Genomic DNA, 72,089 nt, shown 5'->3' on the forward strand with positions numbered 1-72,089 from the left:
ATTTTCATTCAATCTCATATTGGGCCCTATTTACTTCACTTTTTGGGCCAAAAATTTTACATATCAGCAAGGTTCAAGTAACTAACCCTTACAGTTGAGAGACTTAGGTGGCGTTTGATAACACTTTTCAGACATCTAGAGTTTGAAATATCTGCTTTTCAGATGCAATGCTTATTTGGAGCATTGCATCTGAAAAGTTCTTTTAGATCTGAAATTGTATGACCCAGTTCCGCCACTTAATATGCTCAGACACGTTTCAAACGTGGCCTAAAGTCAAAAATACCCATAACTCTCTCTCTTTCTCTCTCTCTCTCACACACACACACACACACACAAACACACAGTAGCAATGCTTGTTGTCAAGAGGGTAAGGGATCAATAATTAATAATAATTATTAAATGCTAATTATTAATTATTAATTATTTTATTATTTTATATTTAACATTAATTATTTTTTTAATTTTAATCATTTTATTTATTAAGTAGTAATTTTTTATTTTTTATTCGTATTATTTCAATATTATTTTGAAGTTGAAATTTATTTTTATGAGATCATGCGAATTGAACTCAACATTTCCAAATAATATGTTATAGGGATAAAATAGTAAAATCAAAGAATTTCATATGGTAAAGGGTTGATCCAACACAAACAAACTTATCAATTTAAAGTCTTTAAAAAGTAGAAAATCACCTATGCTCCTTTTCAGATTTCAAATACAAATAATATCTTTTTAACTTTTCAAATTTCAGATTTCAGATTTATCAAACGCCACCTTAGATGATGAAGATATCGAAATTGATTTAGATGTAGTAGCTGGATCAATCTAACTTTAATCCAATTATAGACCAAGAGTAAAAGACAACCAATTTTCCAATATTTGTTTTTTGTATGCTTATCTATTTTTATATTTTATTATATGATTTATGATGTTGTTAGCCTAAATGGTTGAATTGTTGACCCCCATTGGCCAATATAGCTGAATTGCTAATGTGAATCAAAACCTTCTTTATATGCAATATAGCTTAATTCCATGCTAATAATTTCTTTGGATTAATTATTTTAGTTATGCAATATTAGAATTTGAAAATTATGAACCGCCTCGATAATTTATACTTTTTATAGACATCCACCAAAATCAATTGATTTATTTACATTTAATGCTATTAGAAAGACATCTAATCTTATATTATTTTTTTTCTAGTTATATTAACTAAATATTTTAATATTATAAAGGGAATATTCCAAATTAATACCATGTACTTCACTTCGGTCCCCGAATTTAAAAATGTGTCAATCTATTACCTAAACTTTTAAAATGTGTCAATTTAGTGCCTACCCTTAACCAGCCACTAAGTGGCATGTGAAAAGACACTAATATCTTTCAGGTGTCATCTAATTTTCTTTATCAATCCCCCAAATGCCTAAATCATGAAGGGACGTGATGTTGTGGTCCATATGCTTCTAGTGAGAGAATCTAAAAGCCCATTTCAAGCGTATGAGAACGGTGATGACATTATTGTTTGTATGAACTATGCCCTTAAGATCCTCACTAGGAGGCATAATTTGGTTTCCTAAGATTGAAGACTGGCTTTGTAAGTTCTCTTTCTCTGTTTTCCTTAATAGGATGAAATGTAAGAAATTGCCTTTAATTTGTTGCTCTTGACGATTAAAGAAAGCAAGATGGTGAATGGTGACTCAAATGTAATCAGCTTCCTTATTTGAAAATTGAAATCACTAAATTAGACTGAGAGATTCAAATGCAAACAACTTTATGGATCTTATTTTCGATCATTCATCAGAAAAAATAAGGAAAAGAGTTTCCTCAAACCTCAGGAAAACATTTCAACAATATAAAAAAACACAAGAAAACTGAACTAATAGAGAAAGCATAAGTTCTGAAGGTTTTGCATAGAAAACTAAGATGGTATTTGGTATCGATGTAGCTTTTGGAAGAAACGATGCCAGCTCAACATTGGAGATGCATTTAACAAAAAAAACGGGTAAAAAGTTATTTGGTTGAGCCATTTATCTGATAAATGGCTCTCTCAAAAATCGTATGAATCTATTATTAAAAAAACACCAATTTTGACATTTTTCATTTTCAAGACCAATTTTTTACTGTCTAGCTTTATATGGCGCCTGATGGTGCTAAAGTGTAAAAAAATCGTACAAAACATTTAAAGCAGATTTTGTCTCGCTTTTCAAGACAAAATCGTACAAAACATTTATCTTATAAATGCCATCAATACCAAACAACCTCTAAAATAATCTCTGTTTCAAGTCAAAATACAATAAAAAAGACTCGGTAGAAGAAATTAAGGCAACCCATTAGACTCAACAATGGGCACTTGGTTTTACTTTTGCAAAAAGTGGACACTAAAAAATTGGAAATATAACCAAGGTTCAAATTATCGACATGTATCGGCCAATACGTGTTGTTCCAACACCCCTCCGATACTCCGATACGCCCCTATAGTGGGTGTATCGGGGGTCTGACCGGTTCAAAGGGTGGAGGAGCCCTAAACCAGCCCCCCTGAACCGGTTGTGAAAAAAATAAAAATAAAAAATCAACAAAAAGCAGTATCAATTTGCCCGATACACCCCTACCAGTATATCGAGCATATTGATATTTTGAACCTTGAGTATAACCACAGTATTGTGAAGTGAAAAAATAAGAAACACAGAAAAATACAGTTAAAAGAAAAAGACAGAACTAGGGTGGATTCAAGTCGAGCCGAGGCAAATAGTACGAAGCTCGAGCTTGGCTCGCCAAGGTAGTATAAGGCTTCGAGCTCAATTTGAGAAAAAAATATTTTATAAAAATAAAAAATATTTTCTATTTGATATTTAAAAATTAAGAATTATAATATATATATATATATATATATATATATATATATATATATATATATATTCGAGCTCAGTTCGTGAACCTCACGAGCCAAGCTCTATTAGGCTCAAGCTCGGCTCGTTTATTAATCGAGCCTATAAATTGAGCTTGAACTTAGCTCGAAGCTCAATTGAAACCAAGCCAAACCGAGCTTTTCATGAGTCAAACTCGAATAACTCATGAAGAGCTTGACAGATGGCCACCCCTAGGCAGAACTTAAAAACTTGGATAAGATGACAATAACTGCATATTTATGTTACTCGTAAAAAAATTTATAACAAGGCGAAATGCTTGTTGTATCAAAGAAAGAGAGATTACAGAGCCGGTCACCGAGGTAGATTACAACTACCCATGTTCTATACTGCGTTCTTCCTCTTCTCTTTCCTCTCTTTTTGCGTTGTCTTCGTTGCTGTGCGTAGAAGATTAAAGAGAACTAGGGAAGAAAGTGAGAAGTCATCCCCGACAACCCCGTTGTCTGTCAATGGATTTCCTATCCCGGCTGATACAATAAACCCCAGCAGCAGGGTGAAATCCGTAGCTTTTGGGCTTGAGGACAGGCCGATTTCTGATGATTTTAGAGATTTGGGTATTGGTAAACCCGTATCTTCTGAGCAAGGAAATGACCGAGTCTGGTTTGTTCGAGGACTCAAACTGAACCGACTTGGATCGGCAGATTTCTGATGATTTTATTTGGGTATCAGTAAACCTCCAATCTGCTGTCTATTGTGGTTTTTTCGGCAAGTCGAGTTGAAGATGATGAACAGTGTTTTTAAAGGTAATTTTGATATTTTAAAAATTTTGAATAGCACATGTCATCATGTCATATAATAATTGACAGATTGATACATTTTAAAGTTTGGGGACATTAGGCCCAAATATATGGTTCTAATATTGAATTTTCCCTAAATATAACATAAATTTAATATAAATAGATAAATTAGTAGATACAATTGAATTAATAATGTATTCTAATTAGTTTAATCATTTAAAAATTCAAAATAAGAGAAAAGATTTTAGGGGAGCTTACAACTAGACTAGGAGGGGGCTGTAATTTCAGATTTCTGAAGTGGATTGCAGTTCACTTTTCCCAAGATTGATTTTAAGGGGTCTAAAAGAGTAGAAAGGAGCTGCTAGACAACTACATAAATATGAAAAAGGGGTTTGTTGTCACGTAATCATGCTAAACGGTTAGATGCCTACTAATTAGAAATAGGTCTTATCAGGTCATATGGGATACGATTGGTAACTCTTTAGGGTTTGGGTGTTCTTTATGCTATGTTTGGTTTGAAGGAGAAAGTAGGGAAAGGAAAGGAAAGGAAATGAAACCTTTATAAATCTTGTATAGGTTGTTCTGCATTCCCCTTCCTTTCCTTACTTTTTCCTTCAAACCAAACATAGCCTTAATGTTTTGGAATCGTTGTTGATCCGGATGGTCAGACTATTCAGCCTAGAAACCGTTTAGGCAACAGGTTTTGTTTCACTCTTAACCCATTTTTTCGACAAAAAATTATTGACTTAGTCAGCGATCCTGACCCGAGTGGTCAAACAATCAATCAGTTTGATCCAAACAATGGGTTTTTGCTGTTTTTTATTTTAATTATTTTTTAATTGAGAACGGACCATCTATTTGAATCGGATGGTCAAACCACTAACTCAGAAACTGGTGGTCAAAGCAGTTCTAGTTCTGGGTTGGTTTTTAAAACATTAATGTTCTTCATCCGGACAGAACAGGGTCTATCTTAGCCCGGTTTGGGCTTTGAATTATCTCGTAGAGTCGTATCTTTAGCCACGGGCCCACCTAGCGACCTGAAAATTGGTTCATCCGGGAAAGATGGAAACTAGTGGAGGACGCGCAACGGCGCAAGCCGCAAGAAACTGGCCAAAACTCAAAAGGAATATAGCCCGGGTCAACGGTTTTTTGTGACTATATGTGATCGACCCGGAAATTGTGATCGGTGGAGGGTCAACCATCCGGTCCGTCCGGGTCAAACGATGGGTGTTTCAGGAAAGATAAGGGGTGGAACGACGGGTTTTTATTCGTCGGTCACTCATGCTGGGACACTGGGAACACGTCCGAAAATGGAGCTCACATTGCTGCGTTCCCTGTCATTTCCCTCCATTCCTACAGCTACAGGTAAGAATCTCTCTCTCTCTCTCTCTCCTTCTGATTTTGAAGCCCTCTGTCTCTGATGGCTATAGATGTTTCTCTCTTTGAAACTAAAAATTCCATGACTGATTAGCTCTGTTCGCAGTTACTTCTTACTTTGCTTTTTTTTGTTTTTTTTTTTCATTATGGGAGTGGTAATTTTCAAATGGGTAATCGAAATTGTAGTGTAACGAACAGAATGAAGGTAATGGGTTTTCATATTTCTTTCTAACAGAATCTAGGTAATCACTGTTGCTTTAGAACCAAGGCATGGTATGTTATTGAAATTTGGGGCGGTGATGATTGAATGCAGGCCTGAAAATGGAAATAAGAGTTTCTTTAATTTTTCTCTTTTGTGGTTCAAAATTCGCAATTTACAAAAGCATCATAGCTACAAACGGATGGGTTATATAAGTTTTTGCAGTCTTTTTATCTCTAAATTCAGGACTGCGATTCTTCAAAGGAGCGGCAACCTCACTCGAGATGGTGTCCATATGGATTTTTATTAAGTCCAACCTTTCAGATCCCTCGTTATCAGTATCAACCTGGTATAGATCTAGTTCAGCATGTTCATATCCAGAACCTTAGGCACTGTGAGAAGACATTTGACCCAGACACCCATTTCTGAGGTTGCCAACATTACCAAAGTATAGCCGCTTCATTACAGCCCCCAAGAATTTATCCAAATATAGGGGATTTGTGTTTATCCTTTTCAGCAGCAACTAAAATATGAAATATAGATTACTTGGATACTTGGAATCAACCTCAACTTGTACATATATGATCAAACTTTTAGCATCTTCCACCACAAGAAGTCTTGTAATCTCAAAACTTTTGCATATTGCTTGATCAGCATTGCTCTTGCTTTGGCTTTGCTGGTTGCTTGGTAATTAAATCAAGCAAGCAATAAACATTTTGCTTTTGATAACTCCTGTCTTTTCAATGTTTTCTTCTGTTCTTAACTTTCTATGGCTCGTTACAAACAAGTGGATTTTCTTTATCTGTCTTTATTTACGATTTATCATATAATTTAAGTCCCAATGGATTAAGTTAATGCTTATCATAGTTCCATTGTTCAAACCCTTCATTTGGCTGCTGTTCTAAGATGTCTGAGATGTGATGCTTTTATTTCTGGATTAGTTCTCAGTATTTGCTTTATTGTGTTCATTTTCAAGACTCATACAAAGCATTATTCCCTCTTATTTGTTTTGCTTTTATTTGGTAATACAAATTTCATGTTAATTTCAAATATTTTAACATAATTCATAACAGTTTACTTGAACTTCAATGGATCAAAGCTGATCTTATTACAATTGCATGAAGCAATTAGGGACTGCAAGCCCAAAGTTTACTACGCAAGTTATCCAAAAATTGCTGGACCATTTACTTTAAAGTCACAAGAGAAAGGAAGAGAAAAACATGGGGTATCCTTTGCATTACCAGAAACTGCTGCTTCTGTAGTACTTGCTGCCACGATTGTAGGTGCAGCAGCAACTCTTTTAGTGATGGCAACCAAAACTTCTGAAACTTCGGAGGTGTGTACTCATCATTTAATGTTAGAAGCATTAGTAGTCATGCAAAGAAAGCTCAGTACTTTTTTTTTCTCTTTTGAGTGGGTGGGAAGGGGACTTTTGTTTTGTAAATTGATTTTCTTTGCATCTCTAATATTCCTACAACACAAAGATTGGTTCAGATCAATCTCCACCCCTCTCCCAATACTCACACACACTCACACATAGAGGCACATTGCTAAGATGAGGTTCCCTTGCCAATGCAAATGTAGGAAATCCCAAAGATCTTCTTGATGTCTGGATGTATCCACTTAATTTTATGTGCAATATTTGTGGCACAGGCTACATCCATGATCTTAGCCCTATTAGGTGATTAATGCCATCTTATTCAAAGGCTTGTTTATTCCCCTTCCCTTTTCTCCCAGATCCTTGCCACATATTACATATCTGACCTAAAGAATGATTAAGAGTAGGTATATATGTTTAGGAACATACAGTCTAGAGATCCCTGATGAGACCATAGGATGTTAGCAAGTAGCATCCATCTGTTTGTATGTTCACCAAGCAGACATGTAGGTTGGTTTTTATGGAGGTCAGTCATCTAGAAATTTGTCTTTTTAGTGTGTTCTGAAACTTCCATTCTAATTCACCTCGTTCTTAATAGACAGAACTTGCCGAAAATTTGTGAAGATTGTGGTGGCTCGGGTGTTTGTGCTGAATGCAATGGTGAAGGATTTGTGCTAAAGAAACTTTCAGAAGAAAGTGCTGAGAGGGCAAGGATGGCTGCAAAGAACATGGCCACACGATACACAGCAGGGTATGCAATGTTGATCAGCTCTTTTTTCCTTAAGCCTTTCATAGAAAACTATTTACAAAACATATTCTATTTGTTGTCATCAGGCTCCCGAAGAAGTGGAGTTACTGTACAAAGTGCTCTTCATCTCGATCCTGTATTACATGTGGTGGCAGTGGGAGGTTAAGTGCATAATTTGCGCTAGTCACATGTTAGCTTCTAACCCATATTGGAGGTTGTTGCTTCATTTCACTCTGTCACTGCACAGAGGCAGCTTGGGCCAACTTCAAGTAGTTCTGAACCTCAAGGTTTAACCTTCCTATGCTTTATGCATTTTGGAAATGGTTTCAATTGCAAGGTATTTTTATGCTTGAACAAATGCAATATAAATTTATCATTCTCGTTTGTTTCCCCACACACCCTTCATGTCTATTTTGCTATAAGTTGACAATGTTTTAAAAAATGGATGAATAAAGATGTGATTGTGCATTTATTTCTGCAATAATCAAACATAGATGAGATTGACTTAAATGATATATGCTGTTACCCAGAGAAAAATAGATATCTGGGAATCATAAGCCATACTCTTGATGTATAGTGTATAACTATACAGTGCTTTAGGACATGGAGACATGATTTAACTAGTTACTGTGAAGGGGCAGCATGCCTCATTTAATGGTGACACCTAGGTCTACCATGCTAATAATCAAAGCCATTTGATATCTGTTCAGTTGATTTTCATACTGCCTTGGACAACTCAGAGTACAGACATGTGTCTCCTGTGTGACATTAAATGGGCCTCAAGAAAGTGTATGGATTGGAGTGCTATTGTCATCTCATTTTGGTAGTTTTTAACAAGATTCAAAATTTAAATACATCATACCGGATCTAGTAGGTACATGTAAGCATATTGACTGAGCACCCATTAAATATTTCGATCCAATTCAATACTTTGAAGTCTAAGAATAATTCCCTTTTTTAGGGAATTGAATTTAGGTAGAGGTATATCCGAATATGATCTATTAAAATCTGGGAGATCTGAAATTGATTTTATGTCCAAAAAACTAGTTTAAATATACAAAAAATAAATATAAAACATATATATATGTATGTGTTCAAAATTGAATTGGATTAAATCTGATCCAATTAAATAAAGGTTGCAAGTTAAGCCTATCATGAATCGGGCCTAGTAAGTCACCTACAACACAAGTAACAAGCCTACAGAAGATACCCCTGAGACAGAGGCAGCCCTTGCGATATGATCTTTAGGGGGTGTTCTTTTTTTGGATTTTGAGAGGGGGAAAAGTTGGCCAATGGTGATCAAGAATCCCATGTTCATTTTTCAGCTTTATGTGGGGATCAGAGAAAGTATTTTCTTGGGTATACCCATCTCTTAGGTGGATAAATAACTTTTTCACCTAGGGGGAAAGTTGCTAACACTCGAATGGGACAAAAATGCCCCTTTTAATAATGTATTTTTATGACTAAAATGGTCATTACATTATTTAACTAGGAAATAAAAGAACATGGGTAAATGTTTCACAGGAAAAACTTATCCAGTTAATTTCATTTACCCAGGTAAATAACTTACCAAAAAACAAACGGAGCCTTGGGGATAAAGTTCAAAATTTCATTACGTATTGACCCATATCATCTGCTATATGTTATATTGGTGGGTCACCAATGTTTATTTTATGAGATTTGGTGAAACTTTGGTTTTATATGTTAAATACTCCTATTTGGGGTGGGCCCTGAAAGTTCAAAAAAATATATATTGTGTGGTCAAATGCTGATACACTCCTTCCACCATATCGGGGTGTATCAAAAATTTGAACCTAGGTACTCACCAGCATATACAACGCAAACAGCCTGCCAGTCCACAGGTATGTTTAACTTGTGGCTATGTTTGGTTTCACAGAAATAAGAAAAATAAGGCTCTGTTTGGTTTGAAGGAAAAGGTAGAGAAATCAATACAAGCTTTGTAAAGGTTTTTTTACCTTTTTTTTCCTTCAAACCAAACACAGCCCAAGAGACAGAAAGTTGAGAGAATTCTTAATTTTGTAAAATTCCTTACTAATTTTTCCTTAAACTACAGAGTAATTGGCACAAGTAAATATATCGAAACGAGTTGGTGATTTACTTGTGAATCCAACGTAATAATGTTTGGGTTGGTTGAAGGATGCTTCACTGCCTAAATGCTTGCCTAAGAGATCCTGTACTACACAACCAATAGATTGGAAGTAATAGGGGCCCCAGACAGTGAGACAACAGGCCGGGTTGAGCGAGTTTCAGAGATACTCCCCTTTCTCTCAATTCCCAGTATATTTAGGCAGGCAGACCTCCCCTTGCACAAAAGAGATGATCATGATACGTAGGCTTTGAATAAAATTGTTCCCCTCTCCCTTTCCTCTGCTCTCCTTGCATATCAGCTTAGAGGTCAATTTTAAAAACAAGCATTTTGACATACAGAGATAATGCTTAGGGCTGCACAATTGTTCATTTGTTTGGTCCACCGAACAACTTGATCCAAGATTGCCACTGAATACGTGCAGTGATAGCGATCGAATCAAATAAATCCATAATACCTCTTAGGCCCTGTTTATCCATTTCTAATTTTATACTTCTAAGAGCAAACCCAAAAAAGCAAAAATAATTCAGTTTTGAATGCCCCATTCTTCAGCTCCATGGGCCACCGTCAAGCACTTCTTGAATACTGAGAAGGTTAATGATTTGATCATTTGGAAACCTTGCCTTTTTTTTATTTTACATCTAAAGAAAAAGCAATCTCAAAGGTACTTCACTGAGGAATTTTATTCCTAGATGTTTAAGCTGTATTAAAATCAAATATATATTGCCAACTTTTTTTTTTTTTTTTTTATGGTAGAAAAGACGAATATCATTAAACAGAAAATCAAGAAGAAAAAATGTTAAGCTCAAGAAGATTGAAACTAGCCCACATAGGGCACACTTGCATGATCTATATATTGCCAACCGATGTGAGGTCAAATGGCATGAGAATATGTAGAAGTTTTCAATCATGCATCCTCTATCTGCCAAGTTCTTGTTGTGTATACTTGCATACATTTCAATAATTCCATATGAACTCGTGAACAAGCCCCTCCTCCCAATTAAAGAAAACATGGAGGAGACATCTTTGTAAATATATTGCAATTCTACTACCCTTTGTGCTACTCCTTGGAAGAATCAAGTATAAGATAAGCTTCAAAGCCCATAAAATTAACCTAAGTTCTATCAGAACTTAGCACCGAAGCCAAGTATAACATAAACAACCTTGGCTATTATCTCCTGTAAGTTCTATCAAAACTCTTCCCATCACAAATGAGCACAAAACAAGCCCTATTAAAAGGAAATATGAAACACACATCAACTTGTACTTCCCCTTCTTTGAATTGGTTTGTAAAGCACAACTGTGACAAATTTCGAACGAAAGCGATGAGATATTCCAAGGGCCACTACCGATCGTGGGCTCTCCCTGTTCTCAATGTAGAGATGATTGAGAATCACATGTTGTGGTAAAGGAAGTGCACCAGATGCATCTCTGGTTGTTGGAAAGCTCAGCAAAGTGTGTTGCAAGTGGGAAGGGAGAAGAGGTGGGTCCCTTGCTTCATCTTCATTTCCGGGGTACGGGTTGTTGTAACTTGAATCGGGTGACCGGGGAACTTCAAAGCCCACCACACTTACTTCATCCTGCATCAGTGGTGTTTAGATCATAAAGTTTAGGTGATCCAATAACAATCGGGAAATTATATCCATTCATCGCTTACCTGATCTTCACCATATGTGTTATCCATGTTGATACAGGAGAAACACTTTTAGGACTAACAAATCATCAATGGTGGACAGCACTAATGTCAACAAGCCTGAAAAGGGAAGAATTCCTTCCATGAGCATTTCAAAACAACAGAAAGAAAAGAACAAGACAGAACAACACAACTTGTAGGAAATTAGAAATATTTGACACGATTATAGCTTCAATCCAGAAGGATATGGTGCTATTGGTGAATTTTGGGGACCCAAAAAAACAGTGATGCTATTGGTGCAATAGAGAAGCCAATGACAAATCTATCCACCTCAAGTAACATAAAAAACGTCCAAAAATCATGAGCAACCAGCAAGACGCACTAGAGAAATTAAAACATGCTTGGATTCGCAAAGAGAGAGGCTCAATGAGGAATTTGGTTATTCTCCCCATGTCAGGGGAATAAATACAGCTGAAGAAACAAAAATATCTCAAAAAATAAGAATTATTCTTTTATCATCATAAAATTAAGAAATTTTTATACAATATTAAGGGATTTTTTTACCATTTTTTTTTATAAACAAATCCTTTACTATTCATATACTAGATACCAACTACGATACAGTAATATCCTATAATACCTAGATAATTGTACATGACTAGTGTACCAGTGTTGGGCAGGATATGCACCTGATACAAGATTAAATACTGCATTAACCACTTGTAGATATACTCTATATAGCATCAACACTATTAAAATATGTAAAATGGTATGTTTTAACAAATCATTTGGCAAGACATAAACCTTAAGAAATCAAGCTTAGCTTCAAAAACTAGATAATAGAATATAAGCATATTATATGTGATATCCATATCCGTGTCCAGAATATTGGAAAATGGAGTTCTATCCCCATACCCCACCATGTCCATGTCAGTATCTGTGTTTGGGTATCACATAGGTAACATCTTATGGTTATTCATTGTGATCCTACTACATGAAAATCATGTATAAATAAATACTCTTACAACTCTGTGATAGAGATACCCAGGTATCAAAAACCACATGCCTAGCTAGGGAAAATTTTCCAGACACTACATTGCACATTAATGCAAATAGAATAAAAAAATGCAGATGCAGAATCATAAATTAATTCAGGTCTTCCAGCTAAATACCTCACTAGTCACTACCCCATTCTTCTAACAAAAAGGAAAAGATTTAAAATAGCTTCGTTGAGCCAACACTAGTATGAGCTCGGCTTGAACTCAACCTATGAACAGGTCTAAAACTAGATTGACGGATGAAGCTAATTTGTACTAAAATGGGGAGGGCAAAGCACATTATCTCTTCCCCACCCACTTTGCTTCATCATTATTATCATCCATGCCTTATGGCCCTTATCCCAACTATATGGGGTCAGCTACACGAATCCTGTTTTGCTAATCTGTTCTATTTAAAGCCATATCCACTGTTAAATTGTTAGTGTTTAAGTCATTTCTTACTACTTCTACCATGTCCTTTTTTGTCTACCCCAAGCTCTTCTAGCCCCTTCAATGTGTAACAAATCACTTCTTCTAACTGGTGCAGCTGGTGGTCTTCTATGCATGTGCCCAAACCAATCTTAGTCTAGTTTCTCTCATTTTATTACCTATTGGAGTTACTCCTAGGTTCCTACAGATAACTTTACTCCTAATCCTATCCTTTCTGAATTTTCCACTCATCCATCTTAGCATTCACAATTTCACATCTTAGTATATTTTTATGTAGGAAAAGCAAATAAATGATTACAAAAACAAAGGATTTGAGCGTATTAGGATTTTAGAGAAAGCCATACCCCTCCAAACCATTTAATAACTATTCTTTGATAGTAAATGGAAATTTATTCAAAAGAAAATAAAAGATAGAAACTCTGGTGATGAGACATCACTGAAACAGTAAAAAACAACTAAACATAAAAAGAGAAACCATTGGAAATACATATCTGAGATACATCAGCTGCTCCAAAGCATTTGAGAAAAACATGTCATCTACAAATTGTAATAAAGAATTTCTATTTTCTTATGCATTTATCGTAAAACCTCCGGTATAGTTTTATGTATCGTTCTGGCAGGTGCCTTGGCCACATAAATAATAATATGGGGGGCAAGTGATCCCCTTTCCAGACACCCCTTGAGCTTTAGAAGAAACCTGTTTTGCTACCATTTAGAAGAATAGAGAATTTGGGCATGATTATACAGACTTTCATCTGGGTTTGCCATTTTCTCCCAAAATTCATTCTTCCAAGGACATTATCAAGTTCTGACTTATGTGGCCATAAGACTTCTCCATATCCATCTTGCAAAGGACCCAGGTGTGCCACTCCAATTTCTAGAGTCAATCAATCCAGTTGCAACTAAACCTCCATCCAGTATTTGCCTATCTAGGACAAAAGTTCCTTGAGATTGAAATACAGACAAGAATACCTTGTTCGATCTTAAGGGTAGCATCTTCAAAAAAAAAATCCTTGAGGGTAGCATCTTATTAAATATCTTTTAGAAACTGCCAACCAGATTGATGGGTCTAACATCCTTCAAGTCACTCTGCCTCCTCATCTGGATTGTGTGGGCTGTGATAGTACTTGCAAGTCATCTTCCATTCTCATTACCACCGATTAAGAAAAACTTCCCACTTTTTTTTTTCGATAGATAAGAAAAACTTCCCACTTGGTAATCCTTGAATCCCAGAAAATGGTTATTCCTCCTTCAGTCCTATTTGCTAGAGGACGAACCAAATCACAAGGTCATAGACTTCAGAAATTCCTAAATACTTAGAAGTGTACTTCTAAGTACCAATCCCCAGACATTTGAGGATACAATTTTGACCATCATCTCAGGAATCAATGATTGTAAGCTCCCTTGCCCTTTCTAAGTTCCCTTGATACCTCCTTCAGTCCTATTTGCTAGAGGACGAACCAAATCACAAGGTCATAGACTTCAGAAATTCCTAAATACTTAGAAGTGTACTTCTAAGTACCAATCCCCAGACATTTGAGGATACAATTTTGACCATCATTTCAGGAATCAATGATTGTAAGCTCCCTTGCCCTTTCTAAGTTCCCTTGATACCTCCCTTGCCCTTCCTCTGTCTTGCATTTGTATGGCCCCTTTCCACCAGTGTATCATGTTCAACTGCCTGGAAGAGCTCCCCTCACTCCCAATTACTCCCTACCTAAACCCCATCAGTTTGGATAAGACCTTTTTTGAATTATTGCCTTCAAGATGATCCCATGTTGCTGCTCCGATTGTTGCACTAAACACGGATATGCTACTATCTCAAAAACCTCCAATCTTGGATCATTAAATATGTCCTCTTCTGTCGGGTCTTCCAGTTCAAGCATTGTATGGTTCTGGACACTAGGGGTTGTTCATTCCTGGCCTAGACCAGAAGGAAATATTTATATATAGAAATAATACACCCACAGACACACACCTAAACCCAGACCAGGCCTGGACTCGCCCATGATCATCCCTAAGAGGACACCCCTTCTTGGCCCCATGTAACACCATAACCACAGAAATCTGTAGAGGTTAGTTGCCTACCTCCACCAACTGTATATTTTCTGACTGTGATAGAGTTAAAAGTTAAATCCTCCATTGTTTCATTGTAACCATACACCTCCCAATGTGGCAATGCAGGTCATTTGTTTCATATCGCTTAGTGCACTTCAATGCCCCCAACCAATTTTATTTAGTTCCTATTTGAAGCTCTAAAATTGAAGTGGATGGCATCATTTATGTGAAGAAAATTTTAGAATAGACTTTCCAATTTCCAAAGAGAGCTAATTGGTAATTGCTGAACATGATTTAAAAATTAACATATTTCTTAATAATTCCACAAAACGTTTTCATTTCCATGGACATCCATATAAAATATTACTGGAATACATCTCACTATATTCCTCCAGTGCTTCAATATCACTTCACTATGTTTACAGAAAACATCATCTAGTCATGGTATAATGTAATTCAATGCTCCCAACCAATTTCTTGGCCTCTGCATTTATATAGTCCCTACTCCAAACTCTAAAATTGAAGTGGATAGCACATGTGAAAAAAAAAAATTAGGATGGTAAGAGAGCTAATTGGTGAATGCTGAAGCACTTTCTGATGCACAGTATTTGCACCTTGAGTTACAGTATAAGCAGATGGCATCACTTCATACCTTCTAATTGTTAGAGACTAAAAACCTATTCAGGGATCTCACCTAATAGCTTAAAGCTTTTAGGTTGAACAGTTCTTTGACATGGTATCAGAGCCTGTTTGACCAAGTGGTCTAGTGTTTGATCCTCACCTCCCCCATTATAACTAATTAAATTTCAGTGAGGGGCATGTTAGAGAATAATAACCTATTCAGGGACCTCACCTAAAAGCTTAAGCTTTTAGGTTGAACAGTTCCTTGACAGTAATTCATAACAGTAGCAAGGTGATGTGCTAAGTTAAAGAAGGCGTATCGTCATAAAATGATAAAAATCCTGAAGGATTTTATCTAGAATGGTAAGAGCTCATAGAAGAAAGTTCCACCTTATCAAGTGGATATGGGTTTTTCATCCCGAATCTCTTAAATGATTGGGTTTTAGAAAGATGTAGCACATCACTATACCCCTGGTATGGCCAATGCTATCTATTCAGATAAACCACAAGTGTAAAACACATAGGCCTCTAGAAATCATGGCATGGCCATAGATAGATATTAAATTCCATATATAATAAGGACAAGAAATATATAGTAAAAGTGAGAATATAGATAGACAGATAGATAAGTGATCACTTGGAAAATCAAGTTTCAAACTCATCGAATGCCATTTCCATGACATCCTTTCTAACAATGCCATAACTTGGAGAATAATCAGAATGTTAAAAGAAGTTTCATGCCAAGTGCTTAGTAAATGGTGTATAAATGCAAGAGTAGCTAGACCAAATAGTCCTGAAATTTTCTGGTAATATTGAGGCTCATCGATGAAGTTCTCCCAGTCAAGTGGCTGTGGAAACTTCCATGTGAAGGAATCCACTCCATAGGAAAGGGTAGTTGGGGTCTTAGTGGTGGTAAAATAAGAAGGTCAGCATGGGTGTAGATGTTGAGGACAGTTAACTTTTCCAATGGTTCAGCACTTTAGAATGCAATTAAAAAAGATTAGAGAGCACGTGACTTGGTAAAATTAAGGTAGAGGATGAATCTAGGGTCCAGTTTTGGGAAGATAATTGCAGTGGCATTGCCATATTTAGTGATCTACTCAAGAACTTAGCAGGTCCCCCTTCAAGTGGACAAAATGATCAAAGAGTTCTTTTCCATTACAATGATACAGTGGTTTAGAACCTAATTTAATGAAAGATGTTTTCCTCCCCAAGAGTTCGAGAATATTCCATTTGGATGAGATTAAAGGTAAAGCCTTGGCTAGCCAAAAAAGAAGAAAAGCCTAAAAAAACTCAAAAACACATCAACCATAGTGTTCAACTCCCTGGGGGTTCACTTTAACGGTTTAACCATGTCTAAAAGTGAGCCAGCCTCCAAGGACCACTCCCCTTCTCCAACCAGTTGATAGTGTTTGCCGAGTCACCTTCAATAGATAAGATGACAGGCCCAGCTGTCTAGAAGCTCAGAGCCCAGTTAAGGCAGCCAAGACTTCTGCTTTTGTAGAACCAGAAAACCCAAATGGCTCACTGAAGGCCCATCAAATACTATTATCCCTCAGGATCACACCTCCAATACCTGCCTTACCAGGGTTAATCAGGGAGTCACCATCAAACTTGAGTCTTTATCTCTGCCTCCTCCACCTGGGTAGATGTCAAGTAGAGATACGAGTCTCTGGTAAAAAGTGCAAAATCTCGATCAGGTTTCTAAGGAGGTCTCCCATCAAGAAGCCTTTGAAAACTACTGAGTGAAGGATGTGTGCTTCCAAAACCTCATAAGAGAGTAAGTCTGTTTTTAAAAATTATTATATTTCTCTCTTCCCAGACACCCAACATTACAGCATGGGTAACAGTTCCCCAGTAGATTTTCCCTCCACTGCCAAGGCCCCCCTCACCACTGCCACCAATGGTCAATTATATCTTTCGGGGCAACCCCAACTATAGCCAATCATGTTGGGAAACTTGTGCCGCTGTCTAGTTTTAGGGCAGTGAATGAGATGCTCAGCCGATTCTCCATCTCATAAGAACATAATGTATATGTGAGGTGAGATCCACATTTTTCCTTGCTTCTTTTTTGAATTATATCACATGTTTTGATTCTTCCCCAGACAAACTTCTCACATAAAAAGGGGCACTCTTGAGGGAATAATGGAACTCCAAATCTTCTTAGTGGGGAACTTAGTATCATGAGGGTCTGATACAAGAGCCCTAAAGAAGGAACAAATTGAGTACTGTCCAAACAGGTGGATTTTCCAAATGTGTTGGTCAAGGGTAGACCTCCCTTAATGAAACAATTGTTGGGGTTGTGTCTTGTTTTTTCAACCGTTGGATTTGTTTTCAATCTAATAGTTGGTGTGGTCCATCCTTAGGCTAAGGTGGGTTTTAAATATAAAAGGTTTCTTTTGTATGTAGGGTTTAGAGAGAGAGGAAGAAAAGAAGTTTGCTCTTTTTCTTGTTGGAGAGAAAAGAAAAGAGAAGTTGAGAGAAAGAGGTGCTCTTGAGAGATGTTGCAAGCTACAAGGTACCTGTACTGTTTCTCATTTTCTTTTATGGTGAAGAACGATTTTCATCTCTCCTCTAGACATAGGCGGTAAGGTCGAACCACATAAATCCTTTGCATTCTTGATGGTACTTATTTTTATTTGCCTTTGCTTTGATTTCGTTATTTTTTTGCTATTGAATTTTCTTGGTTGTTATTTCATTTCAAATACTTTGTGGTTTTAATGTTTTATCCTGTGGGTGGTTATTGTGAGCCCTAACTAGACCTATTCACGAGCCTGGCTTTACATATTGTCACCCCATTCAAATTTTGGCAAAAGCCAAGTATTATGATTCGGCCTGCCCTTGAGTCCTATTAGTCTAATAACAGTCAAGAAGAAAGAACAAGAAAGGAGAAAGAAAGAGAGAGAGAAAGTAGAAGAAAAGAAGAGAAGAAAGGAAGATAAAGTTCTGGTTCGAATGAGAGAAAGATTACCTCTCCCATTCGGCTAGATGTGTTTTATATTACTAACATAATGGAAAAGACACATGTGCCCCTACTTAAGTGAGGGACACTAGTTCTAACATAATCTTACACATCAGCAACCTCAACATAAGCATAAAGACAGAAATACCCCTACATACTCGACACTAACACTCCCCCTCAAACCGGTGAGTATATATCATATAATCCCAGCTTGTTACATATGTAGTCCACTCTTCCCGGACTCAACCCTTTAGTAAATAAGTCTGCCCACTGGTTCCCTGTGTTAACATATGCAGTGTCTATCACTCCATTTAGCACCTTCTCTCTCACAAAGTGACAGTCAACCTCTATGTTCTTGGTTCTTTCATGAAACACCGGATTAGAAGAAATATGAACTACAGCCTGATTGTCACAGTAGAACTTCACTGGAGTGTTAACATTGTATCCCATCTCCTATAGAAGGTTCCTTAGCCACACTAATTCACAAGTAGTATGTGCCATATCTCTATATTCTGCCTCCACACTGCTTCTCGCCACAACTGTATGCTTCTTACTTTTCCATGTCACCAGATTACCCCAAGAAAAGTGCAATAACCTGTGGTAGATCTCCTATCAAGCATAGAACCGGCCCAATCAGCATCAATATATCCTTCTATCTCAAGTTTTCCACCACTTTTGTATATCAAACCACGACCAAGAGCCCCCTTTAAATATCTCACAATTCTTAGAATCGCATCCCAATGAGGAACCAGAGGTTTCTCATGAACTGACTTACCACACTAACCACAAATGAAATGTCTGGCAGAGTAATGGTTAGGTAGTTCAGTTGACCTACAAGTTGTCGGTATCTGCCAGGGTCTTCAAACACTTCACCCATATCACTGCTCAGCTTAGTGTTTGTTTCCATAGGTGTTTCAGCTGGTTTAGCACCTAACAAACATGTTTCTTCCAGCAAATCAAGTACATATTTCCTCTAACACAAGTTAATACCATACTTAAACCTTGCTACTTCTATCCCCAAGAAATATTTCAATTTACCAAGGTCCTTTGTCAGAAAATGTTCCTGCAGAAAAGTCTTCAACCTATCAATGCCCATTTTATCATTCCCGGTAATAACAATATCATCTACATTCACTACCAATAGGATCTTTCCTGCCTAAGAGTCATGACTAAAGACTGAATGGTTAACTTAGCACTGTTTCATACCAAACTTCTTTACCACCTCACTGAACCTACCAAACCATGCTCGAGGAAACTGTTTAAGCCCATAAATGCCCTTCTTTAGTCTACATACCTTACCATCCTCTCCCTGAGCAACAAACCCCGATGGTTGCTCCATATAGACCTCCTCGAGCAAATCACCATGCAAGAAGGCATTCTTGATATCAAGCTGATAGAGGGGTCAATCATACATAGCAACAAGAAAGATCACAACACAAAACGAACCAATCTTAGCAACCGGGGAGAAGGTCTCTATGTAATCAATACCATAGGTTTGAGAGTACCCTTTTCCAACCAGTCTACCTTTCAGCCACTCTACACTACCATCAGGTAAGTACTTAACAGTATAAACCCACTTACAACCAACAGCTTGCTTCCTAGGAAGAAGAGTGGTGAGGTCCCAAGTATGATTATGAGTTAGAGCTGAGAGCTCTTCCATTGCACGACGCCATCCTAGAGAGGCAAGGGCTTCCTGGACATCCTTAGGGACAACAACAAAGGATAACAAAGAGATAAACTAGTGATGGGAAGTGGAAAGGTGAGTGAAATATAATTAGAAATAGGATGAAGGGTATAAGTGCGCTTACCTTTCCGCAAGGCAATGGGAAGATCAAGATCAGATACTGGCGGTGGGGCTGGTGTGGGGGCAACTGCCAGATCTATCGACGTTGATGGAGCTGGAGGAGGAGCAGTCGGTACATGTGGACGATGTGTATACACTTGACGGATAAGTGGTCGCTCAACAGGTGGTCGCTCAACAGGTGGTAGCACCGGAGGCAAGGACTTGGTCACAGCTGGAACAAAAGGAACAAAATCCACAACTAGAAGAGGAAGAGGAGGAGGTGATGAGGAGGAAGAAACATCACCGGACCCCAAGAAAAACAGAGTAGACTGAAAGAAGGTAACATCAGCACATACAAAGGAACGTCGAGAGCTAGGATGATAACACTTATACCCTTTCTGAGTACGGGAATAGCCAAAGAAGATGCACTTAATGGATCGTGCATCTAACTTGTCCCTCCCAGGGCCTAGATTATGGATGAAGCAGACACACCCAAAAACCCAAGGAGAAAGAGGAAACAGAGACAAGGTAGGAAATAAAGTAGTGAATGGGGAATGACCATCAAGGATAGACATGGGCATCCAATTAATTAAAAAGCAAGAAGTAAGCACCGCATCGCTCCAAAAGGGTTTGGGAACATTCATGTGATGCATGAGAGATCGAGCTGTTTCTAAAAGATGACGATTCTTTCTCTCAGCCACCCCCATTTTGTTGTGGGGTGTAGGTACATGAAGTCTGATGTATAATGTCATGTTGGTCCAAGTATTCTTGAAATGATGAAGAGAAATATTCACGGCCTTTATCGGAACGAAAAAATTTAATGTGAACACCAAACTGGTTGCGAATCTCAACATAAAATTTTTAGAAAATGGTAAACAATTCACTCCTTTCTTTCATTAAATAGAGCCACGTCATCCTTGAATAATCATCAACAAAAATGACAATATTTATATCCATTGTATGATGTCACTTTATAAGGACCCCAAACATCTGAATGAACCAAAGAAAAAAGACTCGGCATACGGTTATCAACCCTAGGACTAAAGGGAACACGATGATGTTTCCCCAACTGACACGACTCATAATCCAAAACAGAAAGTTGACTCAACGAATGAACCAAAGACTTCAAAACTTTCAACGAAGGATGACCAAATCAACAATGGCACTAGAGAGGAGAGAGAGATGACTGGAGAGTTGTTGATGTTTTTCCACCACCATCAAGACAATACAATCCACCAGCTTCATGCCCTCCACCAATCTTCATCCCCGTCCTGAGATCCTGAAAAACATACAAAGAAGGGTAAAAAGTAATAGAGCAATTGAGTGACTTGATCAACTTACTAACAGACATAAGGTTAAACGGAAATTTAGGGATATACAAAACTGAGGATAAAGGTAAGGGGGTCATGTTAACATTGCCAACACCACAAATGGAGGAAGTTGAGCCATTAGAAAGGGTAACAGATTGTGATGTTGAGCAATGAGAGAGGGAAGAAAACACACCTGGAGTTCCAGTCATGTGATCGGAGGCTCCAAAGTCAATAATCCAGGGATTGGGAGTGGATGCCAGACAAGCCATACCTGAGTGTGCGAGAGTGGTCGTGTTCTGCTGAGATGTGGCTTGGACAAACCTCTTATACTCATCACGAGGGACACTCATCATCTCCTTCCCAGGAACATCTGTGGATGTAGGAAGCATCTGATCAGCTGAACGACTCTCCCGTCTGAAGCTGTTGTCACTAGTCATGGCATGATTGGCCCAAGTTGAGGGTGGACCATGCAAGTCATAGCAATAATTAATGCTATGTCCATCCATACCACAGTGAGTACACCTCCTCGGACCTGAACTACGTCCTCTACCACGGGCTCCCCCTGAATCTCTACCTCCAATACGACCACCACCACAGTTATATGTAGGTCCACCACCACCACTCTGACCATATACCGGTCCACTGCTACCACCATGGCAAGACTGAGCTCCCCGAGCTCCACCTCTAACAGCACAGCCCCTTGATACTGCAAAGGCTTATCTATCGAAAGCACTAGAGTTCTCAGTAGATCCAATGGAAATCCTCCTAAATCAAGAAAACACCTCTTCTAAGGAAGGAAGAGTTGACCCTCCTAGTATCTAAGCCCGCACCCAAAATCGAGTTACATCAAGTTGTTTTCTCTGTCGTTGCTAAATTTTGACATCAGAAGTCAGGGGGTGATAAACATTCAACTCATTACAAATGTTTCTCATACTAGCATAGTACTCCTCAAGATTCTAATTGCCCTGTTGCAGATTAAAGTATTCTTGATACAGCTGATATACTCTAGTTGTATTGTCTTGGCTAAAATACAACTTCTTATCATGGTCCCACACATCTTTGGCAGTGTCAAGAAACATGAAATTTACACTAATCTTGGGTTCCATACTGTTCCATATCCACGTGATGATCTGTGCATCCTCTTGTTCCCAATCGTCATACTCATGTGAATCGATGGAGGGTTTTTCTTCCCTTATGTGTTTCACCTTCTTCTTTGCCTTAAGAAAAACTTCTACAGATTTAGCTCAATGTACATAATTCTCTCCATTCAGTTTAATGGAGGTCATTTGAACATTCAGGTAGTCAATAGGGACCATCACATTAGACTTGCTATCACTGCTGTCTCTCGTTGCTGAATTCGGAAGACTTCACACTAGACCACACCACACACTGGTTTCAACACTTGTTATTGCTGAAGATTGCACTCTTTACACCATAAACCCTAGCACACTAAAGTCTGAAATCCCACCATATGATCTGAAACATACTTGTTATTTGATTCACAATAAAAAATTGCATAGAAATCTCTTACCTAATCACCCGAAAATCAGACCACACAAGACATCCACTGCACCACACGAATCAGCCATCTTCTCTTCATCGATTAGGGGAGGGCTTCTTAGAAACCACAGCAACCAACCACGAACAGCACAACTGGAGGCATAGAAACCTCCAAGGGAAGAGGGTGACCACTCCTTTTCAACCCTTTCCCTTATCTCCAACTAATAGCAGAGAAACCAAGAGAAAACCCTAAATTGAGTGTGCAGAAAACAGAAATCTGGGCAGATCCGAGTTGCTTAGTTGAGCTCTGATACCATATTATGATTCGGCCTGCCCTTGAGTCCTGTTAGTCTGACAACAGTCAAGAAGAAAGAAAAAGAAAGGAGAAAGAAAGAGAGAGAGAGAGAGAGAGAGAAAGTATAAGAAAAGAAGAGAAGAAAGGGAGAGAAAGTTCTGGTTCGAATGAGAGAAAGATTACCTCTCCCATTCGGCCAAATGTGTTTTATATTACTAACATAATGGAAAAGACACATGTGCCCCTACTTAAGTGAGGGGCACTAGTTCTAACATAATCTTACACATCAGCAACCTCAACATAAGCATAAAGACAGAAATACCCTACATACTCGACACTAACACCAAGCCTGAGCCCGGCCCATTAATAGGTCTGGCCCCAACAAAGTGGTATTAAGCTCCCAAGTTGGTGTTTATGAAATTGCTTAAAAGATAATGGCAACAAAAGGTACAAGTTCTTAATTCCAGATTGAGAGGTTTGATGGCAAAGGTAGCTTTACCTTATGGAAAAGGAGGGTGAAGAACATCCTAGTTCAACAAGGCTTGTCTAAAGTGTTGAGGTAAAGGATGGGAAGCTAGAAAACATGAAGGGTGCTGATTGGGAGGACATCGAGTCAAGGTAATGTTACTATGATTCGACTGCTCATGGCTGATAACATTATGTTTAACATTATGGAGGAAAATTCTACACCAAAATTGTGGAAGAAGTTAAAGAAACTTTATCTAGGGAAAAGCTTAACCACAAAGTTATATTTGAAGTGTAGTTGTATGGACTGAAGATGGAAAGAGGGTGGGAATCTCCTAGAACACCTAAATGTGTTCAACAATATCTTGGATCAACTAGGAAAAGTTGATGTCAAGGTGGAGGAAGAAGACAAGGCTCTTTCGCTTCTTACCTCACTTCCCAATTCATATGAAAACTTGGTGGCAACGTTGTCGTACAGGAAAGATACGGTGGAGTTGGAAGAAATCACCACATCTCTTCTATCCAATGAGGTTAGGAGGAAGCCCAAGTATGAGAGTGGGTAGGATTCTGCATTGGTTATGCAAGGAATGAATCGGAAAAGAAAGTCATCTAACAAGGAATCTAAGAGTGGCAGGTCTAGATCCAAGGTCAGGGAAAAGGGCAATGTACAGTATTACAAATGCAAGGAGTTTGGTTATATAAAGAGAGAGTGTCGTGCATGAGAAAGGAGTGGAGATGAATCTAGAAGTGTGGCAATTGCACTAGATGATGATAGAGACATTTTCATAGACTCTGAAGATATGTGCAAATTTTCTCCAAATGAGTGGGTTTTAGATACCAGGTGTTTTATGCATGTTTGCTCCAAGAGGAATATTTTGATATGTTCCAAGAGAGGAAGATGGGTGTCATCTCCTTGGGATGGATCTATGTGTGATATCACAGGTGTTGGGATAGTGAAAATCAAAATGTTTGATGGAGTGGTTCACACTTTGGGTGGTGTAACATATGCCCCAAAAATGCATAGGGATCTAATATCACTTAGCCAGTTGGTTTCCAAGGGTCGCAAGGTCTTTGTTGCAGGTGGGTTCACGAAAACCACACACAATGGTATGGTCCTGACAAAGGAAGAAAAATGCAAGGGGTTGTATCATCTGATTGAGATTACAATGGTTCCCAAGACCTCAATAGGATGTTGGAATCAAAACCTACAAGGTTGTGGCCACATGGAGAGTCTCTTCCGCAATTAAGGTGGAGACAAGTGCTACAAGTTTCTAGTACAGACGATGGTGAGAGGAATGTTCCTGTTGGGAGAAAGGAAGAATTGAGGTACCTCTCTAGAGTTTTTTTTTATAAGTAACAAAAAATATTTCATTATATAGACAATAATATAAGAAAGTGATACAACCAAGGAGTGAGTACCCCTTAGAGCATGTGTAACAGTTAAGTCCTATGCAATCATTCCCTGCCCAAGATCAGGTTAACATTTTTTCTCCTTAAAACAGCTAAGCCCAAAATACATATTTCCTTACAACCCCTTGCCTTGCTAAAGAGTCTGCCATCCCATTAGCCGCCCTTGGAACCCACTGAAAGGATATTGCCACGCCTCTTAGGTGCCATTTAGTTTTCTTCCCAAGTCTCAGTAGGTCCAAGCTGCCTTCTTGCTGTTCTTTAGCCAGTATAGCAGACAGTTCAGCCTTGGTTAAGTCTCCTTGGGCAATAGGGTAGGGCCTAAGAATAGAGCTAAGATAGTTCCCTCTTTATCCCTAAACCCCTCCTATGCCTGAAGGACCTGGGTTACCAAAGCAGCTCCCATCAAAATTGAGTTTAATGAAACTTTCTAGAGGTGGCTCCCAAACCTAAACTATTCTATTCTTCCCTGTAGAGGAATAGGCCACTTCCCTACACTTCCTTTTTAAGCCATCAAAGGAAAATAGAGAGAACACTTCGAGGGACTTAACCCAAGGGATCACCCTTAGCTGGATATAGTCTAAGAGTGCCTCCAAATTTCTCTCATCTTTTTTTTTTTTGGATAGGAAACGATAAATTTCATTAGATAAAGCCAGAAGAACAATTGTCACCTTCTAAAGTGAAAGGTGACCCCTAAACAAAAAAAAATACAACTTACAACATTGCCCAAAACAAAACTTTTTTTTTTATCAATAACACATTTCATTAATTAATCATAGAAATAATTACAAAGGGGAAATATAAACTTTCTTATCTTCCAGTTGAGGCTTGAGCCCCCAAAAAAGGAAAAAAAGAGTTACAATTGAGCCCAAAGCATAGACTTCCTCTACACCCCTTGTTCAGCTAACCCATCAGCAAAAGAGTTAACTGATCTTTTCACCCAACTGATCTTGACTCCCATCTCTTGAACCAGCCACCTAAATTTCCTCCTCTCATTGTTGTAATTCCATAACTCACTGTTGTCTTTATTCAGCCACCCTACCACCACCTCCGAGTCCCGTTTCAATTATAAGTTTTCTTATCTTTATCTTCTTAGCTCTATGGACTCCTTCCATAACTGCATAGGTATCGGCTCTAAGAGAATCATCCCTAAACAAAACTTCATGATTCACCCCTTGCTTTGCTAGGTTGTCAACTAAAGCATTTGCTGACCTCTTGGACCAATAAACTTGTGCACCCAGCTCCCTTGTGAGGCTCAATAATTCCCTTACAAGTTGTCTAAGGGACCACATTCCCAAACTATTTGATTGCAGCCAACCTACTACTAATTTTGAATCCCCCTCCACTTCTAACTGTTGAAAGCCCAATTGCTTGGCCAATCTGAGCCCCTGGAGGAGAGCCAACACTTCACCTCTAAGTGAGTCCCCCAAACCTATTGGACCATAATACATAGCTAGGATTTTTCCTTCCTCATCTCTAAACACACTCCCTATTCCAAAGGGTCCAGGGTTCCCAAGAGAGTTGCCATCAAAGTTCAGTTTGACATTACACTACAAAGGAGGGGACCAAACTGCTTGCATGGTAGGTGATGAAGTAGAAGACCTTCCTAAAATACTCCAGCCTCTAGTCAAATCATCTATGAAGACATCCTTGAACAAGTCAAGAGTTTCCAACCAATGTATTGCCTTGATGGTGATCCCTTCAATAACTTTAAGAGCTGATTTTTCTTTCCCTTTGAAAATCCTATTATTTCTCTCTTCCCACACCACCCACAAGATAGTTGCCCTCGTTGTTCTCCACATCACCCTTCCTTTCTTCTTTGGTTATCGGAAAATGCTAGGGTTAAATAATTCCACCACACTTGGAGGGGGGAGGGGGGGAGGGGGGAGTCCACCTACAATCAAAGAGTCAAAGAAAGGGGATTTCTCTCCTCATCTTTGAAGAGTCTTGTTCTTTCTTCCCAGATTGTCCAAATGATAGCAGCCCTAATGCATCTCCATAAAATTCTACCTGAATCAAGTGGAGTCAGGACCGAGTGATTTAGGTTATGTGTAGCTGGTGGTGTATTTTTAAGGCCAATGGATGTTTGTGGTATTTGCAAATAAGTGGAGGCGCAAATAGTAGATCTCCAAGGTGGTTGAAAAATAAGCCAAGGTAGAGATTCTTAGGGTTGTGTCTTATTTTTTCAACTGTTGGATTAATTTTTAATCTAACGATTGGTGTGGTCCATCCTTAGGTTAAGGTGGGTTTCACATATAAAAGGTTTCTTTTGTATGTAGGGTTTAGAGAGAGAAGAAAGAAAGAAGTTTACTAGTTTTCTTGTTGGAGAGAAAAAAAAAAAGGGAAGTTGAGAAAAGGAGGGTGCTCTTGGTGTAAGAGTGGGTTCTTTTCTCTTGTTTTTGTTCTTTGGATTGAGAGAGGAAAGGGAGAATAGGTGTATAAAGGTTAAGGGTTGGTTTGGGTTGCAAGCCACAAGGTATCCGTACAATTTCTCATTTTCTTCTTAGTGAAGAATAGTTTTTGTCTCTCCCATGGTCATAGGCAGTAAGGCCAAACCACGTAAATCCTTTGTGTTCTTGGTGGTGCTTATTTTTATTTGTCTTTGCTTGGATTTTGTTATTTTTGTTGCTATTGGATTTTCTTGGTTGCCATTTCATTTCAAATACTTTGTGGTTTTATCCCGTGGGTGGTTGTTGTTGAGCCCCAACAATAACTTGATCAACAAAAGGACATCTCAAAAATGCAGTAACAGCATGCTATTCAATTTTCAGAGAAATTAATAGAGAAGGGAAGATTATTAACTCAACATTCAATTTACTATCTAAGCACTTTTTTTAGATGCTATCTTTTCATTTTTGTATGACATACCTAGAGAGATGGACCACACATGATCAAGAATACCGTAAGCATGATTTTTTTCAATCCTTTGCCATCATTTAGTATGTTATCTTTCAATTTTTTTATCAGTCATATTCTCTTTCAATTTGCTAATTAATGCATAATTTTGTGGTTTTTCCAATTTCAGTGACAGAAGTTTCCTATGGACATTGCATCAAGAGAGAAATTTGATATAAACATACTGCATTGTCTCTTTATAGCATTCTGAAGCTTTCCCTTCTGAAGGTTCTATCGTCTATGGGAGAAAACCTATGACCCAAATATTGCAGTACAAACATTTCAACCATCATAACAAGGATACAGTTCCATTCTGATATAAAATTAGCTTAGCTATTATCACCAACCACATTTGCATGCTATAATGTGGTTATTGTGGATTTGCAATTGCTTATAAAGTTAAATTCTCACAGCAAAAAATAAATGCCTAGTTGAGAGGGACCACAGGATAGCTTAAATTTGACATGCATCCCAACAAAAAATTTCTAACCTTGAAGAAAGTAAAATTTATATATCCTATGAAACGAATCCAGACCCTGGTAGAAAACATTAGAGACATCCCCAAAACAGTCCAGGACTACAATGTAGAAAACCTTAGAGCATAGATTTAAACCACGCAATGCCCTAAGGATTGATATTTTAAAGAGAAAACAAAACAAACCTGATTGACTCAGGCTCTACTCTACTCCTTCAAATACCAATCAGCAGCTAGCTCCCCGTTTCGGAAGAAATATAGATATAAAAAACCCAGAAGCAAAGAAAATATTTATACCAGAGGTTTTATCTGCAAAACCGTGCAAACCCAGATGAAAATAAAGTCAACCCATCAAAAGACCACAGAATAAAGAGATAGTTAACAATCTATACCTTGCCCAGTAAACATAAAATATCAATCAAATCTCTCAAAACCAGAAAAGTGGGAAAAGAACACCAAAACCACGTTAAATAACAAACGAGGAGGTGTAAGAAAAAAATAAGAAAAAAACTAGAAATGTAATTTGGGGAAAATAAATACAATTTTTCAAAACCAAACAATGAAAAAAAGAGCGAAATCACATGACCCATTAAAGACAAAATCAGAATAAATCTTACCAATAAGCAGAAGAAAAAATGACATAGACTGCAATTAAACAAGTACTATTTGTTATTTGAGGAACCCACCAATGCTCTTTCCTTCCCCCTTAGAAGAATTCGCCCAGAGAATCCAGACAGAAAATCTTCAAGAACAATCAAATCTCACACGCCAATCTTCCTCGAAGCCTGTTTTCTCCTTCACAATCAGAGAGATTATTGAACCCAGAAATAAATTTCCCCAAATAAAAAATGGCAATTTAGGAAGTGAAAAAGAAAACAAAACAAAAAGGAATCCTGAGAGAACCAAGTTCTAGCTTACAGGCGGGATAGCATGCAAAGGCAAAGCCGGCACCTCTGGCAAGTCTTCTTGTTTTTGGGAAAAGGATCGGTGTTCTACTCGCGCGAGTAAGAGAATATATCTACGCGCCAATTATGTCTGCCACGTGTAGGAACGAAATTGTTTAGGTAGGTACCATCAGGGCAAAGTCGGGAATTCGCATCTCTTACTTTAGAGTGCTTTGATCAGTAATGACACCACGTGTATGAATCTGCTCCTTGCAAACGTGACGTACATACCCTGCTTTTTGGGAAGTGAGAAATACAACTTGTGCGCGTGACACGTGGCAGAAAGCTTGACATTCAATGGGTCCACTGAAAGAAAGAGATCCTACGATTTAAAAGTTGGTAAACGCCATTAAAGCAACCTTAGCCGTTGAATTTTATACATTATTTTTTACAAGGTAATTTTATACATTATTTCCTGTTATGGGCCGGGCTCGGGCTTTTGCCAATATTTGATTTCGGCCCGAAGCCTGACCCATGAAATTCCCAGAGATTAACGTTAGTTGGGAGTTCTTAAAAATAAACGCTTATTCTTATTCGAATATAAGTATTTATTTTGGGCCAGAATTATACTGATCTATACTACTTTAAATCTAATGGCCTCAAGATTATTTTTAGATTTTTTTAAGATAAAATTTATCGCTCTAGATAAAAAATGAAGGTAAATAAGGTAATTGATTATTGATATTAAATAAATTAAAAAAAATAATTTTAAGATATTCAATGCATTCAATTTTCTCTCATTAAATCTAAAATTTAAGTTATTAACTTGCATTCATGTTCATTGAATCATATATTTAAGTCATTTTTGTTCTTCTCATCATTAAGTTCTATTAATTAAATCCATACTTAATAAATTAATAATTTCAATAACATAAAAAAAAAAGTTTATACTTTTAAAATCTACCTAGAAAAAATAGTGTTTTCATCTACGTGACGGTAAGAAATTAAACCATTTTGGGTCAAATGGGTCAATCCATGTTGCCACAATTAAATAATGAAATTCAAAATTAGATAAAATAAAAAATTAAAAATTAAAAAATTTGGGAACATTTTTAACATACATATGAAACAATAATAAGTATGATAAATAAGAAATGTTTTTATTGATGATGGAAATGGAATGTTGTTGCCACGATTAAATAATAAAATGAAAATTGGATAAAATGAAAAAAATAATAAAAATTAAAAAAAATGGAAACATTTTTAAACAATAATAAGTATAATAAATAAGAAATGTTTTTATTAATGGTGGAAATGGAATGTAAAATTTAAAACCAATTGGAAATAAAAAATATTTTTGTATTCTCTTTCACTAAAACCTATATTTAAAATATATTTTTCTCATCGTTAAATTCTTGTGATTATATCCACAATATTAATTTTAATAGTATAAAAATTAATATTTTGAAAAGTAATTTAAAAACAAAACCATTTTCTTCCCTCCTAGTGGTGGGCAAGCAATTCAACCATTAGGGATCAAATGGATTAATAAATAATGCCATAATAAAATAATAAAAAATAAAATAAAAAGTATGAAATGTAAGAGGTATTTTATTAATGATGAGAAATTGAATGCCAAATTTAGAATCTACTTAAAAATGAAATGGTGTCATATTCAAATAACAAAATTTGTAAAAATAGAAAATATAAAGAATCACAAAAAAAATAGAGAAATTTTTGGGCACATATCTAATATTATTTATTTATAAAAAATAAAATATTGGGTATATCTCTAATATTATGCATTCATTATATTGAACAAAAATAAGTATTATACATACAAAATAATTTTATCAATGATGAAATTGTAATACAAAATTTAATGTCAACCTAGTAATCAAATTATTTTATATAATTTAAAATAAATATATAATTTAAAGCGAAAATTATAGTCAAAGTTAGTTGTACATTTTAAATTAAGTTGCAGGTTGGTCTAGAAACCAACAAAACTTTCAAATTATAAAAAAAAAAAAAAAAAAAAAAAAAAAAAAAAAAACCACCATGTCTTTAAAGGCTTATGTGGCTATTGCAACATGGGACTCTTAATTCATGTTGGACACAACAAAAATCCTATACTGAAAAGAGGTTTTCAGTTTCTCTCGCATTCCCTCTGTCTCTTGATTTCCCTCCATTATCTCTCACTCTCATAGGTGGCATTTTATTGCACTTTTCAGACGTCTGAATCGGAAAATGTTGCTTTTCATACGCCACCTTTGTTTGGTGTTGCATCTAAAATAGGGTCTGAAAACTTTTTTTTGATATTAAATTTTTAGACTTAGGCCCGTCACTTAACGCGTCCAAACGTGTTTCAGATGTGGCCAAAAGTCAAAACTACCCCTCCCCATCCAACCTCCCTCTCTCTCTCTCTCTCTCTCTCTCTCTCTCTGCCCTGTCTTCTCACTATTGCCACAACCGCTGCAACATGCAGCAGCGATGGTTCGATGAGTAATAATAATATTTTTATTAACTAGTAATTTTTAATTATTTCATTAATTTTTAAAAATTATTTTAATTTTTATTTGTTTAAATTATTAATTATTTAATATTTTTATAGTCATTACTTATTTTTTAATTTTAATCATTTCATTTATTAATTAGTAATAATTAATTATTATTTTTTATTTGTATTGTTTCAATATTATTTTGAGGTTGAAAATTATTTTTTACAAGATAATAATGCAAATTAAACTCAACATTTCCAAATAGTATGTTCTAGGGGTAAAATAGCAAAATTAGTAAATTTCATATGGTAAAAGGTTGATCCAACACAAACAAACTTATGGATTTAGATCTCTAAAAAGTAGAAAAGCATCTATGCCTTTTTTTAGATTTCAAACACTTTTAATATCTTTTTAACTTTTCATATTTGAATTTTCAAATTTATCAAATGCCACCATAGTCACCTCTCAATCTCCCGCTCCCTCTATCTCTCCCACTCTCTCAACTTCGGTCTATAGCTAAATCAAAACATCTCTCTCTCTCTCTCTTTGAATCTATTGTTCTCTCTTAGTCTTTCTTCCGCTCTCTCTTTCATTCTTTTTTTTTTCTTACAAAAGTATACAATATTAATAAGACCGTATAAAATAACTAAAGGGACCAACCACTTGTACAATCAAGTTATAAATTTCTATCAAGTTTGTGTAAATTTCATTGTAAGAGTTTTCTTATGAATTTTTATCAAATTGGTGTAATGATTTTTGAACCATACCAAATTGATCTCATGTTCTTTTATACAATCTGATTAATGCCATATAAGTGTAAGAAAAATAAAAAAAAAAAGAACGATAAAGGGAGCAAGAGAGAAAGAGAATGAGAGAGATTGAGGGAGAACAGTAGATAGATAGAGAAGAAGATAATTGATAGAAAGAACTAAATATAGAAACCAAAAAACCATTTTTATTTATTTTAAAATCACATACTCGTTGAGTAGAGAGAGACGACTCTGATAACGAGAGAGAGAGAGAGAGAGGGAGGGAGGGAAGGAGAAAGCATGAGATAAACTAAAAACCGTTTTTTTTTTTTTTCCAATCACGCAACATTAAAGGGTAATTTTGGTATAAGATTTTTGTTGTGTCCAATATTGATTAAACCTCATTTTGGCAACAACCATATAAGCTTTCAATGACATGGTGATGGTTTTTATAATTTGAAATGTAGAGCCAATTGTTAGAGTTTTGTTAGTTTTTAGACCAACCTATAGCTTAATTTTGAATGTACAACTGACTATAATTTTCCCTAATTTAAAACTAATATGAAAGAAAGGCTAATTTCTTATCTAGATGGTAGGTCAATGATCCAACTTTTCAAAAAAACTCATGATGTCATAATTGAATATTAAATATTTAAAAAAAAAGATAGAACACCAAAAATGAAAATGTACAGAATTTTGTTGAAAACGTTTAAGAACTTTTCTAATGTTATATATTCATCATATTAAATAAAAATAATTATTAAAATAAATTTTATTTTTATTTATGACAGAAATGGAATACAAAATTTAATAATAATAATAATAATAAGTGTTATTTTTTACAAGCATTTAAGTTTATTTTTAATCATATTGTTACTTTTGTTAATTTTCAATTTCTATTTTAACTATGATATATCTAAAATCAAGTAATTAATATGAAGAAAAATTTCTCATGTACAACGCATGTGCTTAATTATTAGTAATTAATGTAGGTTTTCAAGACTGCTATTCAGTCTTGATCATTAAGAGATTTTAGGTTCAATGAGAAGAGAGAGTGAAGAAGATGTAGAAGAAAGAGTGATGGAAGAGCAATAGAACACTGATTTTGAGGAGAAGAACAGAATGTCAATCAATTTGCCGCCGCCACTTTAAGTTAATATATATAGGTTATGCTAGTTACATGAAAGGACATATATGCCCTTGGTGTTTACATCATAACTGTGACTAGATAACAACCAATATAAAACTGAAACTAGAAATAACAAAACAACAAAATAACCACAGCTGTGACTAGATACATTTTACCCTACGGACAGAGTGGTACCACAGCTGTGGGGCCCACATCAATGTTCTCTACACTCCCCCTCAATTTGGGAGTATATGTTCATCATTCCCAACTTGGATAGATCCGCCTCTAGCTTCTTTCTTGATACGGCTTTAGTAAGAATGTCGACTAGTTGCATACTGGATGTGATGTAAGGGAGGCATACTTCTTGAGATGAGACCCTCTCTCGCACAAAATGGCGATCAACTTCAATGTGTTTGGTTCTGTCATGCTGTACTGGATTATGTGCTATATTAATGGCGGCTTGATTATCACAGTACAGCATCAGGGGTTTCTCATACTCAATACCCAACTCCTCAAGTAGAGATATTAGCCATAGGATTTCAGCCACTCCATTGGCCATGGATTTGTATTCTACTTCAGCACTTGACCGGGAGACCACACTTTGTTTCTTACTTCTCTAGGAGACAAGGTTTCCTCCCACAAGGGCACAATATCTCGAGGTAGACCTTCTGTCATCAACACTCCCAGCCCAATCTGCATCAATATAAACCTCCACCTTCATGTGATTGTTGTTCTTGAAAAGTATACCCCTACCTGGGCATCTCTTCAAGTAGGCTAAGATTATTTCTACCGCAAAAAGATGTGTGGTTCTAGGAGAATGCATGTACTGGCTGACAACACTAACAGCATAAGTAATATCTGGCCGAGTGAGGCAGAGATATAGGAGCTTTCCTACCAGTTGCTAGAACATAACTTTGTCTTCAAGAAGCTCCCCACTCTCGGCACTAATCCTGTGATTCTGTTCAATTGGTGTATCTGTAGGCTTGACACCTAACTTTCCAGTTTCTGCCAATAGGTCTAGGACATATTTCCTCAGAGATAGAAAGATCCCCTGTTTGGATCTAGCAACCTCAATACCCAAAAAATACCGGAGTACACCAAGGTCCTTCACCTCAAATTCTTGGTGAAGAAGCTGTTTAAGAGACTCAATCTCATGGCTATCATTCCCTGTGACCATAATATCATCAACATATACTGCCAACAGTGTCAAAGAGGACTCCACCCTCTTGATGAATAGGGTATGATCTGACTGGGCCTGTACATATCCAAACTTCACAAGTGCTAGTTTGAATCTATCGAACCAAGCTCTAGGTGACTGTTTCAAACCATACAAAGCCTTGTTGAGCCGGCAGACCTTCTTACCTACTTCTGCATCATAGAAGCCAGGAGGCAAACGCATGTAAACTTCTTCCTGCAGATCTCCATTCAGAAAGGCATTTTTCATGTCCATTTGGTATAAAGGACAAGTGTGACTTGCTGCAAGGGACAAGAGAACTCGAATAGTAGTCATCTTGGCTACCGGTGCAAATGTCTCCAAGTAATCTATGCCATAAGTCTGTGTAAACCCTCTTGCAACTAACTGAGCTTTATACCTCTCAATAGATCCATCTGCATTATGCTTCACCGTAAATACCCATCTGCACCCAACTGGTTTCTTTCCTTTTGGAAAATCAACTACCTCCCAGGTGTTGTTCTTCAATAGAGCATCCATCTCAACTTGCATTGCATCTTTCCATTCAGGGACGGATAGGGCTTCTTGCACTATTTTTGGAATAGGGACATTGGAAATGGAGCTAAGGTAGTACCTGTAGGTAGGAGATAGGCGATCATAGGATAAAAAATGGGAAATACAGTGGGCTGTGGATGTGGTACAATGTCGTTTCCCTTTACGGACTGCAATTGGAAGGTCAAGATCATCTGTAGGGGAAGTCTCTGTGGGCTCTGGGACTGAAGTATCTGGACCTGGAGCTGCAGATGAGATTGGAGCTGGAGCTGGTCTGGACTGTTGATGATCAGGACCAACCTGCCTGCACCGCCTGTGATAAACCCTCAACTCCTGATCCCTCTGACCACCCTCACCATTGTAGCTTTCCCTCAACTCCTGATCCCTCTGACCACCCTCACCATTGCAGTTCTCATCACCCAATGGAATAGGTAAAGGAACTGCCCCACTCTCACTGCTCTCCCCCTGAAGACAAGAACTCAAACCCCCACTCTCACTACTCTCCCCCTGAGGGGCAACCCGAGGATAATAGGGTGTCCCCTCAAAGAAAGTGACATCCATGGAGACAAACTTCCTCCCGGAGACAGGATCATAACAGCAATAACCCTTTTGAGTTTGTGCATAACCAAGGAAGATACATTTGGAGGCTTTGGGTTCGAACTTGGAGGGATGGGGTCCGAGAAGCTGAACAAAGCAAGTGCAACCGAATGTCTTAAGGGGAATAAAAAACAAGTCCTCACGTGGGTGTAGAAGCGAAAAAGGATATCGCATATCAAGGACCCTGGAAGGGACCCGATTAATAAGGTATACCGCCGTGAGGATAGCGTCCCCCCAGAAGCGAATAGGGACATTAGAAGTAAACATGAGGCTTCTAGCCACTTCCAAAATGTGCATATTCTTCCTCTCGGCAACTCCATTCTACTGAGGTGTATGAGGGCAAGAGCTCTGGTGGATAACCCCATGATGAAGAATATAAGATGTCAATGATTTAGCAAAGTATTCCTTTGCATTATCAGATCGGAGAACTTTGATCTTGACATCAAACTGGGTTAGGATCATTTGGTGAAAATTTTGGGTCAAGAAAGGTACCTCATCTCGTGAACGCATGAGATAAACCCAAGAAAAGCGGGTATGATCATCAACAAATAACAAAAAATAGCTGTTTGTAGATCTCTAACCCCCTTAGAACTCTGAGAACAACTTTAAAACAAAACTGATATGCTAGGGAAAGTTAGGGTTTTAATCAGTCCTGAAAGGAAGCAATTCAGTCGCACAGTCCAAACTATATAGATGGGCTTTCAGTAGGGTTTTAATCAGTCCTGAGAGGAAGCAATTCAGTCGCACAGTCCAAACTGTATAGATGAGCTTGCAGTAGGGTTAATAAGAAACCCTAGAATCTGATCGAATCTACCAATCAACTTAAGAGTAGCTCTAGGTAGATCACAGAGTTCAGTCAACCACTAGAGCTTGCCGCAAATCACTTTCAAACCCTAGGGTAGAAACAAACATAGTTCGGTCCAGGGTTTGATGTAAAACCCTAGGAAATCGAAGAGAGAAAGAGCTAGAATGGTTCGACCTTCCCCTCTAGATAGGTCCAACCTATCTTCTCTGAAAGAACTTCTATTAAAAAGTAACAACTTACAAGGAAAAAATAGTTCGCTGCCTTCTAGGGTTACCTGAACCCTAGACTTCTCTGATCCTTCCTGACCACCAACACTCTGCAACCCTAGCAAGTTTCTAACAGCTGCTAGTACCTCTGGCGATCTCCAAGAATCAGTCTACGAACTCCTCCTTTTCACCTTTCAGTCTTAGGAGATTCTCATGTGGTCGGCTGGTATTAGACTCACATGAAAAACCCTAACTTGGCTCTGATACCATGTAGATTTTCAAGACTGCTATTCAGTCTTGATCACTAAGAGATTTTAGGTTCAATGAGAAGAGAAAGTGAAGAAGATGTAGAAGAAAGAGTGATGGAAGAGCAATAGAACACATATTTTGAGGAGAAGAACAGAATGTCAATCATTATGCCGCCGCCACTTTAAGTTAATATATATAGGTTATGCTAGTTACATGAAAGGACATATCTGCCCTTGGTGTTTACATCATAACTGTGACTAGATAACAACCAATATAAAACTGAAACTAGAAATAACAAAACAACAAAATAACCACAGCTGTGACTAGATAGATTCTACCCTATGGACAGAATGGTACCACAACTGTGGGGCCCACATCAATGTTCTCTACAATTAATAAATGTTCATTAGGAAATAAGTCCCAATAAGTATTTATTCTTGAGAATAATTATGTATTTGAGAGAAGTCTAAATTTTAGGTTTATTTTTTAAGTATGTATTTAAAAATAACTTATTTTCTTTACAACCTTCTAGCCTCTCTTGGCTCATCACATCATTTTAAAATACTTACTAGCGAGGGGCACCCGTACTAAGCATGGACGATGATCTAACATCAACAATCCTAATCAGTGAATAAAACCACAGTAGGAGGAAATGCTTATCATTTTAGAATAGATGATCTAACACCAACAAAAGCATGATACAACACATTAGAGAGAAGAGAGAGAAAGGTAAAGATCATTTGAAATTAGTATGTAATAATGATGAGCAAAAATAAACATGTAAAAAAATAATAAAAGATAACTACAAAACCATCACCAAATCATAAAATCAGTAACCAATCATAAAATGGTTGGAAAATAGGTAGGGCTGGACCCTTAATAGCATCCTGTACATTAACAAACAACAAAGCACAAAATGCTAAATCTGTGAAGATGTCGACTATTATAAATCATAATATGTAATTAAGTAAAACTAAATGACAAATTTCAGTTAGCAGAATTTCCAACTGCTAATATTCCCATTATAGTAGGAAAAAAAAAGCTCCATCAACAACAACACAACAATCTCAAGTTATACATCGTTGGACTTCTTTCTAAAGAAAACATATGTTGATATGATAGTGAAGCAAACCCGTGACATTAGTAAGTTATGAGTTATGACTTGTTAAAGTACACCTCTTATTTAGAATCAATTCTTATATATTAGCCCATCATTAATTGCCTTTGAACTGACCAACTCCAACAATATTCTTTATCAAGAGAAGTGGATGGGTTCTGCTAGCATTTTTTTCTCAGTTGGATAGAGCATGAAATTTAGGAGAGGTATGTCTTGGTCCATATGTCATTGGTAATGAAAAGCTTATAAGAGTAAATTGACTACTGGTACCTCATTTCAGGTGGTTTAATAGGTCTTCTTAGTATAGAGAAATAGACATGCATACCGCAAGCCAAGGGAACAACTAACGTTTAAGGAAACAATAGCATACAAAACCAAAAATTGACATAAAAAGATAACTTTGTAGAACAGAAAGAGCTTTTTTGTTTTAATAACAGAAAGAGCATTTGTAATTCATATTTTCATATAAATACTAAAATCAGATGATGGTTATTAATAGAGCCTGAAATTTAGGAGAGGTATGTCTTGGTCCAAATGTCATTGGTAATGGAAACTCCTATTGGCTTTATTAGTGGAAAATAGCATTGAGATAGGGAGATCTATCATTTCACTGTTTGCCATTAGTATCAAGACAATAAAATTCTTGAAGAACCAATAAGATAAAAAATCAATGAGATTTAAGTGTGCTAGTTTTCCCTGAAATAACCCATTTTTTATTTGTTTACAACATGATAATTGCTTGCTAGTGGAAAATATACTGGAAGCAAGAAAATGACGGGATAAAATTCATTAGTTTGGGGCATTATTTGTAGATATTGAAAAAGTGTATTTAGCAACAGTTTGCCAAATCAATTCTAATGAACGAATAGAAGAATGGAATTTCTAAATGCTCTTTGAAGTGCAAGTACATGGAAACACTTTTAAATACGTCAGGAAAGGAGAAACCATGAGTGGGGGGCATTGCCAATAAGACATTGGTTGGCAGAAAATGCTAATAAAGATCTTTTTTGAAAAAAAAGGTAATATAAATTTTATTTAAAATGGTAAGAGTTAGACCATCTAGATATGTAGAACACAAATCTAGTGATTAACCCATAACCTTACATATTGTCTTATTATAATGCATCATTCTAGGATGTAAAAGAAAGCTTATAAGAGTAAATTGACCACTGATACCTCATTTCAGGTGGTTTAACAGGCCTTCTTAGTATAGAGAAAACATGCAAGGATTAAATGATGCAAAGATGAATAAAAAAGAAGAGGAAGGTGAATGGAAAATAAAGAAAGATGAGATTTGTTACCCGAAAAGGTGAAGTGGAGGAAACAGGCAAGGAGATGAGGAGGAAGGTGAGAAACAAGAAAAGAAATTTGTAATGGGAATGAGAAGTGAGGGGGTAAATGTAGAGGGGGGAGAAAAAAAAAGGCAAAGCAATGATTAGTCATTGCACGAGGGTTCAGAGCTTCTAAACCATGGATTGGGCAATTTTCATTCAAAAAATCGTCAAAAATTCATCCAGATTTATTTGCAGATCAAAATACTTTCAACTACTATTGAGTGATCAACTAAGATCTACAACACTCAACAAAATGACTGCAGTAGTTGCCTCTTCAGTTCTTGAGAGCGCTCGAATGAGTGAACTCTCTCGAACGAAATGACACAATGAACACTAAGCAGCCACTTGGATCAACACGAATTCCACGTTGAGCAAGAACCTCAAACGGCTAGAAAAACAATTACAAAACTTGTTAGTGAATCTCATGCATGCCAGAAGGAGAAGTTGAAAGAAACCAGAAAAGGAACCGAACAAACATCTATAATTGATAAACTTGTTAGTGAATCTCATGCATACTAGAAGGAGAAATTAAAAGACATCTATCATCTATAATTGGTAATATGATCAAGTGATTTCTATGAATTAATTAAACACAAACCCATTTTACCTCATTGAACCCATTTAACAAAAGTGATTTTTAAAGTGAATCATAATTTAGAAAAGACAATAGTGGACAAAAACATTAAAAAATGTGCTCAATTTCAACAAATCTCTAAAAAAACAAACAAAAACCTTTAAAACAATATATCTCTCTGAACCCATTTAGCATAAATGATTTTTAAAGCGAATCCTAATTTAGAAAAGAGAATAGTGGACAAAAACATAAAAAATGTGTTCCATTTCAACAAATCTATACAAATACCTCTACATCAAAAAAGAAATGCATCCATCATGAACATAGAAATCAAGAAAAATACATGTGGCAGAATGAAGAAGCTGCTCCAAACCAAAATGAAGAAGGAGAAGAGGATGGTGAAGACGGGGGGTTTAGAGCTTCTTGATGGCACGTATGTAGTATTCTCGGTGGTACATGTGAATTAGTCATTAGTCTGGATGGCACGTATTCTCAGCTACAATAATATTCTGTTCTTTGAAATAAGTGTTTTTTGCCACAAACATTTATTTAATAAGTATTTATTTTTCAAATAAACTAGTGGAAGTGCATGTGTATGTTCACCATATTGTTGCCAAAAGAACATTTTTGAATTATATAAAGTGGTGGATTTCAAATATAAAAAAAAATAATAAAATCAGGGTAAAGATATAATGTCTAAATTCAGCATTTCAAAGCATATGGAATCAAAACTTACGAAATTCAATATTGTAGAAGTTTGACATAAAACATTTATGTTAGTGAATATATAAATTAATTCAAACATGAGGATTGGATCAAGTGAACCAATTGTATTTTTTTTTGGCCTAAATACCTAAGTTGATGCAGCTCACCACATTATAATACAATCTTGAAGGGGAATAAAGGCACTACAAATGTTTTGAGACATCTGTTAATTTTTTGGATTATAATATAGTTTATTTATCTTTCAAAAAAATGTTTTAAGACATAAATAAAATTTTAGAGAGTTCATTAATAAGATTTATGATCCGGTGAAGACACAAAGAAATATACCCTGTTTATAATTATAAAAGCTGATAATAGAGTTATCTTTTTTTTTTTTTTATTAATAATTAGTTCTATCTCCCTATAGTGTAATACATTTATACTATAGGCTCAATTTAGAAAAAGTATACATGCAAATACATAGACTACAAAACCTTGTATTTTTGTATGTACTTGCACTACATGTATTTGTATTTGTATATTCTTTCTGAACTGAGTCATAAGTACAAAAGTAAAATAAAATAAAAATAAAACCATTAACTTTGAGCTGCATGAAAGACATCAAGTCATTCAAGTATATATATATATACATACAATGGTATCTTTATTATTTGTCCTTTCGTAATTATGAATATACAGAGACTTAAAACTCGTTACAATTGTGCATTATATATATATATATATATATATATATATATATATATATATACCACAATGATATTTGAGTCCCACATAGAAGGAATCAAGGCGGAGCCCTTACTATTGCAAGATCTTTTCATCACTGTAATAGATTGTTCTATTCAACATTTGATTTGATCTACATTTTCTCTCAAGACACGATAGCATGAACAGAAAGATTATCTTAGATACCAACAAATCAATAACTAACATCAATTATAAGATATATAGCTAGGGCCAATACCACATAGTTCTATAAGTTCTCAAATTTAGAGTTAGTTCCAAATACAACAGAACAATGCACTTAAAATGATAGATCTCCATTTTTATTGTGGTTATTTAAAAGTTCATCATCTTTACAAGTTTAAAATGAAAGATTGAAAGGTGTTGTTAAAATCCACCAATAGTAAATAGTTTTTTTTTTATTGTGTAGTATAAAAGATCATTGCATAAACTTACACGAGGTAGAACTAATTAACTGTTTTTTTTAGATTCTATAGTGTCTTAAGATGCCCAATGAGGTGAATGGAGTAAAAGAATCTAATTAAATTTGATAAAGTATTTGAAAAATGATGCAAGAAAAAGTGTGGATATAGTAAACTAAAAGCTATATTGAATAAGGTAATTAATAAATCAATGAACAACAAACTTGATGGTGGAAAACTAAAAATAGAAAAAAATGAACTGGGTAGAAACAATTGGTAAGAACTCTTCACCTGATGAATAATGTAGCACTCTGTTTTCAAATAGATTAGGAGGCTTTTTTTGAGAACAAAAATTTTAGTGGTATAATCTGCTATTGCTAGCAATTTTGATCACATTAAAGGCATTCCCTCCATTGTGAGGTTGAATTGATAATTCTTATAAATTCGAATCCCAATGATAATACTCTAATTTGTCATCTATCCATGTATCATCCAAAACTGCATGGTCTTATACACTCAACAAGCTAGCTATCACCAGAATTAAACTTTGAGACCTTAATTCATGCATCATTTGATTATCTGTTACATGTATTTGTGTTAAACAACAAAAACCAATATTTGTGGAAGTCATGGATAGCATAAACCCTAGGTCCAGACATTAAAAAAAATGATCGGTGGTTTTTCTTTTATGCTTTCAAGCTCCTAACAACAATCTCTGCAGCTACGAGAACAATATCCATATATAAGATGGCAAAATTTCATACCACATGGACCCTAGTATTTATTTGAACCCAATCCTCTGATATAAAGACATTAGTTTTTTTGTCGATATCAACCCAACTATGCAACTTCTCAACAAAGCATGAATATATCTACATAAGTATGGTTTTTTGAACTGTATCACATTTGACATATCCATAAAAAAATGTTCAATTGTAGACTCCGATTTAATTGGATAATGGTCCCTCTCTCTTCTGTTCATTTACTGCATTTGTGCATTCAAATTTAATTGGATAATTATCAGTCCTCATGTGACGGGATCTGCTGCAAGCAGCAGGTATAAAGTAAATTGGAAAAAATTAGAAAAAAACAATATATAAAATGATCAAGAAATGAAAAACGGTCATGGAAACGGAATGGGATTGGCAATTTGGCATAAGTGGGGGCAAAGTAAGTGATGACTACCTCTCTCCTTGTTGCTGTACAAAATATGTTTCCGATACATAAGATGCATAACCATTTCTAAATGTTCGAGTCTTAGTTATCTTATTGGAAGCATAGAAGATTGTAAAGAAAATGTTGAAGATTAGAAGTCAAAAGAAGCATGGCACCCAACCATTTGATAAAAAAACCTTATATATTCCAAAAAGATAAACATTTGATTAACATATCGATAAACTCCCCCACTTGGGAGTGGGTTGCAACAAGTGGACAGCTGCCCAATACACTTGTCCAATTTCATGCAATCTAAGTCTATAACATGTGTCTCAAACGTCAGATTCTCAATCCCATTGATTGAAATAACAAATTAAATAAGGGGTAGAATTGAAAAAAAAAAAATCAGGGCCTATTGACCAAAACTAAGAGAAACATGCTCATTTTTATTAATGTTATAGATAAGCACTCCTAAAATGCTATAGCCATGGTTACAGACTGACAACTATTGTGTAACTATCAACGACAAACCAACAATTCAGGAGATAATTTGTAATACATGGGATTCGGTCATGATACTAAAAAAGACTCTTAACCAATCAACATAATCAACATGTATCATAAAAGGCCTTCGAAATAAAACATGTATCATAAAAGTATAAAAGTGGCAATCAATCTTGTGGTATGTATCAAAATTCATTGGTCAAAATGCCTTTCCGGTAGCATTGATTTTTTCGCAATAGAGTGAAACATTCATGATTTAAATCATGGCTACTGAATTTCTTTCGGCTCTGCAATGATCAAGGGTTGTGATTGAGTGGCATCCATGGGCCATGGGCCATGTCTGAATGTTTCCCGAGGAATTTGATCCCTGGATCTCGATCAGGTGGTAATAATACCTAGTCGGGTCCATTTAGTTCACATATTTTGAGGTTTGGGCATAGTTTTTTATCCACACCTAGCCCAGGGCCTGGGTTCACAATAGGCCCACACATAAGATGGACGTGGGTCGGGTCACTTGCTAAATAGGACTGGCCTGGAATGATGTGATATAATTTGCAGGTTGGAAAGCTCGGTTTGCAGTCCAGACCATGCCTGGGCTCACATAAAGCTCTTATGTGATGTGCTAGGTCTGCCTGGCCCATGGTCAACTCTAGGGATGCCAATGAATTAGATTCGGCCCCAGTTTAGTTCAACCTGAACCTGACCCAATTCAACTTGAACCCAGACCTGACTCAATCAGTCCCATATACAATGCACTTGTACTCAATCAAACCTATATATACAAAGATTTCAATGCTGCAATGTCAATGGATCGAACCCAGCACGGGCATGCCTCAACCTGAACCCAACTAAAACTAACCCAATAGGGTTGGATCAATAAGGGACTACCATTTAACCCGACCCACTGGTAAGGGTGTCAATGGATAGGTTTTGTGTTGAACCCCATCCAAATCAAAATCAATTTAGACGGATTGGATGTACCAATAAGACATTGAAATAGATCAGTCCAAACTTACTGATCCAAAGTATTTATTGGATTAAATTGGACTTGATCCATCCATAATAGATTTTTATTAGATTGGGTTGGATTGAACCAATATATGGTCCATTGGTTGAAAATAAGAATATAGGTGTCAATGAATCAGATTTGGATTGAAATCAATCTAAAGTAAAATCAAATTGAATAGATTGGATGGTCCAAACATTAAATTGGACCGATCCAAAATGGTCCAAAGTATCCATCAGATTGGATTGGACCTAGTCCATCTATAATGGACTCAAATTAGACCAGATTGGGTTGGCCCAAATACGATCCAATTTACACTCCTACTGACCAACATCGCCCTCCTCTGCATCCAATCCAACCATTTTTCATTTTTCTTTGACTGCCTTGCTGAGTAACGTGTGGGACTCACATGTTGAATGACTTGTTTTGAATTTTTCTTGAGCTAGCCCATTTAACTTCACTTTCCAATCTTGACAAAAGCAAAAAAGCAAAAGCTTGATGATTGAATTGTCCTCAATTTCATTAAGAGATCATATTGATGGAGGCCGAGGTGCAACTTGAACCAGCAGTGGGTGGAAGGATAGCCCTCACTCCTCACCACTCAACCAGAGGAGACACAATCACTCAGCATCCTCAACCAATGAAACACTCCACATGGCCAACCCACATGCTTGACTGATTGAAGTATCACTCAGTCCAAAAGAAAAGTTAAAAGCTTTGCCAATGAGCATCACTTTTTCTTCCTTCAGAAATTGCAATGAAGGCTCGGTTTGAAAGGAATACAAATGCAAATTTGTAGAGTGTAAAAATTTGTATTTTGTATGTATTTATACTGTACATATTTGTATTTGTACTCCTTCCAAATTGAGCCCAATGGTCAAAGAGACACAGTAGACCAATTAAAGTCTAATTGTATTCTAATGCAATGTTCTCTATCCACATACTATAGAATTCACATATGCGCCTCACACAGGATACTTTGTGGGGGCGCAGATGTGAACTCCATACTATATTCCTAGAGATTGGATTTGCTCCTCACATAATATACCTCACACCGGCCTCACAGCACGTTTCTACTGTGCATCTAGAACATCTCCCTATGTGACGTCGGTGAAACGTGCTATAAGATAAAATGGGATTTCTTGATGTCCCGAATTGCATTATGGAATACTATTTATAGAATACAGAGGATAAGATTACAACAAATATCGATAACTTTTAATGTAAGGTCAGTGTGAAGTGCGCTTACTAAGCCATGCCCAAAAGAAGAAAGTGAAACCATACTAGAATGATGACTATTGAAGACAGTGAAATCCATAATAAAAATGACAAAGATGAACCAAATGAGAATTTATGGATGCTTAGTTGGACCTATAGGTTCTAATTCATGCATTACTTGTGTAGGAGTTTTTATTTATTTATTATTTTTTTTATGAAAGCGTTCCAAATTATAAAGCAATATGTTTTGGGATTTAGTGGTTAAACCATACTAGTTGTTTCTAATCTTCCCTAAGAGGCAGAGCTACAACCCCAATGGGATCTCAAGCTGAGGTAGCAGTGGATACCCTTTTAGGGTCGAAGAAGTCCTGACAATCACATCCTCATTCTCCGCCTGTGAATACATAACAAAAGGAGATTTTGTGGATGCAACTTGGGTCGAGGTGAGTTGGGTTGAGAATTGATAAATTCAATGGGCCCAAATGCCAACCGGCCCTATGTAATGAAACCCATCAAACTAGGCCCAACTTACAGCCCTGGACTTTAGAGCAAGCCCAAGGGAAGGAAGCAGGCTTGCATTAATTCCAGCCATTATTGTACAAAATGTAGGATGCCATTTCCAATCATGAGCCCATGAACCACAGTAATCCTTTTTCCCCATACCAGTCAAGAAGAATGTCATCTGAGTATCAGTTGTCAGTCCATGAAGAAGGCTGATGAAGACCATTTCTTACCAAGTTTCTGGTTTTTCCTCTAACTAAAGGTATTTTTGGTTTGCAGTAAAAATTGGAATTGGAATGTTCTATCCCCATAATCTGTTTGGATCAGACAAGAATCGGAATGAAAATTGAGATCCAGCTGTAATGGGATTTCATTCCCAAGAGGGAATGACCATTCCTTTAATGGGGGAATACCATTCCACCAGGAAAGGGAATGAAATTCTGATTCCACCCAACCAAACAGTTCTAATTCCAGACGCCTATTCCTACCAATCAAATAGCACCTAAGTTGATATGAAAACATTTCTCCATACCATTAGAATTCCATAATACCTTTCCACCTTCCATATGAAATCTTTTGCAATATATTTTTGCTTTACTCATTAAACCCACAAACTTTCTTTACTCGAGGCAGTACGCCAGCACATGTTTGAGAATAATAGCATAGGCATAGCTTCATTTATTTCTTTGGCTCTATCTCATTGTCACTAAACCTCCCTCATCTTACGCACTAGAAGACCTAAGCCTGTGGATGGGTGGCAGACACCTTATGCCAGTCCTTCCACCATTAGGAAAAGTCATGATTTCTGGGGAACGACTGAAAGAACACCAGAAAAGGGGATCTTGGATGATGGTTTTTGATCTCTATAATTATTTCACCTATTGGGGCTTTTATGTTTTATTATCAATGGAACTTTAGTGCCAGCGCCTAAAGGAAAGATTAAGCTATTCAATGCAGCACAAAAGAAGGGATGCCAATGGGTCGGGTTAGGGTTGTGATCTTTCAAAGTAAGTATATAACCCGAGTTGGGTTCGGGTTTGTCTGACCACCCAGTTGGGTCATGATACCCTACAACATATAAAAGGTACTCTTGTAACTTTGTCTAACTTCTAACCTCTAACCTTAAGGTTTAAGATTGCTTCTCATGTTTGTTTTGGTTTCTCTTCTTTCACTTTGGAAAGAGTGATACCTCAGAACCCAAAAACCAAATTCCAATCTAAATTAACGACTCTTGAATTTTTAAATTGTGTATAAATATACAATTGAAACATTGTGGGGCAGGTTGGGTCAGTATCAAGTTGAACCCTATAAGGTCGAGGTGGGTTCAGAAATTATATGCTATTGAGTTGGGTCAGGCTGGGTTCGGGTGGAAGCATGGGAGGGTGATATTAGGGTTAAGGCAAATCTATGCCAAATCGAACCGTTGACATGCATACTACATAAAAGATAGAGCATTCTCCATACAATTAAGAGCATCATTTGGCTGTAGGGGTGGATTCAAGCCAAGCCAAGCCAAGTCGAATAGTACCAGGTTCGAGTTCGGCTTGAGACTATTCTACAAGGCTTGAACTTGAGTTCGAGCTCGGTTTGAGCCAGAACCTTGATCTTAAGCTCGGCTCAAGTAAAAAACTCATAAGCTCGAACTCGATTTTAAGAAAAAATATTTTACAAAAATAAAAATTATATATAACTTTTTTTTATTTGATATTTAAAAAATTAAGAATTATAATAATTAATAATTATAATAATTTTATTATATATATATATATATATTATTTTCTATAATTTTATCATCTATATATATATATTCGAGCTGGCTTGCGAGCCTCACGAGCCAAGCTCTAGTAGGCTCGAACTCGGCTCGTTTAATAATCGAGCCAATGAATTGGGCTCGAGCTCGTATTTGGTTGAAATCGAGCCAAACCGAGCTCAATCAGCTCATGAAAAGCTCGACTCATTGCCACCCCTACTTGATCGTGTGCAATCAACTCTACTTCATTAATTGTATAAATACTGGTTCTTTGAGGTTCAGACTGGTTCGAGTCCAAAGGAGAGTTTACGAAATGCCATGGGTCATGAAGGAAATTTGGGCTGGGCCAACCCGACCTTATACATGGGTGAGAGCGTAGTTTGCAAATTAGATATATGGCAAAAATGTGATTTGGTCGATATGGAAAGGGGGTATTTGCCAATGTATATGGTTTTGTTTTCAAAACAAAAACCATTGCCACATCAGCAAAAAAATGTATTGTTTTTGCTGACAAGTCAATTATTTTTAATTTGAAAAATAAAACCATTCACATTGGTGAACATCCTTTTTTTTTAAATCTATTTTATTCAAGTATTATACAATTTTAGATAAATTGACATAAATTTTTACAATTTTTACAGTTAGGTGCCTAATCTGATTTTAGTAGAAAATTTGCAACTGCAAATTAGGTACCCCATTTGAAGCTTCTTTGGACTTTCGCTGAGAACAAGTTGCACCCCCTATATCATACATGTATTTACTGGGGGTGGTCAGATGGATTTTTGGGCCTTATGATGGACATGGACTTGAAATTTAGGCTTGATCACAGTTCACTTATAATATGTCTACCTCTTCGTATATATATTACCAATGCATTCACATTTTTGCATTATATAATTGTTTTTCTTTTGCCTGTTTCAAAAACAAAACAAAACCAACTGGTTTGAAAATAAATTGGTTAAATATGTTTTTGCTTATATATGCTTTATGTTTTTAAAACTGAATCCAAAAATGTGTTCTTGAATTTCTGGTTTTAGGAACGTGTTTTTATTTAATATCATACTCCAGCGGTGTTCTACAATATAAATGTTTTTGTTTTCATTTGTTTTTGAAATTACAACATAAAAAAAAATAAAAACATATTCTTGAATTCTGTTTTTGTTTTGAAATGCAAACACAAGTTGATTTTATTTTAAAAAATAATACATGCTCTTGAAATCATCAAAACAATGGTTTTTAAATGAAAACAAATTTTATAGTATGGAAATTGTATGATGTAGACCCCCTGTACTATGGGGTCAGTGACACTTATCCCCTAAATTTTCATTTGCAACAAAGCCCCCCTGAACTTTCATTTTACGACAAATACCCCCCCTTGTTAGAGTTCTGTCAATTAACTTCGAAAAGGATTCTCGTTCAGCTGTTTAAATCCCCAAACTACCATTTTCTTATTAATTCGAACAATTAATGACTCGACTGATTCTTTAAACATAATATTAAAGTCCCCTAATTTGCCCTAATATATCCATGCATATTTCTAATTAATAAATTTAATTAATTAGATATAAATTTAAGGTTTCGCTTGGTTTTTCTTGGCTTATTGGAGGAAGGAGTGGATAATTTTTATATTTTAATATGGAGTAAGACATTCATGTCAATGAAATGAAACAAGAATCTAAAGAAACTTGTTTTTTCTATGTTAGTGAAATGATTCTTGTTATTTTAACTTGTTTTGTTTAGAGAAAATGGAGGTATTTTTGGGTCAATTAGGGCTTAAGAGAAAAGGGTGAGGAAAAGAAAATAAAGAAAGTTCAAATTAGTATTTTGATACTTTAACACATTCCAACATTTGACTTATCATCTAGGGGTATTTGTCACAAAGTGAAAGTTTAGGAAGTCTTTGTCACAAATGACGATTTATGGGAGTAATTATCACTGATTCCATAGTACATGGGGTCTCTGTAATTTACCCTATTAAATAACTAGATGAAAACATGTTTTTAAAACCAGAAATTTAAGAAAATGTTTTTGGTTTCAGTTTTGAAAACAAAATACACATACACGATCAATAACATGTTTTTTTTTTTTGGTGTTTTTGCCTTGGAGAAACAATCTATTTTCAAATCAAATGGTTTTGATTTGATTTTTGTAATTGACAAGAAGAAAAGAAATTCATGTTGTAGAACACCCCCATAATTTCTACACCGCAAAATTTGTTTTTGTTACAAAAACCATTATTTTGAAGGCACCAAAAACATGCATCATTTTTGTTTTTTGTTTTTGTTTGCTGGTGTAGTGATTTCAAAAACAAATGAAGCCAAGAACACCCCCTAAATACACTTATTTTTTTTAATTGAATTTTACATACCAAATGAAATATAAAACCGAAAAAGTATCAGCTAAAAAGCTGTCAAGCCAAACCAAGCTACTATGGCCCAAGCTTTTGGGTTTAGCTTGGGCTTGGGGCTAGCCAGAACGGGCTTTACATTGGATTGAGCCAGGCCTTGGGCTGGGTTCCACGTTGACTCCATTACCTGCTTTTTTTATAGTTTACTAGTCCCCTCAAGTCTCTAGTCTACAAAGTTCTAGCCTTCTACTGCCAACAAAAGTACCCTGAACTCCATCTTCTTTTAGGAGGCTCTAGTTATTAACAAAAGCTAAGCCTTTTTAAACCCATCCAACCATTTGTTTAATCCAAAACCTCCATGGAATCTCCTCTTTCAAGATTCCTAAGGTTCTGAAATTCTCAATCACATTAAGTACTTCTTGCACAAAACCCTAAGTTGTGACTTGTGAGTCTCTAGTCTCCCTGGAGTTCCGCTTCAAACATGGGGGCTTGCCTCTAAAGTCTGAAGCAAACCGACATAAGTCTTGGGTTTCTGGTCTGAACTTTGAATTAGAAGTTTACTTCATCTTCAAGAAGGGATAAAGAAAATGGGTTGCTGTTGATATTTTTTTGTACAACTATAAGTGTTGCAATCAGCCTTTCCTTTTAATTAATTGGCTCTCTGTACGGAAAATTTTCAGATGGTTTTTGTTCAATGAGGGTCGTCTGTGGGCAGCACATGCACAGCTGCAGCAGTTTGACAATTTTTGGTAATAGAAAAAAAACTTACACGAAGAGGAAACCAGGATACGACAGTAAACAACAGCAAAAGGATAGTAGACTGTAGACATGATAGCAGATAAACAAGAAAAACAAAGAAAAGGAAGTAGAAACACTAATGCAGAAACCTATCTATATTAAATCAATGTACAACTGACCCCCATGAGCTCAACAAGATCTCTTAGTCTCTCTTAAGAGTCAAAGAAAAAGCTACTCAGGCAGCTGACTAAACCCATTATCCTAATTTCCTTGCAACACTAAACCCTTCTGATCAGCCAAAATGAGCTACTATAAAACCACATTTGGTCCTGATGAAACTGAAAGGTCACTGCATACCCATGATCTGAAGTCTGAACAATATCTTCATGATCAATCAGAACATAGATCTCCATGAGGCAGTCATAGTGAGGCTTTACCAAGCTGTTGATGAAGTGAAGATCACCTTTTTTTTATTTTTTTATTTATTTTGGGTATTACATGGTACACATTGGGAATCGCACGGCTGAGTCCGCCGAATTAGCTGCTGGGTGAATATAAGGTCCATTAGCCATACCATGGAGACCCTGGATTTCCTGTGGGTTAATTTGATCCTATTTGGAGTGATGCCAAGCGACCATCTCAACTATTGGATCATTGGAAGGGAAGGTAGTAGATGGACATGCTCTTCCAGCAAGGTTTGAATCGATGTCTTATCAATGGGTGGACGCCTGACCACTAGACTACACTATCATTGGCCCTTTACTAGCTTTGCGGAAGTGGCCACTCTCAGACTTGAACATGCATTCTCATGTTTGTCAGCTCGAGATTTTACCATTACACCAAGTAATGCCAATGGCCTTAAATAAAAAGCAAGAAAAAAAAAAAAAGAACCGGATTGAACACAATAGTCAATGATCTTATGAGTTGATCTACATTTTTTTTGGGGTAGAAGAGTTGATTTACTTAAAATTCCTTTATATTGACCAATGCTTTCAACCAATGGTTCACCCAGACAGCCAAATTGTTTGACCTGCCATTTGGGGTTGGTCGAGCCACTTATCCATTTGAACCATTCACAATAGTTATTTGTTTTCTTTGTTTTTCCAGTTTTTTGAGGGGCAGAAGTATCACTACACTAAAATACTTTTTGAATTGGTTTGACTTTTGTAGGGGAACCCTATAGGGTTGGTATCGGGTTGAACACTATAGGGTTGGGATATCGGCTTGAACCTTATTGGGTCCATAGGTTCTAAAAGTCTTGGCTTGGTTCTATGTGGATTGGGCATTGGACTAATTTTCCTTCATAGTGATTTAACCTTGGAAAAATTTGTTGTATTTATACTAAATTGCACCCTATTTTTGTAACTCAAACTCAAAATCTTTTCAGTCACAATCTTAAGATTCTGGATTCTGTTCACCCAAAGGAACTGAGATTTTAATGAAATTTCTAAAACCCATGTCAGAAAGGGGATACAAGAGAACAGGAAATGGGCCTGCCTGCATTGTTGAAGCTCAAATAGGCCCATGCATGAGGCCCAATTTAAATTCTTTTGAAGTTTAGGCCGGGAATTACAACTTCACTTACTAGAAAAAGAATTCAAAACACATTAATATACAGAACTGTTGGCATTCTAAGACATGACCAATCTAATGTTATGTATGTGATGAATGTTCATTGGTTCCTCCCTCAATGCAGCCAAACTAAAGGGTCCCCAGTGGTGCAGTAGATGCAAGTCATGAACCATTCATAGAGAACTTCTTGTTAGGAATAAGTAGATTCATTCACTTATAATAACATTTAGTATTAGTAGTCAAAAAAGAGAAATTATTAGATTTCAATCGACATCATACATATCATATCTGCATCATGCATGATAACTTTATCAATGTACTGAAGAGCTTTCCCTTGAGTGGTCTAGATAAGGCCATGAGCTTGGCCATCAACCAAAGGACATCTGGAACAGTCAATGGCTCCATTACTGTTCATATGTCTCATATTTGAAAGATCATGATCCATATAGAATGGTCCCACCTAAGAATTTAGTAGGACCTATATCATCAGGTTGAACAGCTCATCACAGCTTTGTGTTTACTTGTGCCTTCACTTCATTTATTTGTTCTTGTTTGAAAGGCAAAAGGAGTGGTCATCCTTTATTATTATATTTTTTTTTTCTGTGAAAGGCAGAAATGTAGCTTAAATATTTCAGATTGATGATTTTTGGAACCCAAAGCTCAAACGTGGATCAAAATAATGTATAGGTTAAAATCATCTGATCATGTTGTCTTTTTGCCTTTTTTTTTTTCTGCTTTATTCCAATAACACATATAGAAGGAAGCTCTGGATAATCTCATATATGAGTATCCTGATTCGAAAACACATTGCCACAAGATGGACCTCTCTCTCTCTCTCATTGATCCAAGGAGCTGCATGTGATAATAGAGAATACATGAATAAACAGGCTTTGAATTTTTTAAACAGAAGCCCATGGTTTAAAGGAAACAACCTTAATAGAATGAAACCACCCAAGCATAATGGATTGTAAAAGAATAAAAGGAATATATCAGCGTGCTTCTCTAGATATTTAAGATTCTTAATTTATTAATTAGCCACTAATTAAAAATGATAATTTTAAATAAATAAATCATGTTAATCCCATATTGAATATGTTAGAAACATAGTACCTACCTAAACCACTTAAATTAATAAAAAAGCGACATGAATTTGAATGAGGATACAGCTTCAATATGTAAAATAAGACGCATTCTTTTCTCCCACCCTCATATTTTTTGTATGGGAACTAGGGACTAACAAGTAACAACCTGGGGGGGGGGGGGAGAAAGGATAAAATGCTGTTGTAAGAATTTGAAAACAATGTGTTGGATTTAGTTGTCCATTTCAAGAAAAGGAGAAAGGAAAGATGGATTAAATAGTAATGTAATCAGCACTTAAGAACATGCTTACTTTAAACTGAGCTTGGTCAATTATGCCAAGGCATCTTATATTATTTATTATAGACCGTCTTAGATCAGGCCATAACAACTGAAAGATGCTTATAGCTAAGCAACCATTGCCATAAGGTTGTCACTACTCCACATCACCACTAATGGATAGTTGACGGCCGACCGGCCGACCAGCCAATCGTCGACGCCATTGTTAGATCATCACATACCACTGCTGACTAGTGAAAAATGATGCTTACTTGTCAACTGATTGCCAGCTAGATATATTGCCAAGGCAAGCAATAATTGAAGCAACTGCATCATCATAAGGGTTCAAAGTAATTACCTTACTAAGTATAAATGTACAATTAGCTTCAGCCTTTCTCCCATATTTGAAAACAATATTTGATGTATTGGATTGATTGTTTAAACAAGTTATATATGCTTCAACAAGCTGATCTTCTCAAGGAATAGTTATTGCATTGTTATGTGTAGATATACAGGCCAGGCAAACTGGGGTACCCTATAAAAATTGTAGATACATTAAACAGGTTTGATCCATTAATGTCCCAGCAGCTGGGTTAGGTACTGAACATGTAATCTTCCGAATCATCTGCCCTAATTCATTTTTAAAACAAAAGGGGCCGGGCCTCCTAGTACACCCCACTTGCTACTGGCTCCCTGGCTGGTCCCAGCAGATTAAACCAGTGGGGTCCGAATGTTTTTCATGTCCATGTCATCAGTAAATGTACAATAATCATCCCTGTTCTTGCACACTAAAACTACATATCTACAGTGATAAATGTACAAATGCATGTGTCATGGTACCAATTAGATCTTCAACACATTCATATTGAGAGAGAGAGAGAGAGAGAGAGAGAGAGAGAGAGAGAGAAGAGAGAGAAGAGAGAGAAGAGAGAGAGAGATGGTTTGACTCTTATGGTGGAAGAAGGGTCCTACCACCTGGGATTATGTGAAACCATTGAACCAATTTTCATAGGTTCCGTGTGGGACATCTGAAATTAATTAGAAAGAAAGGTTGTTTCATTTACTTTCTCAGATTTTAGAATTCTGTTATGTGTCAATGTACTTATTATTTGTTTGGAGGAGATTCTAACAGAACCATCACATTTCTATAAGAACTAAAGTTACATAACAATCAGTTAATTCAAATAGATTAGGGTTATGGTCAAAAGGAAAAAAAACTAAGGCATTACAAAAAGGAAATCATTTAAATATTTTTTAAATTCAATTAAAAATGAAAGAAAAAGAAAAGAAAGAAAAGAGATTGGATTCATAATAATAAAGACCATTCTAGTGAATAATTAAAATTGGTACTAGGTTGTTGGCCATGAAGAAGGCAAGCCAATCGCCCCACTTGAAAGTTAGGGAGAAAGGAAGAGGGATCATGGCAAGAATGGCCTAGCAAAGTGGTACAATTCTGATTTGATGCCAATCCAGTGGTTAAAAAAGTGGCAGCATTAAAGTGCTACTGCAAATGAGAGGGACCCCTATTGAAAAGCATAGCATGTGGTGGGGACCCTCCATAAATTATATGAACCTTAGATACAGTTTAATAATTGCTGAAATAGGTGCTGAAGGCAGAATATGTAGGTACTGATTGAAATTGGTCCCTCTGACAAAAAAAAAAAAAAAGGCTTAAATCCAAGAGATTTGATGATATATAATACAAATTTCAGGGATAAAATAATCATCCCAATGACCATTCATCACTCAACAATAAAGTAGTGTTTGAATTGTTTAGATGCTGAATAATACATTTTTTAAATTTGGAATCTTTTCAGCATTTTGGCTTTCTCCAATTCCTATTTTGGCAGTTATCAAATGGTGCTTTGGGAATTGTTGCATTGCTGTGTGCCCAATGAAACAAATTTAGCTACAATCAGTACAACATACAGGGTGTCATTTCAGGTGTATTAAGGGGGGACTAAGTACAATATTAACAGTGTCATGTGAATCCAAGTGACACCCATATGGAGTATTAATGGCAGCTAGAGATAAACATGTGTTCACCTTAATGCATGGGACTAAAGAATAATATATCATGGGTAGCAGATTCTACACACAAAATGTTCTATCTCCCTAAAAGGACAATGCACATTCATGGATATAGATTCTAAATAAGGCTCCTAATTAATAGTTTCCATTCCTTTGAAAGATGGGAAGATATTAGAAGCTAGGCCAAACATTGTTGCCTTCTTAATGGTGGTCAATATATAAAACAAATGACATAATGCTAGTGATTTCATGAAGAGGCCTCATCATGTGATGGGGGAACTTTTTAATTGTTGAGGAGATTGTGTTTATTCCCTTGAAAGCTGGCTTTAGATGCCCTAAAGTCTGATCCAATGTGAAATTGTTCTTCAAGTGGGGTGTGGTGTCTTTTAAAAATACTCCTTTTCCATGTAAATATCCAGGGGGCCTAGCTAATTTTATCATCAGTTTGAATTTAATCCACTTCTTAATTAGTTGTCATGCATTCATGGGAAATATTCCGCATGCACGGCTCTAGTGTCTTGTGGGTGCGTACATGTGTAGCATTTTATGGATAGCAGATCTATTATCTAAGCTCTCTCTCCCTCTCTCTCATTCGAATTCAGTTCTCACAAAATTGTGTTCACACTATATTCACATCCTTTTGCGGCCGTGCATTGACAAAGATGTTCCAAATGAAGGGCTTTAAATGTTGTGAGGAATGAATCTGGTCTCCAGATGTTATTAGAATTTAAGATTTTTTTCTTTTTTTTTTCTCTTTTTAAGCTCGAGGAGGAAGAATTTAGGCTGCAACGAGCCAGTATTCATAATTATTTTAAGGATGTCATCTGGTTAGGTAGGTAAAGAGGTTGGTACCAATGGGCAATTGGAGTTAAAAAAAGGAAGCTATGTAAGATCCCATTGAAGGGATGGACAGAAACATGTATGTATGTACGTAGAAAACTCCTTTTATCTGCCGAGTAGTTGTTGTCTTTTAGTGACATGATTGTATTGAAAGTGAAACCTCAGTCCTACTAATGGTTATTTCCAAAAAAAAAAAAACTCCTACTAATGCAACTCATCTTAAAACCAATCTTTTGGCTCTAGCGAACGAACAGTGAAGCATTATGTGGTTTAAAGTCTTTTCTCCATCTCCACATCTTTGGCAAGTGTTATTTTCAACCAAGTGTCTCTCCTTTAGTTTAGAGTAGGGACTATTCCCTTCAAACAATGCCAAATGAAATATTGAATCTTTGGTTAAGTATTAACAAACTAGATTTTCTTCCACACTAGATCCGGAGAGAATTGGATTTGAGGAATTTCATTTGAGGTTCTATTAAAATCCAAGTAGTAAGCTGATCTTACTGAAAATTCACCATCCTTAATAAAACCCCATATGAGTTGTTCCTGAGATCTTGTCCAGCTGAGTAGGATTGAAAGAATGGCCCTTATTTCTTCCTCGGTGAATAGATCTTTGAGTATACTCTATTTCTATGTTCTTGAATTTTGATTTATTAAACTATACACTTTGGAGATAGTAGCATTTATCGGTCTTTCTGAGGCAATCTTGAAATTTCACAAGGAAGGGATCTAGGGCTGATTCGAGATATCTATGTTGGCTCTGCTTCCTGTTCTCCAAATGAGGCATTTCTACAGAAGATCTCTACCATACAAAATGCTCCTCCATTCCCACGATGGGCGAGGGCCCAAATTTGCCTCCATGAAGGTTCCTGAAGGAAAATAAACATTTTTTAAAAGCCTTGCCTAAAGAGCTTCTTGGTTTTTGAGCAGATTCCAAGCTGCCTTCGCCAATAATGCTTGATTAAATTGAATTAGGTTTCTAAATCCCAAACCACCATTTGCTTTTGAATGACATATAGCTCCCCAAGATATCTAATGGATCTTTTTTTTTTTCTCTAGCCTTTTTCCCCCATACAAAATTAGCTAAATCGATATTTATTTTCTTCAACACATCATTTGGAATGCGAAAATGCATCGTTGAGTAAATCAGAGAAGTCAGAGTTGAAGCCTTAATGAGCGTTTCTTTTCTTGATGAGGTGAGTAATGCTCCCTTCCAATCACTTACCTTTGATTGGATTGTACTATGGAGATTTGAGAAGACCTCTGTCTTACTCCTACCCAGAGCTGCTGGCATGCCCAAATGCATAGAATTTGAATTTCCTTAAGGCATTTTCAAAACATTTGGCATCGTTTTCCCGAGTCTATGTGGGTGTTTTTACTGAAATAAATTGTAGACTTCTTTGCATTTATTCTCAAGCCAGAACAACTTTTGAAAGAGTGGAGCATATGATTAATTCTATGACATTGGTTTAAGTCTGCTTTGGCAAAAAGAATACAATCATCAGCATATAAGAGATGAATTAGTTTCGGACCCTGATGACTTAGTTTCATTCCCTAAAGGCCAAACGATTCAACACCCCTCTATAGAATATCTGTAAGGATATGCATAACACATACAAATAGGTAGGGGGAGAGCAGATCCCCTTGGCGTATGCCATTTGATGGTTTAATATGACCCCTAACTGTTCCATTGATCAAGAGGGCATAAGAAATAGATGAATAACATGCTTTCAATTACTTCAATCTATTTCTCAGCAAAACCCATCATCCTTAAGCTTTCCTTTAATTGTTGCCAACTTATACTATCATATGCTTTATGCATATCTAATTTGATAGCCATAGAGAAAAGTTTTCCTTTAGTTTTTTTCTTTAAATAATGAAAAGCTTCATGGGAGATTCTTATGTTATATGAAATGCTTCTTCCACTCAAGAAAGCACTTTGAGGTTCCTCAATTGTATTATTAAGCACCAATCTAAGCCTATTTTCTAGTGATGGCGCCTTTGCATAAATCCTATAAATGACATTGCAAAGGGATATTGGTCTGAACTGTTCGATTGAGAAAGGACTTTTTTTTTGCTTTAGAATTAAGGCAATGCAAGTAAAATTTAACTCTTCATTAACCTGTTCCTCATTAAACATATATTAACAAGTAGAAATTACATCACAACCCACGGTTGGCTAGAAGTTTTGGATAAACTCAGCAATATTGATTCTGTCCAGGCCTGGGGAATTTTTGGGACCAAGTTGAAAAGCCACAACTCTAATATCCTCCCTAGAAAGAAGGGCACATAACAAATCATTTTTGTTAGAAGAAGTGGTCAAAGGGGAGACTTGGTGACCACTATTGTCACTTTGAGGAGCTCCTTTGTTATAAATGGCATCAAAGTGATTGACAAAAGCCAATGTGATTTCCATTTCCTTTTCTCTTCACCTTCTTTCTTGGCCATCTTGGATTTTATAGATTCTACTTCATTGTCTTCTTGTAACAATAGTGACGTGAAAGAAATAAGTATTTTTGTCTCCATTCTTTAATCACATAATTTTGGATTTCTTTGCCCAGAATTTTCCTTCTTGCTTTCTAATTTGATGTAACTCCTTCTGAAGAGATCCCACTTTGTTCATTCTTTCTCCATGGGAGAGGCTTGCTGACATTCTTTGAGTTGTCTTTTAGTGGCCATTTTCCTCTTTGCCAAATTTCCAAAAGTTTTTAAATTCTAGGTCCTCAGAGCTTGTTTGAAGTTTGCCAAATTTTGAAGAAGCTTTCTAATCGGATATCTATGACATTCCACACATTTGTTACAACATTTTTACAAGAAATCGCTGTTAACCACATAGATTCAAATATGAAGGGTTTGTATCCCTTCCAATTAATTCAGTTCATTTGGATTCTCATGGGAGCATGGTCTGAACCTATTTGATCTTCACAAAAAACACTTGCCTCTAGAAGCAATAGATGTCAGGCATTTGTACTATTACTTTAAAATCATGCATTCTAGATTTAAATGGGGGGAGGGGTTACCTCCTTTCTTTTCCAAAGGGTGAAAAATTTGGTTGAAATTGCCTATAATAGCCCATGATCTCTGGGATGGGGGTCTTAGACTTATAAGTTCTTTCCAGAAGTCACCATGCCTTCGAGAGTTAGGTTCGCCATGAATGAAAGTTGTTGTCCAAATGTTTGTTGATAGAGGATCAGAAATGTCACAATGGATATATCTATTTGTAGTAACTTTGACCTCTATCATCACATGCTCTTTCCAAGCCAAGCATAAACCTCCAGAGAGGCCTCTTGGGCTCTTCAGCACACAATGATCGAACTTCAATCTTTTACACGAACGCTTGACCACTCTATCTTTATTTTTTGTTTATGAGAAAAAAAATGGAGGGCTGGTGGAGCCTAACTAGCTCTATAAGAGACTGAACTGTCAAATTAAGAGGAACTCACTCCTTGATAGTTCCAATATAAGAGATTCAATGGCCCCGACGGAGGCCATTGACTGGCTTGTCCGCCGCTTCCTCTGAGATGAAAGAGAGATTTAAAGGTAGACATATTTTTTATTTCATTTAGTTCTTTATATGGATGGAATGTGGATTTCCATCTGTTGATTTTCTAGCTACTTTCTTGAGATTCCTTTTCCAATGTATTTTTTGGCCACTTTATTGAGCTTCCTTCTCTTGTTTGGAAACTTGTTTATCAGGAAGAAAAGCTAATTCTCCTTTTTCTATAAACTCACATTTGGTTTAATCTCTACATGCCAAAGACAGTTAAGATGATCACTATTACAAAGAAAGAAAACTTGATAATACTTCATTTAATGATTTTTTAAGCTATTGGGCTAATAATAATGAGTGTAGATAGTTACCAATGATTAGTTAGTTAGTACTTAGTAGACGGGTCTAAAAGATAAGAGGAAGAAACACAAATTAGTGTCCCAAGAACTTACAATTTGACAGAAGACATATCTCTTGATTGAGTACAATTCCTATGCATGATGCATGGAACCAGTCCCAAGTAGTTGGGGTTAATGCTTTGTTGAGAATTACTAGTAAATAGTTACCAATGGCCAAGTACTTGGGTCCTCAAAAAGATTATAAGATTGAGAGTCACACAGTAGTACCCCCTTATATTAATTGTGGGGGCCTACTGTGCCCTGTGATAACTGTAGGAAGAAACATTCTTTGTATGTGGATGATAATGGTGAAAACTCCAGCTTTCAACTTGCAGTAGCATTCAATGGTTCTATCAGAGGTATGTAGGATTCAATGAGGGACCACTCAGGATGTGTCATTTTTTTACTCTACGGAATGGTGCAGAGAGATTCATGCCAATACTAAGGTTAGGTATGGGCCAAACTTGAACCAATTTGATGTGGAAAAGGACCTCATTGTTTTGAAGAGTTTTATATTACCTAGGATTTTTCTCTACACACGTGACCTTGGCAAGTACTGTTAATACATAATGAAAATGATTGGAGCACGTTTTGTATTACAAAAACCTTGAATTTGAATCCATTTAATAACCATTCTCTCAGTCATGTATCCACATGACCCTTCTATCTTTTATTTACTTTTTCTACCAAGTACATGGTTTTAATTTGTAACTCATTTACATATGAGAGAGTAGAGTATAGACAGTAGAGAGTAGGGGTGTCAATTGGACTGGATTTGGTCCAATCCGATCCGGTCCAATGTGAGTCCATTACAAATGGATCAGGTTCAATTCAATCCAATAAATGTTTTGGATCATTTTGGACCGGTCCAATTCAATGTTTGGACCATTCAATCTGTTCAAATTTGTTTTAATTTAGATTGGTTTCAACCCAAATCCAGTCTATTGACACCTATATTTTTATCTTATATTAATGGACCAGATATATTGGCTTAATCCAACCCAATCCAATATAAATTTATTATGGACCGATCAGGTCTAATCCAATCTAATAAATATTTTGGATTGGATAGGTCCAATCCAATATATCTTGTTGGTCTGTCCATTATATCCAAATTGATTTTGGACTGGTTCATCAATTCATCCTATCTATTGGTTCAGATGGAAGTATATATATGAATATTACTCTTGTTTAATTTCCTACTGTTTTGTTGTTTATAGTTCTATAGATTTTATGGCTATACTAGGGAGTTGAGTTTGCAACCGATCATCATCACCTAAATCTAGTTCCAACCATATTGGGTCAGCTACATGAGTCCAGTTCCGCCATTTCATTCTATTCAATGCCATATTCATACCCATGTTTCAGAAGTAGTATGTTAGTATGAATAGAACTCTTCTTTAATTTCCTGTTGCCTTACTATTTATAATTTTCTCGATTTTATGATGATACCAAGGAATTGAATCTACAATCGATTATCATCATCGTTATCATCATCTAAATCTTATTGCCCCAACCCTATTCGGTCGGCTACACGAATCTTGTTCCGCCATTTCGTTCTGTTCAATGCATATTCATTATTAAATTATGGGCCCTTGGATTTGCAATGGGTGTCCTTGCAATTTACCAACTTGCACTAGTTGTCCAAAGACCTTTTTATTAGGGTTGTAATTCAAGGAAGGACCACTCTTGTCAGAGGTCCCTTTCCATCATAGGATTGTTGTCTGAGAGGAGTAATGCCAATACGAATAAGGTGAGGTATGAAGGTTAGGAGGATTCTAGTCTAATCTAATGTCTGGAGTCTCCCTTCATGTGACTCCAAGGCCTGAAATAAGGAAACTAGCTAGGCTTAACAGTAAATGTACCTCTTGAACTATCTGTATGTATAGACCCAATAATCTACATATTTGAACTTCAACCCATTTCAATGAGAAGGTACTAAAATGTAGGCCCCATTTGTCAAAAATCTTGCAGACCATCTGTGACCATCCAAATCAGTTGCTTTATTTAGAAGGCCCACAAAGATCCTCACAGATATGTTACATAATCTTCTTAGGGACTAGAAAGAGGAGCTGGTTTTGTGCCATGGCCGGATTTTATTACTTGGGAAAAGAACAGACTTCCATTATTTCACTATCATCACCCCAGTGGCCACATTGCAATAAGTTACTGTGGCCATGGATATATAGCTATATGTGTTTATATATTATGCTATTGTATGCCATGGCTCTTTTCTTATATTGCCAGTAAAAGATAAATGTTTCATGTACAAAGTTGTAATATTCATTTAAAGTGGAATCTTCTATTTGCAATATTGCGTTATTACACCCATCACAATACAGTATTGCTTTATTGATATTATAGCTTCTCGTAAACATCACTTGTCCTAGTTGAAGACATGAGTACACAGATCATTGTATAAAATTCCAACTTTTTTTGGGAGGGGGGGGGGGGGGGGGGGCAGTACTGGGTCAGTGGCATTGTTAGAGGGTGAAGAAGGGAATTGAGTCCAATCTAGTACAAACTCCAGCTACCCCTCAACTTTCCAACCAGCTATTAGCATCTGATTTTGAACTTTAACTTTTAGGGGCCTTTATATCCATTAGTAACTAGCCAATTAAGGCATCCATTCTGAGTAAGGAGATACTCTAAGCATCCTCTTGGTCTAGATTAAGTTGAACCTTTTCATCTGTGACAATGAGAAAGAATTGGGCTTGTGTTAGATGCCAGCTAGCTTTATGCTAGGATGTTTGGACTTTTGAGGAGTTAGAACTTAACAAGGAGCAGCCACTATATTCTATGTATTAGAATCAACAATTAAAGCCATACTCAACTATGCTAGGTTTGGCATTGTATCAAGGAGCTGCCACTATTTTCTATGTAGAAAATTCTAGATTATAAGAGGCACAACAGTACAATTAATGTATAACTTACAACACAAAGCATCACATGAGAACATAGAAAGAACTTGAATTATAGGGAAATGATACTGCTAGAGCATGTTTTGTAATCTGAGAAATCTTTACTATGTACTGCTGAAACTTGCTTTAATCTGCTAAGCAGCTCTTCATGTCATTGTCACTTTTTTTTTTTTTCTTTCCCAGCAGACATACAAGAACCTTCTGATCAATGTATCTTCCATTTCTTCACACGTAACATTATAATTTACAAACTTTGGACCCTTCACATGTAAGAGCCTTCATAGTGACGACCACTGCCATGTCGCCCATGTTCGAGAGAATCTTAAACTTCTCATGATGGCATGAGTAAGCTAGGCGTGGTGATATTTTTCACCACACAAGTGTTCAACCAATTGCTTTTTTTTTTTCTTTTTTTTTTATTGTAAAGAAAAAACTTGAATTTAAAAACATTCCTTAGCATTACCGAAAACACGCTTTTGCAATATTATTGGAGTCCTAATTCAATTGGAGTGAGCCTTGGCTAAGCTAGAAGTTGAGGGTAAATACAGAATTCATCACATTTCAAAGTAGTCTAATTAATATATATATATTAAGAATTCTGCAGTTCAGTAGATTTCAAATTTCAATTTGAAATGTTAGTTCCCCTGATGCTAATCATATGCAAACCTATTCCCAGTTAATTTTCTCTCTCTCTCTCTCTCTCTCTCTCTCTCTCTCTCTCTCTCTCTATATATATATATATATATATATATATATATATACAAACACTTACCCACAAGCTAGAAAATGGGGGTAAGCTATAGGCCAAATATCACCTTAATATGTTAATCATTCATTAGCTGAAACATCTTTGAGGACTAAACTCCACGGGGCAGTGAATGATGAATTAGGGTTTATAGTTTTTTTTTTTTATAAAAACAAAATAAAAGTTGGGATGCAACACGAGGGTTTCTCAGGAGGTCTTATTTTAGTTACAGAGACCCCTGGGTTTGCAAGAATGTCCTTTGGCATCACTAGCTGGGTAAATGAATTGAAAATTCCAGAAATTAACACATCTTTTGCTGATGAATGACTGTTATAACATCCTCTACCATTAAAAGAAAGACCATTACCTAACACTGATCCTAGCTATGAATGGTGCCAAACATATGACATTCTTTTTTTTGCACTCAGTTTCTACTTTCAAACTTTATTATGACATTCTACCATGAATGGCATAATTGTGCAGCCTTGATCATCAGTTATATTGCGAAAACAATTGTTAACTCATACCATAGGAACATCATTGAAGGTGGCTCTCGGTTACCCATTAATCTATCTAGATTACTGCTGGAGAATTATAGCAGCTTTCCTACCTTCTTTTTTATAGGAAAATAGAAGCTTAATTTCCTATTTTGCACTTAGGTTTTGTCCTGTTTATGTATTTGTTTTTAATATTTGTATGTTTTTCTTTGTTCCGGGTGGGCTTGAATCAGTGAGGGAGAGTTTTGTATTCGGGTTTAGGGAAAGGCGGGCTACGTCCTCTCCTGTATCTTCTTTCTATCCCTTTGATAAATGGTTAATAAAATTTCAAGGTGATCGCCCCTCCACTAGAACTACTACCTTTATTGTTTTAGTTATTTTACTTATGAGAACTACTGGTAAACCATATATTGGAAATATCAAGTATTTGCATTTAATGGTCTGATGAGATCCCATATATTGAATCCTACAGCCCGTGATTCCTGAAGGACAATGGTGTAATCAGCCTCCTTTGTTTATTGCATCAGCATTGTTCAGATAGAAATGGATTTCAATATGTGTATGAAAGTGATTTAAAAGGGCCCCTTTAGTAATTTTATGTCTTACTTCAGGCATGTATATGGGTGAGGGTGACGTGGCCAATCAATAGCCTCAATTAGATGTCCTTGATCAGTGTCCAAGTTACTCTCAGACTGCACTCATGTAAGGTTCTGTTAAGGTCCTGTCTATCAGTTGAATGGAACTGTTTTTTTTTTTCCTGGCCAAAAAGGGTGGAAAATTCTATTATTACAAATTCTCCATTTATATTTTAAATTATTATATTAATATACATCAAACAATTGAAACTTACTTAAAAATATCCTTTTTAAAACTTAATATCAAATTTTCCCTAAACACTGAACAGCCGAATGGACAAATTTCACATTCTCCCAAAGGTCATTTATTTTAGGATGAATTTCATTTTCTCCCCTAATAACCATTCCTGAAATTCAGATTATAAAGTTTTTTATCAGTTTAGATTTTGTTTTCGATATTTTAAAAGCAAATATCAATTTATTTGGAACATATATGAAAAATTAAATTATGGGGGAGAATTCATACTTTCGAGTATAAGTTGTAGGGGTAAGAAATAAAATTTACCTTCATTGATGAACTTATTTTGTCAGTTGCATTTAGGGCAAAAATGCCATAAAAATAACTTTTTTTTTTGCTGTTAAGGTAAATAATTATAGCAAATAAGATTTTTTTTAGGGCATTAAAGCAAATAGGATTAAAATCATATGCAAAGTGTATGGAAAATAATGAAATTTACCCATTTTTTAATTCTAAATTCAAAGAAAGACCTCTATTATGCCATGGGCGGTTGAATTGAAACTTGTTATATGAACGGAAGGAAATATAATGTTAACACGTTGAACACCATGAACCTTAGAAAACACACCTAAGTGCATGAAGTTATTTCATTCTAAAACTAAACTGCTTCTTGTGGAATTTGAAAACAGAATATGATTGTTAAGAAAGGAAGAAATAATCTCATTTCGGTGTTTTCTTAACAATCGGAAATGCTTTTATTCTGAACAGTTAGTTCAGTGTTCTGAAATTCGATGGAACAGTGAAATTATTTCATCCCAAGCGGTTTATGAACAAAGCCCACAACGTTCTATAGCTGCAGTTACGTTGTAAACTGAACCCCGAGATGAAGAGACTGTGTGGTCTGAAATTCAATGGAACAGTGAAATTATTTCATCCCAAGCGGTTTATGAACAAAGCCCACAACGTTCTATAGCTGCAGTTACGTTGTAAACTGAACCCCGAGATGAAGAGACTATGTGGTCCAATTCCATATACCACCAAGTGAAAAAAGAGAATGTCGAGTCAGAACTCCTGCTTCAGCAGAGAATATATACATTTAGGACCACCAAGTAGCCATATCCATCATTTATTTCTGAAGAAATAGCAAAGCTGGAAATTATTAAAAAAAAACTTGATCTTCTCTGTCATCCCTATTGACAAATCTTGATAAATTCAGACTGCCCATGAAATAAGGTACACCCTGAATACACCCATTTGTAAATTTAGATTCAGAGGGCAGAAAAGTTTTCGAGCTGGACCCCTCAAGTTGAAGAACTGCTTACTGGTTTCACCATAAAGAAAAGGAAAAAGAACTTCTGACTCCCACAGTACTTAATGCATCAAACCCATGGCTTCTGCCGTTCTTATCTGCAGTTCGACATTCACAATCTGTTCAGAAAATAAAATAACCTTTTAAAATCTCTCTCAGATATCACTGTCAATTGGTCGCATTTTCTGTGTGCTTAAGTTTCAACCATGCATCCTCTTTATGTTGGCAACTTTTCTTTTTGGGTTTGAGGAAAAGCAACTGTTTCAGTAGAGACTCTTCAGATTCATTGATTTTGTGATGCCAAGGCAGTACTATTGATTACTGATAAATTCCGCCAAAACTTCAATACCCAAATGATAAAAGCCCAATATTAATGTTTAATGATGCTTTATAGGACATGTTTTCATCATCATTGATCCAAACGAGTTTCAGATGTGAGAAATTCATTGTGGGGTGCTCATAGATACAGCAGAAAATTGTTTTCCACCTTTTTTATGTTAAAAAAAAAAAAAAATCTCATGAATGAGTGGAACGGGAGGATCCCTTTTGAACTCCCAAATAGGTTGCCAATCTGAAACCTTTAGATCATTTAAATCTCCTTTGAATGGTTCATGTTAAAAACTGGTTCCAGAAGGAAGAACAGGCTGTGCATGCACAAAAACAAAACCGTCCACAGCTACCCTGTCCTCCGGGCTCCGGCCGTATCATCATGTGGCATTGAAGGTCCAAACCTTACAGTCTTACCCATCCTTCCAACAGTTTCTATCCACGGTATCATGTGGCAACAACCCCTGTTCACCTCTTTAAATGCCGCCTTTTTTGTTCAATAGAGAAAGGAAAGAAAAAAAAGAAAGAGAAATTTAGAGTTCAGTCCACCTAACTTTTATCTTAGTTTTTCTGTTTTATTTACCCACACCTCTACCTATGATTCACTAACCCCTTGAATTTTGATTCATTCCCTCCACCTGTCACTATTTCAAATTTTTAACTGTACAAATTATATGTTTATGGGGTGGACTGAACAATAAAAACCCAAGAAATTAACTTATAGAGTGAGTCGGGATCATCTGCCAACAAAATTCGTTCCAATGACCTACCAATTCATGATCTCACATTATACATCTCATACATGGTAGGTTTCATTTTTATGATGGATTCCAGTCTCATGGTGAGATGTGCGGTGTTAGATCTAGTTGATAGAGGGCTGGACCATGTTTTATTAGCAGAAGATCCCAACCCTCTATATTTTTGTTAAGTGGAAAGATTTCTGCTGGCCAATCCAAACCATCGACTACCTGTTCTGTACTAGTTTTTGCTTCCACTGGCAGATTCACTTATCCAAGTTCCATTTTTTGATTACCTTAAGATTATGTTTGGTTTGAAGGAAAAGGTAGGGAAAGGAAGTGAAGCTTATACAAGATTTGTTAAGATTTTCCTATCTTTTCCTTCCTTTCCCCACTTTTTTCTTCAAACCAAACACAGCCATAATGAAAACTAATGTTCTCAATTTTGACCAGTAAGCTAGCTTTCCTGATACCTCTCCCTACTACTAATTACTATTAGATGGGAGTCCGGATTAGTTGCACTTGATGGCCGTATAATCAATAAAATGTAATGCATTCCCACAACCCAGTAATCTCTCATGACTGCTATGGGGCATCATGATTGGCTATGCAGTCCCTAATACACCCATAATGCAGCTAATCCATCTAATTAGATGAAGTTAATCATATGCTTATCTTCCTGGTCAAAAATTTTGCAACTTTGTGATTAATTTGCCCCTAAAACATGAACATTGCATATTCCAACTCCACCCCCCCCCCCCCCCCCGCAGTCTTTACTATTTAACATCAAACCCGTTATAAGGTTTTTATAATTTTGTTATAATTCACAGTACTTTCTAAACCATTAAAAAAAGAAAAGATTGTCATAGTTCATAAATATATGTAATTCGGGCAGTATAGAGTATGTTAGAAAAGAAGCTAATTGCAAACTGAACAAACTAAGACGCCAAGAAGTTCACATGAAGAGGGAACTTAGAAAAGACACAAAATCATCATAGTTAAGTCCTCTGTGCAATAGCCTCATAATCCTTCTATTTTTATATTCTGAAATTTATACACACATTCATAGTTATCCACTAGTATAAAAGATAAAGCAAAATTGAAGTTTCAGAATCTGAGGCGGCAAGATGGAAAAAGCTTTATTAAAATGTTGCATCCAATCTTCTATTTACTTTTAATTAGGGCAAAACTGTATCACAACAAATTAATGAGAATCAGTTATCATACTAAAAAGTAATTAAGATGGTGGTATTTGATGTACTATCACTTAAATAAAGGCAACAAACTTTAGGATGATTAATAAAAAAAAAATCATTGCAAAAGAAAAGAATACCATAAATTTATGTGTTTTTTATGATGTGGTTGGAGCAGTATAAAATATGTAACACATAATTTCAAGGAAAAAAAAAAGCTTTAACTTGTCAATCATGTTCCTTGCACATGCCACCACCTTAATCCTATTAAATAGGATTGTTCTTTTTTTTTTTTCTTCTTTAAATATGATCAAGGTGAAGGGTGATCACATTAGATATCATTAACTAGAAAAATTCCTTATACAGCTTGCTAAACCCTGCAAGTTAGTGCAAGGGCCTCATAATCTTTTTTTTTTTTTTTCTGAATATACACACACACTAAAGAAAATGAAAACAATGAAGTAACATATATTGTGAAGTTTCTGAATATGAAGAAATGAGATGGGATTTTTTTTTATAAATAATTTCAACCAATGTTCTATTTAATTACTTTGAGGGGAAAGTTACAATACAAATTATGAGGATTCTCAATAATAGTACTACTGAATTAGATGGGAAAAATTATCCTAGAGAAATCAGGATGAAAGTAATTGCCTTAACCTGCTTTTCACATATTTATGTCCTAATCCAATCATGTTAATATCACTTTTCAGAATGCCCATTTCCTTGAAAGTGGAGGCATTGACATTTCAGCCAACTTTTTTTTTCCTTTTCCAAACTTTGATACTGATTAGAAATAAAGCATCTAAATCAACACATATATTTTATCAGTTGGATTTTCTAGCAGGTAACAGTAATTCTTCTTTTTCTACATTGCTTTATATGATAAATACCCCTTACTAAGAACTCAACACATATGAATGGATCAAGTTCTTAATTCTTGTTTGGTTTTTTGACTTTCAACATGTCCAAATTTGGATAGTAGTGGTGGTGGTGGTAGAATTTGAGTTTCAAGAACCCATTGTTTTTCATTCCATGATTACTTCCTCCAAAGAGGAACTGAGCACTTCAAATCAGACCTTCAATTTTATTGTTAGGTTCTTCAAGTTTCAAATTATATACCATTTAACTTTTGATAAATGCACTAATTTTTCCTCTTTAATTATGTGGCTATATACATGTATGGATAAGAAAGAGTGACCTAACAAATTACAAATATTTTAATGCTCTGTCCATCTGAATATATTAAGGCTGTATTTGGTTTGAAGGAAAATGCAGGGAAAGGTAGAAAAACCTTTACAAACCTTGTATAAGTTCCCCTGCCTTTTCCTCCTTTCCTTACCTTTTCTTTCAAACCAAACATAGCCTAAGTATGTACAGTCTATTGAACTTTTAGGGTTGGAAGTATATCCAGTGGGTGGGATTAGAGAATTCGTCTACCAAACCAAACCCAATTATAAGTCAGGCTTAGGATGTTAGCTCCCAAATCAATAACAAGAATGGCTCTACAGATGGGAATTGAATTTCACACACCTAGAAGTTAAATCAAGAGCTCTACACCTCTCTTGTGTCTTGTATTGAATTTTTTTTCCAAAAAGAAAAACATCATATTTAATATAAATAGCAAAAAGCTTACAACAAACAAACATTAATGTCTTTTCTACCAAAGTATATATGCACAAGTAGCTTTGCACCTCTCCTGTGTTTGTTATTGGTTGTGATATTATGATGGTAACCCAATGGAAGGTCAAATTTTTGTTTCTTCCTTGACCTAGAAGCAACATGAGGCTGACAAGAACAAGACATGGGCTTATTTCTCTTTAAATTGCGTATTCCCTTTCATCTTTTAAGCTCAACGTTGATGGATTGTTCAAGCTGGCTGGCTGGCATTTGAAATACCTTTTCTCCTATAGTTTAATTAATGCAAAGATGAAATTTTCACCAAATAACCAGTGATAGTACAAAGCATCCTTTTACATTTCTTTTTTTTTTTAATTTTTACATCAATATGTACACCAGAGAGAGAGGCATATGAAATTCTTGCTTTTTGCACCTACTTCATGATTAAATATACATTTCATTTCACCCTTTAACTTTCCAATATATATATATATATATTTCAGCATTAATCGTATAGGCAGGTCAAATTTAATTAGGAATGGTGTGCCAAAAATCAAGAAAATACAAAAAGAAAGTGCAAACACAAAGGTGAAGACACAATACTGTGCATTTCATTTAAATGTTTTTTTTTTCCATTAAACAGAAATTATTCATTTTTTTATTATCTTTGTCAAAATAATTAAAAATAAAAAACAATGAAAAAAGAAAATGTAAATGAATCCCAACTCTAAATACATTTAAGTTTTCATTTTTTGTTGTTTCTATTTTTAAATATTTTGACAAAGATAATAAAATAATGGATAATTTCTTTCTTACGGAATAAAAATGTTTGAATGAAAAGCACATTAATTGGGACATGTATCACACAACTATTACGTATTCACTCATTGTGCTTACCTAACGTGTCTACTATATACAATCAAGAGT

General features: G+C 36.1%; 2 protein-coding genes across 7 annotated transcripts; one reads left to right on the top strand and one right to left on the bottom strand.

The window, feature by feature from the left end:
- Positions 1–4,933: 4,933 nt before the first annotated feature.
- Positions 4,934–7,844, top strand: LOC148870887 (uncharacterized). Of its 2 annotated transcripts, none has more exons than XM_088969133.1 (4): positions 4,934–5,026; positions 6,362–6,573; positions 7,218–7,366; positions 7,450–7,844. In XM_088969133.1, the coding sequence occupies exons 1-4, from the start codon at positions 4,972–4,974 to the stop codon at positions 7,535–7,537; spliced, it is 504 nt and encodes a 167-aa protein (XP_088825259.1). In that variant the 5' UTR covers positions 4,934–4,971; the 3' UTR covers positions 7,538–7,844. The 2 variants fall into 2 exon arrangements, with proteins under 2 accessions (XP_088825259.1, XP_088825258.1); XM_088969132.1 differs by having other exon boundaries at positions 4,946–5,026; positions 6,311–6,573.
- Positions 7,845–10,362: 2,518 nt separating this feature from the next.
- On the bottom strand, positions 10,363–29,350 carry LOC148870888 (SNF1-related protein kinase regulatory subunit beta-3-like). 5 transcript variants are annotated; one of them, XM_088969135.1, is made up of 5 exons: positions 29,280–29,350; positions 29,048–29,156; positions 28,548–28,670; positions 11,128–11,223; positions 10,363–11,050 (listed from the first exon to the last, which is right to left on the bottom strand). In XM_088969135.1, the coding sequence occupies exons 4-5, from the start codon at positions 11,152–11,154 to the stop codon at positions 10,727–10,729; spliced, it is 351 nt and encodes a 116-aa protein (XP_088825261.1). In that variant the 5' UTR covers positions 11,155–11,223; positions 28,548–28,670; positions 29,048–29,156; positions 29,280–29,350; the 3' UTR covers positions 10,363–10,726. The 5 variants fall into 5 exon arrangements, with proteins under 5 accessions (XP_088825261.1, XP_088825264.1, XP_088825260.1 ...); XM_088969138.1 differs by lacking the exon at positions 28,548–28,670 and having other exon boundaries at positions 29,280–29,335; XM_088969134.1 differs by having other exon boundaries at positions 29,048–29,307.
- Positions 29,351–72,089: the final 42,739 nt, after the last annotated feature.

This window comes from Nelumbo lutea, chromosome 2, assembly GCF_056320005.1.
Source record: "Nelumbo lutea isolate HS-2025 chromosome 2, American lotus-T2T, whole genome shotgun sequence".
Classification (NCBI taxonomy): Eukaryota; Viridiplantae; Streptophyta; class Magnoliopsida; order Proteales; family Nelumbonaceae; genus Nelumbo; species Nelumbo lutea.

Bases quoted from the DNA above. Each gene is read 5' to 3' on its own strand.
- LOC148870887 (XM_088969132.1), top strand. From the start codon at position 4,972: ATGGAGCTCACATTGCTGCGTTCCCTGTCATTTCCCTCCATTCCTACA. The intron at 6,574-7,217 runs GTGTGTACTCAT...CTTAATAGACAG, and splicing joins AAACTTCTGAAACTTCGGAG to AACTTGCCGAAAATTTGTGA. The intron at 7,367-7,449 runs GTATGCAATGTT...TGTTGTCATCAG, and splicing joins GCCACACGATACACAGCAGG to GCTCCCGAAGAAGTGGAGTT.
- LOC148870888 (XM_088969135.1), bottom strand. From the start codon at position 11,154: ATGGATAACACATATGGTGAAGATCAG. The intron at 11,051-11,127 runs GTAAGCGATGAA...CCACTGATGCAG, and splicing joins ACACATATGGTGAAGATCAG to GATGAAGTAAGTGTGGTGGG.